Source organism: Vanacampus margaritifer, chromosome 7 (genome assembly GCF_051991255.1).
Source record: "Vanacampus margaritifer isolate UIUO_Vmar chromosome 7, RoL_Vmar_1.0, whole genome shotgun sequence".
In the NCBI taxonomy this organism is placed as follows: Eukaryota; Metazoa; Chordata; class Actinopteri; order Syngnathiformes; family Syngnathidae; genus Vanacampus; species Vanacampus margaritifer.
In genome coordinates, this window is record NC_135438.1 from 18,558,728 (window position 1) to 18,619,675 (window position 60,948).

General features: G+C 40.5%; 1 protein-coding gene across 1 annotated transcript; it reads right to left on the reverse strand.

Moving 5' to 3' along the window:
- Positions 1 to 16,963: 16,963 nt before the first annotated feature.
- Positions 16,964 to 60,504, reverse strand: LOC144055593 (BCL11 transcription factor A-like). Its single transcript, XM_077571708.1, has 3 exons — positions 60,118 to 60,504; positions 57,393 to 57,779; positions 16,964 to 22,247 (listed from the first exon to the last, which is right to left on the reverse strand). Exons 1-3 carry the CDS (start codon positions 60,170 to 60,172, stop codon positions 20,248 to 20,250), a joined length of 2,442 nt encoding a protein of 813 aa, XP_077427834.1. The 5' UTR covers positions 60,173 to 60,504; the 3' UTR covers positions 16,964 to 20,247.
- Positions 60,505 to 60,948: the final 444 nt, after the last annotated feature.

The following is a 60,948-nucleotide window of genomic DNA, read 5'->3' on the forward strand; positions in this document are numbered from 1 at the left end:
AGATTTGGGGAAGGATGCAATATTAATGTCATGAGCAATGGCAATTAATATCAATGATACATAGCTTTTTGGTAATATGAATCAATCACCATTGGTCAAGACAAGACTCCATCACCTCAAAAAAATTGTATTTTCCAAATGCTATAACCTGCTTACAGGCAGTTAACTTTTCCATTCACTCTGTCCTTTCACCTGCACCCAATTGCCAGTCCAGCCCTGCTGATGCACATTTATTTACATTGTGCTATTAAATCTCATGCAGATGCAGGTAGCACATAATTTCTTTAAATGCATGTGGTCAATTATTTAATGCCTTATCATTGTTTATGGCTCATTTGTTTAATACAACAGAACAGCCATTTTGTCACATTAAAATAGACAATTAGCAAGGCACTGTAAGAGGGCAGACCTGTGTCAAGTCATTGTATGTCCATGATGCAATGGCACAGTTTTAGAAATGATGTCACGGGCATACTGTAATTAAAAATACAACACAATACATCACTTCGGATGTAATTAATATCAAGGCCCTCTTTTCTTATAATTTCTAGATTATAATCCATTACTTTTTTCACACATTTTGAACCCGGAGTCCTAAAATTATGACAGCCGAAATTTAAATTACAAAAAAAAAATCTAACAAATTATTATGTGGATAATACTTCCCTTTTTGAGCATGGATAACAGCAAATGACGAGATCGTATGATACATGAGTAGGTCTACAGATGATTTAGGGTAGGGTGCATGTTAATCTGATGATTTTTTTTTTTCATATTATTTCTGTTTCATCTTCCTGTGTAAACATCCTGTGTTACAACATGGACACATTATAGACAAGTGTACACTGTAACAATTTGACAGTAGAATTTACAAGAAAAAACTGGTAAAAAAGTTGCCAGCTAATTCTTGTAAAATGTCAGTACATTACTGTATAGAAATTACAGTTACTTACTGTATTTACTTTTACAGCAATTCACGGTAATCTAATTTACAAGCATTTATTGTATTCTACATAATACACAAACACAGTATGTCATTGTAAAATCCATCTATCCATTTTCTTTACCGCTTATTCCTCAAAAGGGTCGCTGCAGCCTATCCCAGCTGGCGTCAGGCAGTAGGTGGGGTACACCCTGAACTGGTTGCCAGCCAATCGTAAGGCACACTGAGACGAACAACCATCCACACCCACAATCACACTTAGGGACAATTCAGAGCGTTCAATTAACCGGCCATGCATGTCTTTGGGATGTGGGAGAAGACCGGTGCACCTGGAGAAAACCCACACAGGCACGGGGAGAACATGCAAACTCCACCCAAGAAGGCCGAAGCCTGGACTCAATCTCACGCCATCAGCACTGGGAGGCGGACGTGCTAACCAGTCATCCACCGTCCTTGTTGTAAAATCAAATCCTGGTTCTGCAGTCAAGTGCATAAACGAATGTTAGCTGTAATGTTGCCTGTTTATCAGAGAAATGCGATGTGAAGACGATACAGACAGCCCTCGCGCTCAAATATTACTCTTGTCCTTGCTCCGGTGACAATACAGGGTCCGCTATTTGCTTTTTCTCCTATAGAGATACCCGCCAAAATTGAACAACCTTTACAGTATTTACCTGTAATCCACATATATACGTTCCAAAGCATAGTTGCAAATTTACGATATTTAATAATGCATTGCCGTATACAGTTAAATACTGTAAAATGAAAAAAACAAGAAAACGCAGTAATTTTTTTACTGTAGATTTTACAGAAATTTGTTACAGTGTATATATAACCTAGTGTGTACAAATGTTTTTATTATTATTATTATTTACTCGGTGCATCTCACATTCACACACTCAGTAGTCTGGAAATTAGGGTACATATGCAAATCATTTACAGCCATAATTTAAATTTATGATAGTTTCATCCTCTGTTAGATTTATAATAATCTCATCAACGTTCTTGCAAGTCTCAGCCAACTCTTGCTCTATTGTGAGTCTGAAAAGGGCACATCATGGCGGAAGTAACGCAACATTGCCCAGAGAACCTTGATTTGTTTGGTGGTTAAAGCAACATGCCACTGAAAAGTCATTTTTGTTCATTCGATTAATTAGTGCAAATATCAATGGCATCTGGTTTCCTGGGGGGAAAAGGGTTAAACCGGTGAAGTATCAGACTAATGACGAAATCTGTGCAGTGTCAACTTGGCCATTTTTGACCATTTTACTGTATATAATCACTGTGCTACTGATATATATCTTTTTTTGTACTTTTTTTCCCGGTGTACTTTGCTATAAAAAATCCCTATGGCGCAAGCATTGCCATAATTAAGATAGCGCTTCTAACCATCTCAAGATTCATATTCTTCCTTTGAAAAAAAAAATATATATATACTGTATATATTTACAGTGGCAGTAGCGGGTGAATGCACCCAGTCTGCGAGCCTCCAAAAGGCAATGAAAAACATAATCCGTGAAAGTGTGATCGATCCTCACCAAAATGTATGTGCACATGGATAGTATATGCATGGGCATGCCAAATCATACTCTTTTTTTTTTTTTTGTTAGTTTTTTCCCTGGAGAGCTCAGTATTGTTCATTCGGTAATTTTACCGATTTGACATGTCATCATCATTGGTCTCTCCTTTATTATTATTATTTTTTTTTATTTTGTATGTGGGTGAGAATGTGTATGTGCGTGTGTGCGTGCGTGTGAGTATGTATTCATTAGTTCACCTAAAACCCTAAAACCTATTTAAAAATCTCATACCGTTCACCTAAACCGAACACTCAATACTCTAAAATATTAGAATGAAAGTCAGTAATTTTATGAACGGGATCCGCTCCCAACATGTCCTCTTCATGTTACTGATGTTTTATACAACTGTCGCGTGTATGTGATCCTCGGTGGTAGTAAACTTTGTAAAAGTAAGGATGTATTTACGTGCAGCCTTTCTTCAAAAATGCATTGTAGAATGTTTTTGTATGATTATTTCTTAATCTTCTTCCATGAGACCTGTGTTGAAAGCAACTGCCTGGAGGGAGAGATGTATACACTTGGAGCAGAGACACAACACTTATATGTGAGCCCATGTCAAGGACATATACACAGATAAAAGAGATAGAAGGGGAAAAAATACTGCCTCTCTGTGTATGTGTGTGTGTCCATGTGTGTTTGTGTTCCTGTGTAAGTATGTTTACATTTACATAGCTTCACGTTCGTGCTGTCAGCAGGGGTGCGAGAGTCACCGCTCACTGGGCCCTTTGGCCCGCATGACGGTTTAGACACAAGCGCCCACCATTGCGGCTTCTGCCAGTCTTGCCCTAGATCTGGCTCAGAGAGACCCCAGCCCATTCAGGTCCATTCCATATTCACCAGAACCCCCTGCTGCTTCAGTGCTCCCCCCTGATCCCACAGCCTCTCACTGCACCATGCCGAGGATTGTTTCCAAAGATTAGACTTAATATGAATATCCATAAACAGAATAGGACTCCCAGACTGTGAAAGCTATCAAAGACATATTTGCATCTAATCCTCAAAGAGCGCACCCTCCCCGCCACACATCCCCTCCTACGGAGAGCCTGCTACCCCCTTTCAGTCGCCGAAAAGATCCTGCTAAACTTCCCCTGGAAAAAACCCTCAAACCTGCCATCCCCCAACCCCAGAAACCCTCCCCATTTGCCCCCCGGACCATCCCATCCATTCCCCAACCGTTAGGCCAGACAAGACCAGACCAATTCTGTGGGGGATTATTTGGCTTAGCGATGAATAATGGATGACCATCTCCCCTCTGGCTCTCCACCACAGCAGCACCTCTCAATTGGCCTTGGCATAGAGCCATCCACTCGCCTGTCTGGATGGCTGCTTGGCCGACTAGCTGCCACCCGAGAGATTTATAAAGTTGTCGTAATATTCAGAAAATATGGTCAAAAAAAAGATGATGATGTAACTTATTGTCCAGCTGCATATTGCGGATTAAATCGCAGAACCAATAAATAAAATTCTAATATAATTGATTGCATAAACCTATATGGCTATTTGTTGACTTGAATGCTGTGCATAATATGACATTTCTGAATGGCTTTCAATGAAGTGAAACAGATTGATGGTTGTGGTCACTAAGAAGGCCACGGGTGCAAAGAGAGTAGTGCAGAGCGTGGGAGTAAGGCCCAAACATTGTCCTTGTCCTGAAAAGCAAGGAAGCCACTCTTCTTTTATTCTTCCCTCCATCCTTGTTTTGCACTTTATCTCTTTTCATTTGCGCCGCTCTCCGTCTTATTTTCAATAGCGCACTTGGGTCCAAAGAGATGTCAGTGTTGTGGAAACACACACATATACACACAAGGACACACCTGGGCATAAGAGCGCCAGCTGAATGGAGACAAGTTCATCCAAAGGGTCTGTCTAACAGTAACACAGGAGGGGCCGAGTCCCTTTGTGCCCGTGGTCCGCTCAGAACCTTCTTAGCCACGCTCTTCCCAAAGGCGGGCTTCCCAAGGTGCAATTGGACAGGATGCTTTTTGTACACTCATTATTTGTGACCCTTTTTTTTGTCTTTCATTTTCTTGTTTTACAGCTTTGTTTGTTTGTTTCTTTCAGGCGAGCGTAGTAGCCTTGGGTCTTTTGACGACAGCTGGGCTGCTCGAGCGCCGCATAGAAACAACACAAGTTCACTACAATGACTGACAAGTGCTTTGTCGGACAGAGGCCCACGATGAATATGTCCCCACCAAGACCACTGGTTGGCCCCATTAAGACCACAATGTTAGAGGGTCCCTGCCTGGCCTGAGAGAAATAAGTGCAAAACTCCATCATGCAAAGACAAAAGCTGCGAAAGCGTGTTAAATATTAACTGCAGACTAGAAAGCAAGTGGATGAGATATCTGTACGTCTTTTAGAGAATAAAACAAAAGTTTGAGATCTGTGGCACAGTCTGGTTTTTACCTGTCTGGCACATTCATCTGCTTAAAACGAGGAAAACATTTGCAGCAAACGGCAACAACACCAGTGAGAAGCAAGTATGTGCAGAGAGTAACAAGGTCAGTCTAGCAGGTCAAGCATGTGACCATGGCCCTGCAGCCACTCTTCCACCCCCTTCCCCCACCCCCTCCTTCCCATCCTGCTCTCTTTGACCCCTGGGCCTCCGGAATGAACCACAAGTGAACTGAGAGTGGCGCGGCAATTCTCAGAAACTTCCAGAGCCCCCTCACCTCTCAACCCCGGCTGGTCTTAGCCTCTGTCACCCCTGCAACAGCTGGAGTGGCTCAAAGAGCTCTGCTGGCCCCAGGGAGGCCAACAAGAGGCGCATACACCTTTAATGTGCACAAACGTAGCAGGAAACACACTCGTGCATCGCATAAATAAAGAATGGTTAGACCTTCTCGACGATGGCTAAATGAAAACATGTTGGGAAGTATAATTGTAAAATAAATGACAATAATCATCTACAAGCACATCTACTGCTCAAAAATCAAAACCGTCGTTGCATCGGCCCGTCATTGACAGATGACCACCTTTTGGCGAGAGCTTCCGCATTTTTTAACGAGTGCTTTCTTACGAAAAGCCTCTAAAAAAAATACACGGACTGAGAACCGACTGAAGCAGGTTTACGTCCGTCTCTTCTCAGGCCATGTACACATGTAGCAGGTTTTTTTTTTTTAAACCGATATTCCCCCCCTTCCCGTGTAGAAAAAAATTCCGTCCAAACCACCACGTACTTGTAGAAAAGACAAATCCTATCCAATCAGAGTAACGCCAAGTTTACACTGACTGCATAACGGATGTGGAACGGATCCGTACGCTACAAGGGAAAAAAAGCATTTGAGTCTGTGTGTCAATTTTCACCAGCTGCGGTGCAGTGTGTATGCGGAGCTGCGGAAGGTTTTCGCAAGGTTTCAATTTTTCCGGATTCCACATGCGGATTCTCATGAAGATGAAGAAATTACACAAGCTGGACAGGAACTCAGCTAGATCCGGTATATTTCAAAATATAACCGTTTGCAAAAACTCTCTTTTTTGGAAGGGAAGCTTGCTAACAACATAGCTTGACACGAGTCAGACATTTAAAAGACAAAAAAAACTAGCCCAAAATAAATTCAACATGACAAAATAACACTATTTAAACACAAAGTTTACCCATTGTAGGAGAGCCATGGTAGAAGTCCCAGAAGTAATGCCCAAAAAGTATACAGATATGAAGGACAAGCGTGGCTATTGATCACAAGTAGCGCTCTCTATATACGGTTGTTATCTTGTTATGAATTCAACTCTTCAGCGTGAATCCCCGTGATCTTGTGGTCTTGCGGGTGCAGATTTCCAGACACGTACAGCTCACGCAATGCATTCGGTGTGAATTGCAGTCTGTACAGATGCCGTACGGAAACCACTACCCATGCATCACGCAGTCAATGTAAATTCGGCGTAAGCTTCCGTCTGGCGACTTCACTTCCACAAATTGGTCCGACAATGAGATGCATGCCAAGCCTCTAGGAGCTAGCTAGGAGTGTGTAGAGCAACGACGTAAAACTCCATTTACAATGGTCACTTCCAAACGCGGATCCGGAGAAATCCGCAAGTCTCTACTTTGCCGGAATTTTTGGAATCCTAATAACAGGGCAAACGCAGAGAAATATCACCCGTTTACGATGTTTACGATTTAAACCCCCGGCTACGTGTAAGCAGGGCCTCAGTCCGAGTATTTTTCCCGAGGTTTCACGTCATAAAACACTCACAAAAAAATGCAGAAGCACTCACCGAAATGTGGGCATCTACCAATGACGGGCTCATTTTTGCACAGCTGTGGTTATCGCCGTTTATATATTTTTGGGCATATGTACAGTTGATGATAGTCATGTTAACGTTTATGTACCAGTCTGACAATTGTACTTAATATTGGCAGCTTTGAGTAATGTAAATGTACAGTTGTTCTGGACAGTTGTATCTATACTTATTTCCAACAAAATCAATTTTCATTTTTCTTGTAATAAACTGTTCTGTTGAATGATTCTGCACCATAAAAATAAGACATTTTTGTCCATGCTGCTGAGAACAACTGTTTATAATTTACATCAGTCATTCTGTGAATCGGAACTCAGCAATATTTTACAGGCCATATACAGTAAAATATATCTTCTAAATTGCTGTCCAGCCGAAACTAACAAAATGTCACCAATGGTCTAAAGAGGGCAGAGAATGAACTTTGCCCCTTTATCCACACAATGGTAAACAGGTGCCCTATAGTGTCTCACTAAACACAGAGTAAAAAGAATCTTCCTTCATGTGAGCTGTAAAGAACATAGGGGTCAGAGAGTACAAACGATATGACCCTGTTTTACAAGTCATATAATGTCTGTTCAAAGTAGTGTACCTGAAGGACTGCTATGCCAACATGTCAATATCACCGTCAGCACAGAAAATACATCCATCCTTATAGAAAGTCCACATGTTACAGATTATGACACACACACACACACAACACACGGATATGCTGTTTTTAGCCGTGACGGCTTTGGCAGTTGGAGCACTCTGAGCTACAGACCCCACGGGTCAAGGTCAAATCAGATGATCTGTGGAATCCACTGCCTGGGATTTGTTTCACCTTACTCACCCCTGAACCTCACCTGTCTGTCAAGAGTCTCTGGAATGAGCCAAATTTGGTGAGCTATGGATGAAGCACATATATAGCGATGTGTTCTCAGAAGTCTGTCTTTGGAAATCGTACTGAAACCTAAGCACCGCTCTTAATGTAGACGTACTGTCCCTGCTCGTTTTTGAGTATGTAAACCCTTCAGCTATGCGCTCCATGGCACATCCTGCTTCACTACAGTCCACGTATATGTCAGGCATGCTCTATTTTCTATTTATGTTGGTATCTTTTCTATATTAATGACATTGCTGCATGAATTGAACAAACTGCACTGAGACTTAATATACAGTAATCCACAAGGCCAAACAATCTGCAACCTGTCCTTTCATACACATCCATACCAGGGTACCGGTAATAAATTAACGAGGGCCCTTGACATAAGAGGACAAGGTTTTACTTATTTCCTTTTGAGCCTTTTATGTTTAGAGATAAGATCTCCTGAATTGTTATTTTCAAATTAGTCTGTATAAACCCTTTTTCCTTGGTCACTTTTTTTTTTTGCACGCTTTTACAGACAAAAATAATTCATGTTATTCGAGGTCTTTTGTCACGGGACATTTTGTCAGATTTTAATTTCAAAATATACCTTTGCAGGGTTAAATTCAATGAATGCCATTAAAATCAATCAGAATTTTAACTTTGAAGAAAATAACAAGCAAATCCAAAAAGACAATTCTAGCATTGATTGTATTTTCACAGCCAAGGTTCCCATTCATAATGTTTATGGACAGAATTTCTAGGAGCAACCAAGACGTTGGGGAGGTCCAGTTATTTGGTGGACTCGGTATTAGTCAGTGTTAAATTTCCAGTGTTCGATGAAATCTGGTGTTAACAGTGTTATTCTGACACTGTTAGGATAAAAAATTACTCTATCAGAGTAAATTTCCTCAAGTGTTGAAGCTATGTGTAACCTGAATAGCACTACCTTGAGTGTTAAATTGACCACAGCCTCATTTCCGGCGAAGGACAAACTTTCCAATTTCCAGTGTGCTGTCTGCATTTCAATAGCGATACATCCAGTTGTTGTTGTTGTTGGGGCAGCCGTGGCTCAGTGGTAAAATGGTCGTCTCCCGACTCTAAGAGCGTGGATTCAATCCCAGGCCGGAGTAACTTTGTCAAAGTATCCTTGAATAACATACAGAACCACCAAGTTGCTCCTAATGCCGTGTCATCAGTAGTCAAAAGCACTTTGAGGGCCTTGTAAGGAGCAAATTAAAAAAAATCCTTTTACCAGAGTGAAGTGTTAGTTTGAGTTAAATTTCTAACACTGACACTAGTATAGATTTTTTAACACTATACAGTTCAGTGATGGAGTAACACTTGTTAAGTGTAAAAAATAAAAATAACACTTGGAAAAGTCTCAATTTACAGTCATTGCTGTGGACACATATAAAGACTTTTCTAGTGTTAGATTTAACACTACTCAGTGTTAATCTAACACTGGCGATTTTGCTGTATACACATTCCTAGTTTTTGCAGATGATGTGTTTCTATTAGCTTAATCAAGCTTCAACCTTTAACATAGTGAGGGCAGGAAAGAAGTCCGGAGCCCACCAGCTCGACTATGATCTCCACTGAGGATACATTGAGAGCCTGAAAAGCTCACAGAAGTGCCACGACTGAAGTCAGAAAGGACCCAACACTGGATGGAGGTGGACGGCGACTGTGATGACACGTGATTCTTGAGCAGGATCCACAGCATTGCAGATGACAAGGGCAAGCTGAGAGAGAGAACTGGCTGTTAATTGACCTGCACAGTTTGTTTGAAATCTCCTTGCCTTTTGTAGTTTACAATGTTTGGCAAACTCTGCAGAGCAGTATAAATGAAAGAGTACTAGTGTTCACCGTGCAATGTTGAACAATCAATAAAACAACAGGGTGCCCAAATTTACACACCTGCCTACTTTTGTTTAAATAATTGTTGCACACTTTCGGTAAATCCAATAAACTTCATTTCACTTCTCAAATAGCACTGTGTTCATCTGTTATATGAAATGATTTATAAAGGAAAATCTTGACAATTGTCAGGGGTACCCAAACTTATTCATACGATTGTACATGTTTAATACATTCACAATCATAATATTTAAATGCTTCCCAAAACATCCTTGTATTATCTTTTTTTTTTTTTTTATCTTCTCAATTATAAATAACCAACAACAAACATAGCTTATGTTTGACCAGCTATAAGCTAGCTAATCTTTCAATTTAGCATTGCTTTGTAACTTCAGACAGGTGAAGTTCGGCATCGTCCGTGTCTTTTATGTGTTGTATGTTGTCGTTCTCTTTTTGCCAATTGTCTTATATCATAACAATCCACTAATCCAAATTTAATCATCTTTGGTGCTCCTTCCGTCACTAGTGTACATGTTGCATTACCTAGCGGCTAGGTCCTAGCCCCTCTAAAGTGCAAGTGTGCATTATAGCAGACTGGATTGCCAGGTTTGTGGGACTGAAACAAATAACCCTATTCTTTCTTTAAAAAACATGTTTTATTAGATTATTATTATTATATTGTTATTTATTATTATTTATTTATTTATGTTTAAATGGCAAGCTGTTGAAAAGGCAGATTTTCATATGAAAACATGATGACTTAAAAATAGCAACTATAGGCTTACTCAAGTCATGTGACACGTATCCCTCTTGATAAACTGGGATACACTGTATACACACGTCCCCTTTAAGTACATAAAAAATAAGTACTTAGAGGTTTTCTTCTTATAGTTGGCTGTTTTATTTTGTTTTCATAATTTCTTTATTGTACTGTATTTCTTTGAAATGTAAGTCTCCTTAAGTTACTGTGTCGACTAACACACTCATGCTAATACTCTTGCACCGGAAAAGCTTGCCAAAATATCAAAATTAAGAATAATACCCTACGGCTGACTTTTGATTGGGCATGAAACAAAAATTGTTCTGTCAATTATGGTCAGCGCATATTCAAGACATTCCTTCACCCTGAAACTTCCACCCCTTGTCCTTCTCTTTCAGTGCGAGGTCAAAGTTTTCACCTTATCTGGAAGCCATCAGCAGTACCAGTCCCAATTCTGTGACTCATTTAGTTGAAACTGTTGCAGGTCGTTAAAATTGTACCCTTCTCTCGTTTTCTAAGGTGTTGAAATAATCTACACACACATTTGAGTGATTCTTACAAGCAAGGAAATCCAGATCAAAGTTAGAGCACTTATTGTCACGACCACGACAATGTTGCGAGGGAGGCGGAAGGGGGGGATTTTGTTTCTTTCTTTCTGTGATCCAGTTTACTGTTTCTGCTGAGGCTTTCTTCTCGCTGTGTGGTCATGTGGGAGATCAATGTTGCTAGTAGGGTCCGAGGACATGGGCTGACTGCAGTCTGACACACGTAGCCAGAGAACGAAAGTAAGGCAGAGTAAAGTGGAATTGAGGTGGACAGAGCCAAGTTGGGCTTTAGTGTGAGGAATGCAGGTGAGGCTTTTCCGGTTCTTCTTCAAAAAAAAAAAAAATCCATTATCCACCTTTCATGCCTCTTCTTTTTCAACATCTCCTTCGTTGCACTTCAACTTCAGCCTTGCCAAACTTCAAGTTCAGCCGTCCCTCCATCCAGCCCCCTGTCTCGTCTTTCGCCCTCCCCCTTCCTCGTCTCCTCAGACAGACACAGCTACCCTCCTGGACGTTTCCTTTCTGCTGGCCTGCCCCAACAAAGGTGCTCAGTCATGTGAAACCTAATCTCAAGCCCCCCAAAACCTGACCCTTGACCTCCTCAGTCTTCACACAGCCAGAGGGGGAGGGGAGCCAGGGCAGGAAAGGGAGGCTTTTGGGGAAAGGTCACATTCCCGAAGACACTTTTGTGTATGCACGTGTGTGTGCGTGTGTGTGTGTGTGTGTGGGTGGGTGTGTGTCTGCTTGATTATGTTTCCGCTCCAGATCTGCATTATATGACATTTAACTTATTGCTGTTGTCTTTTAATGTTGATCAAGTTTGCCATGAAGTATATACATAAGTTTAGTCTCATGTGAATGTGTTTGTGACTAGATGTACTGTTTGTGCGTAGGTGTGTGTTTGTGTGAAAGCATTTCAGCCCCGAAGCGTTGCTGCCTATAGACAAAACACAGACTTTGTTTTCTTGCTGGGCCAGACCTGAAAGTCTTGTCTGGGCAGAGCTCCTCTCCTTCCACCCTACTGCAATCCTCAGACGTGTGTTTGTGTGTACGTGTGTATTGTGCTTTGAATGTGTGTGTGTGTGTGTGTGTGTGTGTGTGTGTGGCACTGAGTGTCAGCTGTCCTGGGTGATTAGTGCTTTTATATTGTTCCAAGGAGTCCGGACGAGGCCCCCTCTTCACTGCTCGACCGCACAGCTGCAGTCTGGCTCTCCATCGCTGCTCTTCAGCCTTCCTTTTCTCACTGACACTTAAAAAGCACGACCAATGCAGAGTCTAAAAGTAGAGGAAGAAGAATGGAGGTAATCAGAAGAGCAGCAAATACGGACTAGGGTCATATTATGAGGATTACAGAGGGTATTCAACACACAGAGTTTTTCCTGAACAGGATTTCCTCAGCTATGCTTGGGAGGCCTGCCTTGCTCTAAGCGCACACAGGCAAGTCAGGACACAGTCATGATGTAGGAGAGGGCAAAAGAGGGAGGATGTCGGTATACCTTCTATATTTTTAGTGAACTAATAGTACGCTCAATTAACTAATAGAACAAACATAAACCTATGTGCACCTACAGTACTTTAAGACCACCTTAAAATAGGGTGAAAATGTTTAACGGGGGACAGTCTTGAATTTGAGCTTTGTATCCTGAGCCTCTTTGTATTGTCCCGTTTTTACAAAGGTTGCGTCCTGGCGACCCAGTTCTAGGCCATGTGTATGTCAATTACACAGTTGTCATACAACAAACTAGAGATGGGACGTTTGACACAGACTCCGGAGCATGTGTCGAGTGCCGAGTGAGACAGACTGCTCGAAACAATGTATCAAAAGCCCCGATGAAACCTCCGTGATCACGTGCTGATGACGTATGCGGCTTTATGCGCGCTAATGAGATACCGGAAATTACGTAACTGATTCAAACCTTTTGGCGCGGTGTCAGGCGCACAATTCCCTCATGTAGATATTTGCTTCACTTTATGTTCACCTGGAAAAGTTAGTTATTCGGTATGTTTCCAACAAAAGTACTCCCACAATGATGCATTTAAAGTTTCCAATTATGCATTATTTTTAAATCGTGTGTAGAAGATACAGGCTTGACCGAAGTATTTTCCACCGAGTTGCTATAAGCGCTTCTCCAAGACCCTCAGTCACATCTCCCAAAGACTGATGTTGAAATATTTGTCATCTGGCTTCACAGCGCACTTGTGTCATATCCAAATTATGTTTATAAAAATCGAATGAGTAACAGGACATCACATTGAACCATAGTACTGGTACAGTGTCAAAATATTGCAACACTTCCATCTACCTGATGATCATTAGACAGACACAAATGTAAGACTGAATGTACTGGTGTTATGTTGGAATATAAATCAATCAGGCGAATCACTTTGAAGATTATAGCTGCTATGACTCCAGCTGACCACCAGATGTCACCGGTACGATCTATCTTATGGGGCTTTGAAACTTCGACTCTTTTTCCAAATCAACCAGCCAAAAGCCTCAAAAGCTTCACAAGGCTTCATTGTCCCATCTCTTCAACAAACCAATTAAAAATGATTTTAATTGTTAAATTCCTTCCAATTGGCTTTCTCTTTCACATTTGCGTTCTCATTTTAATCGCTAATAGTCGCTACTTCTTGCTTCTCTAAGAATCATGGAAATCGTTGTCCTACTAGCCAATTGCTGCGGTCGCCAGTCAGACCAAACGTATTTCCAATGTTGCAATGCGGGACTTGTAACGCGTGATGGTTTGGGCCAAGTACAGTCATGGACGGGCGGTACTGGAGCGCAAAATGGGCCGAATGTCCACATACACTCACTTTATTAAGACAAAAAACAAAAAAAAAGTGGTTCTCTGTCACGCGTCACAACCGCTCAGGTGCATGGCAAAAATATACTAAAGGCAAAACGAAAAAGTGTCCCATCTTCATAACAAAACAAAGTGGTGCCACCATGTGGTGCGGAGCCATATTACGGATTGTTACAGACTTCCATGAGGTAAACGACAGTCAGCTTCCAATAGCTACCGCGATCGAGCGAAAAAGGTTGGATAATGGTTTGCCATTACTTGTTTAGCGCTGTTTAACTATCAACCAAGATAGCATTTAGCATTAGCTAAAGCAATAACACAACCACCGGTCAGATTGACTAGCAACAAAAAAAATTGTATATAGATCCTGGTGAGAATTTATTGTATACCGTATTTGATTTTCAGCGAAATTGTGGTGTCCCCGGTTTTTAATTGTGAAAATCTGGTCACGCTACCTTTGAAGTAATTGTAAATGTCACACATGTTTATTGACCTTCCTCAGTCAAAGATTAGTTTGTGACCACACATGGATTTGAATCAAGGGCTAAACGTCTACTATGAGAAAGGTATGTCTGCAATGTATAGGTTGTTGCTACTTTAGGATTCGTGCGCTGGGCATTGTTGATCTCTTGACATTGAACTTGGAAGATGGGAGGGTGGAGAAGAACACACACAAGCTAACAATTCCTCTCCCAACACCCACCCAACCGGCCCCACTTCCTTACAACTCTGCTTTATCTTAACTGTCAACACCTGGCCTAAGCAGGAACCTCTTTCTATCTGTGAACTTTAATCTGGCCCTGCTAGGCAAACAGCACCATGGCTAGGACAAGAAGAGTGATTACTCTGTCACATTGCCCTGCGGTGCCTCAGCAGGCAGGGGAAGAAAGATTGGAAGAAAAGGGATTTGGACATGGGAAGATATTTATAAAGTTGAATACTGAATATCTAAAAAAATAAATAAAAAAAAGAAATGGACTGGCACATGATGTACTTGGAGACACAATAACAAGCTGAAAATGTGGCATGGAAGGACAACAGGGAGGACATAGATGGGAGCTGATAGGGGAAGAAACTGGATGAAATATGAAAAGCTCAGTATAAAACAGATACTATAGGTAACTTGACAGAACCACATGAGAGCAGCCACTCTCCTTGAGGATTTAAAAGGATTTCATAAGAAAACAATTGCCGTTCACTGGACCCTCAAAGACTGAATACAACTTCGCTGTCTGTTCCATTTACTCACATTTTCAATAACATGCTTATGGAAGAAATAACACAAAAAAAGAAGTCACTTAATCCATCAGCAGGATTTTTGGGGGGGATAAGAGATGGAGGGCAAGCAATTTCTGCGCATGAGCTATATATTGGCACATCCAGCTCCAAGTAAATTGACTGTTATAACAGCATTGTTCGACCCAAAACATTTCTAAGTAAAGTAGCAAAAACGAAGAAAAAACGGGTAGTCGAGTTAGACCCCATGTTCGTAATTTGACAGAAAACTGCATCCTGGTGGATCTACGAGGGGAATTTCTGTACTGCTGTGGGAGTGAGCACAGCCACCTATAAAAATATAGCCCACAAGTCACACACTAGAATCTCAACATGGCAGAAGCACATCTGTGCCATAAAGTAGGCACTTGGAGAAGCCCCAAACCCCTGATTGTTCATGTACCCTTTACAGCTGTGCCTCCTAGATTTTAAAAATATAATAATTCGGAGGGTCAAATGCCCACTGTCCACATATTTGTGAATGTAACATGTCACATTAGACTAGCTGTCTTTATTTATTTAGACATGGTCTGAGCAGGCATACAGCTTAGATCAATCACTCTTCATCAAAGGTTAAGACATGTTTTATTTAGTGGTGCGACATAAAAATGTAAAAAAAAAATAAAAACTATTAATAATAATAATAATTAGAGGCTTTGTAATTTATTATTCTCACGTAATAACATTTTAATTAATCTAAATATTTGACGCATGATGCAATGTTTTTCATCTCAAATAAATAGATTTTGGTCAGAATGTTGACTACCAAGAGAGTGTTTATTCCCTATCAGACTGCAACATACACAAACAGATTATTTTAAAGTGCAATCAAAGGAAAACATATACAGCCTGCATTTCATTAAGTCGACAAAAATGACAAGGTCCTATAGCATAAATTCCAGATGAAGCTATTCAAGCTTTTTAAGGACCTCTTGTTAACTCAACTGTCAACAGTTTAATACCATTACTATCATCTAAAATGGTGGGGGGGACTGAAAGTGTCCCTAATTGATTTACCTAAATTTCTTTAATCATCCAAGTATCCTGAGCAAAATAGACCATAACAGTTAATTAACACAGTATCCAATTTTAGTCTGACTCAATCCAAATATTGGCCTCACAACCCTTCTAAGTTTGTGTTGCGCTCTTTTAACATCATCTTTCTTGTACTAAAGCTGTTAGCATTAGCTCTGGTGTGTGTGCTTGCTGTAAAATGTGATGAATAAAGATGATGCTGTTGGATTGAAAGGTTTTGTGTTGCCTTTTTTAGAGCTGATAAATACTATGTTTAAGTTCTGACACTAATAATATTGCTTTTATATTTTACTGTTAAAAGTTATGACATTTTCTTATTAAAATGTTATTTAGAACCAAAAAGGCAATTTTTTTTCTTGTTTGCATAAACACTATTAGACACACTGACCTACATTCCAATATTTGCTCCATGAAGTTATTTTATTCCTAATAATAATAATAATTTTTATTATTATTATTATTCATTTTATATGGGTGTTAGATTTAGCTTTTATTTTTTTTGTCAGATTTCAGGTCTCTCAGGTCTTTCAGTACCAGTATTGCTGGCTCACGTAAAGTAAACTGTACTGACTAATCAGATTTCAAATTTGCCTGGCCTACAAGAGCGTCACTATTTTCCCATCCTCTTATTGGTTGGTTGTTACAACCAGGTTTGACTCTCAGGTTTGACGTCTGTAGTGATTTGCACACATGAATACATTTAATAATAAAGCATATCTGGTGAGTATGATGTATTTTAGTCAAATGTTGATTGATTGTGATTTTGTCAAGTTATTAGATCAACATTGATTCTGAACTGTTCCAGTTGATCGTATGGCGCAGTTGTATGCTGTTATATTAAACTTTGTATAATACTGATGGTTTCTTTAATTACAATGTGATAGTGGTATTTAGAGGTGAATTGAAAGTCAGGTAAATCACCACTAAAGGCCCCGGTACCAAATGCATGGCCTGTCATTGCTGAGAACCTGGAATAAACAACAGCTAAATAAAAGGGAATTCAAGCAATGCCTCTGATGTGGACTCTGGAGGTTCCAGTGTCTGCTGTACTAAGAACAAAAACAGCAAAATCAAATACAGTATGTATGTCATACGTTTTATTTTTTTTTCCCAAGACAAAATGGCTGAGTGAAGAGAAAAATGCAGGCAACAGCTGAAAACAGTGGCATTTCCATAACTGAAAAATAATAACAACATTTGTATGCTGACCAAGACCTCTTAAATGTTGATATGTGACCTTTGGTCATCAAACAGAGAAACCAAGCCAACAGAATTCACCACAAAGGTAGGGGCAGGGGTGTTGGGTGGTCAATATGCAGACACATTTTGCTGTGACGCTGTTCTGAACAGAGCATATACTGAATGTGGGTGTACAGTCATAATAAATAATGTCAACCAATGTCAACTTCAAGTTCACTTGATAGCAGATAAGAGTACAGAACACAGACTGGGATCAGGCTGAAACGTGGATGTACATTAGTACCATCTGCTACAATAACAGGTAGCAAACCTCTTTCTATCATTTTCTCATATTGACAATATAACTTGCATATGGTATGACTTGTACCCTATGTAAATCAAGCACTGTGGTTGTTTTGGCAAAGTAAAGTACAACAGGAAATAAATTCAAAATAACGACTTAAAATTCAGCAAAAGAAAAACATTGCTTTTCAGATTTAGAATGGATTGCTTGCATATGAAAAAAAGTTCATTTTCATTAACAGCTGGAATGTTTTCAGGTGGTACATGTTTAAGGACAGTAAAAAGTTGGCTAAGAATAAAACCCAACAATAGCTTGTATTACTGCATATAAAATGGCAGGAGAAAAACATATAAAAACAAAAAAGATATGTACAACCACCTGTTTTTACCTCATTGTGGTAAGTCCAGCAGGACTGCCTGAAAAAGTCATCATATGACCTCTCACCCTTGGAGAACACCACAACATTTTAGTTTTGAAAAACATACTTATTTTCAAGCATACAAATTATTCACACTATATTATCCTGCCAAATTAAGAAAATATACGGTGGCAGCTTGTTGGGATTTTTTTCACTACAGAAAAAAAGGGTACATTGAAACCTTTAAAGAGTACAGGCAAAACCATTAAAAATACAGGCTCCAACATAAATACTATAAGTGCCTACACTAAGTGAACATTAATTTCAAATGCAATTCTAAATACAAAAAAAGTCAACCATAAATGTATTTTGAACTTAGGAACTTACATGAGTGTGCATCTTCCTATGTGTTTAAGTTCTCTCTATATATTTATTTATCATATATCTCCCCCGATGCAAAATATTTTGTTCAACCTGATGACTTGTGTACAGTAAAGGCAAAAACGATACACGACATGTTCATTACAATTCAATACATAGTGATCAAGTCCTGAATGTCAACAAGACAGGAAAGAGAATCAACAACACAAATCAAAAATACAATTTAAATAAAACTCTCCCCAAAAGACAATGATGTGTACTGACGTGTACTGTAATTTGAAAATCAGCAACACAATTTAGTTAGCTTAAGAAAAAAAAAATCTTTAATTATTTTTTCTGTACTGACGAGTATATTTTTAAGTACAGTATGTATGATGCAGGACATTTCAATGGGATTTGCTGCATTGATACCCAATTTAACCAAACTGAGGTTTCGCTCTCGAGACATATTTATCAGAGGTTCTAAGTGAATTTTCTTCTTCTACTACTTTTTTTCTAAATGACACAACAGTTACTGCATCAGTCAGCGCAAGAGCCAAGTTTTTCCCTTGAGCATCCACCTGTAAACTGGGGAAACGGAACAGTGCACGTAAGTAGTCCCAGATATGTAATCCGGTCCTCGTTTTATACTCAACCGACTGTACCTCCGATTAGAGAGACAGATACAGACTGTAGGCAGAGTGACAAGTGCTATAATCATTAAAAAAAATTAAATAAAATAAAAGCAGGGTGATTAGCGGAAATACTACAATTAAAATGGGTTACAACAAGTAATTTAAAAAAATGGCTGAATGTGTGTGTGTGTGGAGGAGGTTATATATTTTAAATTTGGACATTAGTTGCATTACCAATGTGAGTTTATAAAAATGTTGAAATCTAATGCAGTCAAAAGAATAAAGAGGGCAAATAATTTTTGAATTGTAGAGACACCCGGTTATAGCTACTCCCTACCCATAACCCGGACCCACACCAAGTATCCCTATCACCAAAATTAAAATATGCTTGATGTAAAAAAAAAAAAAAAGAATGCTACCGATTCTGTGGTCTTCATGTTAATGCTGGCTACACAGACTGCTCGGATGAAACTAAAAAACTGTGTTACTTAAACACACGCACAAAAAAAAAATTTCATTCTCAAAGAAAACAAAGACTCTGGAAAATTAAGAGCTTCACGTTGGTTAAAACAACTAATCAGAGTACCCTTTCAATATGATACACATGTACCAGAAACCCAAAACCTCCACAAACCTTTTGAGCATGTAACATGCCAGTAAACAGAATTACAATCTGATGAATGAAAATATACACGAGTCAGGCAAATAAATGATTGACCAGAAATAAACTTTTTTTTTTCTTTTCAATTTAGTTTCAGCTGGTTTCTTAATGCTCTGCTCAGTCACAACATGGCAGGGTTGTACAGATGCTTGATGCAAGGACCTGTTTATTCCATATGTGCGCAAAATGTCCTGTAATCGTCTACATGTGAAACGCCGAGTTTATAGCAAAAGGAGGATTAACTAATTGCAGGTAAAATAGCCAAGGCACTCTTTGTTCTCATTTTACACCATAGTATTAATTTCATTGTTTGTAAAAGAAATAAGTCATGGTGCTAGTGCCTAGCATTTCATAGGCAGCCCAATCCTTGTATATATATTTATGTACATATAGGTATTTTACGTCTATCTTGCATGGAAAATCATTCACAAAGATCAGTTTTGAATGTAACCCTGCTTTTCTTGATGTTTGAATCATATGACACCGTTCCACTATGCTTGGAAACAAAACTGTACATGATATGTAAAAGAGGATGGACCGTCTGCAGCGAGGGTTCAAATAGGTTGGCTAAATCAAAAGGATCAACAGCAACACGAGTACAACCAAACCCACCAGTCACTGATAGTTTAGAGTAGCCATAAACACACCGAGCATGCTGTCCAGTTACAAAAAAAAGATATAAAATGTGTAAATTATTGCACAATAGAAAGGCTCAAAAAGTTTTGTTTCATACAAGAGTATTGGGAACGATAACAGGGCTGTACTGTGTACTGTTGTCTGACCCTGTCGTCCTTTCCGTTCATCTGTTGCAGGGTTGCATTTTAGCCAAAGGAGCTGAAAGAGAAAGCGTGCTGTTCTTTGCCTACTCGGTCTTTATGTTGTTCGCTAAAGGACGGTCACTGTGCCATTTCTTCATGTGTTTCTCTAGAGTACTGTACACACTGAAAGGCATGTGGCATATTTCACATTTGTAAACGTCTTTTCCCATTTGTCCGTGGGTTTTCATGTGGCGCGTGAGCTTGGAGCTCTGAGCGCAGGCATAGCTGCACAGCTCACACTTGTAAGGGCGCTCTCCAGTGTGACTGCGTCGATGCACTGTCAAGTTGCTGCAGTTCTTGAAAATCTTCCCACAAAACTCACAGGTGTCGCTGCGGCGGCCGTCCTTGGAGCTCGGCCTGCCGTTGCCGCTACCGCCGTGGGGCGTGCTGGCCCCGCTGCCTGTGCCGCTGCGTCCCGAAGCGGCCCGTTCGCCATCTAGCTCGCCGGGAGGAGTGGAGAAGCGCAAGCTGCCATTCTCCGACGAGTGCTCGGATGAGGAGGCAAAGGGCGATTGTCTGGAATCTCCACCGGTAAAGTTGATGAAGGGGTCCTTGAGTTGTCGTGAGGCAGCGTAGCCCGCTAGCCACTGGGAATAGACGTTTTCTGAGTTTGCGATAGTGGGCGTCGAGGGGTCCAGATCCTTTTCCACCTTGATACGTTTAGACAGAGGACTAAGGGAACCTGGGCTAATGGCGCCACCCAACAACTTCCTGGATAGACCGTCAGTGGATAAAGGTCGCAGACCATTCATTGTTGTTGTTGTCACATCCTCTGCTCGGTCTGACTCCATTGCCGAATCGTCATCAGCCGGCTCCTGCGAGGAGCTCCGACGCCGAGGGTGCAGGGCCACACTGTTCTGGTGGTGGCGGGCCCCTTCTAACCTCAGGCTAAAGCGATAGTCATTCCTGTCCTTTTCAAGCTCTCGAACCACAGGCTTACCTTCCATCTCCTCCTCCTCACCCTCTTCTTCCTCCTCCTCCTCCTCTTCTTCCTCTTCCTCCTGTTCCTCCTCCTCGTCCTCCTCCTCTTCCTCCTCCTCTTCCTCCTCTTCTCCATTTTCAGTCATCAGACCATTGTTCTCACTCTTGAACTTGGCCACCACTGACTTGAGAGCATCAGTGGCACTGCCAATCAGATCACTGGTACCAGGCTCAGGAGAGCTGGCCGTCGAAAGGCCATCTTCTGACTTGGTATTGAGCACCAAAGACTTGTTCTGACAGTGTGTCTTCATGTGTCGTTTTAGCTTGCTTGCTTGCGTGCATGCGTGGTTGCACAGATGACACTTGAATGGCTTTTCCCCTGTGTGGCTACGTCTGTGCACAATAAGGTTACTCTGGAACTTGAATGTCTTCCCACAGAACTCGCAAGACTTTGCCTTTAATGGCGTGCCCGGTTGAGCTGAGTTGGATGTGGCATTGGGGGTAGACCTGGAACCGGAAGGTGACTGAGAGGTGGAGAGAGGCGGTGTTGCGGAGAATGGAGGCTTTGAACCTGGCTGGAATGGTTGAAGAATCCGTTGCATAGGGTTGGGCCGATTAGGGGAGAGAGGAGGTGAGGCTCCTGTGGCGTTTCCAGCCAGTTCACGCAGTCTTCTGGAAAAGTCCATGTTTGGGGGAGGTTCAAGTGGTATCGAATTAAGCCTCATCACCCTGTCAAAGGCGCTAGGATGGTGAGTAGCTAGCGCCAGGTCATCAGGACTAAGGTGATGACGCGGGGGCGGGCTGAACAGTGGTGGAGTCCGGGGATAACGGCCCTCTCGAGGAGTCGATACCGAATCTCGTCCGGAACCAGACCCTGGCATTCGCAGCAGGCTGTAAGGACTACCTTCGGCCAGGTGCACAGCATGAAGGGGAGGCTGGGACGAGGCACAGTCACCCCCCATCCCTGGAGCAGCGGCTACACGTGGGGTGAGGGGACTGCCTGGCTCACTCTCCAGGTAGATGCGGAAACCGTGGGTATTCTGAGCGTGCTGGAGAAGGAACCAGGCGCTGGTGAAGGGCTGCTTGCATGTGGTGCAGGTGTAGCTGCTGGGCTCATCTTTATCTGTCAAAAAAAGAAAAAACAACGAAATGTTATTGAAATTTTTTTGCAGAATGACTTAAAGCTTAAGGAACTGTTGTCCTTAAATGTTTTTAAATCTAATTTGAAAGACATGGAAACAGCTTCCATACAGTGTTAATGTTTTTAGCTTGGCTGTTTGAACAATTTTATTGATAATTTAATCCAACATAATGTACTTTGTACATTTTTAATTTGTCTCACTCTGTACTGTATGTCTGTAACTTTGTGTTCTTTTGCTGCTGTGTGTCTTGGCCAGGTCTCCATTGAAAAATAGGTTTTTTTTAAACAGGACCAACCTGGTTAAATAAAGGTTAAATGAAAATTGCAAAAATTAAAATAAGGATGGTTTGTATGGTTTTTACATTAGATTTAAAATGAATAAAAAATATATACAAAAGGCTATTTTATGCTGTTATCCATTTTTTTATACCACTCAAGAGAGCTGGAGTGCATCCCAGCTGACATTGGGTTGAAGGCAGGCACATGTAGAAAAGAGACAACAATTTCCTCTCACATTCACCCCAAAACTGAGTGGAAACTGAACCCACACTGCCTCACCAAAGTCATGTGAAAGGACCACTAAACCAGCAATTTTAAAATTAGCTCATTTTTAAAATTATACATCCAGAAATTCTTCCATCCTTCTTTTTAAACAACTTATTGAGTTCCTCAAAACAAGTCATCGAAATGTGAGTGTAGTCGAGTCAGATATAGGGAGCAGGCCTGGAAACACATCATACATTAACAAGAACAAGAGAACATCACATGAGCGATTACTATACCGGTCAGCAAGGCAACAAAAACACAGTGTTTTGTTGAGTGAGCAATGTCACTGCTCCTAAAACGTCATTAATTAAGTAACTGTAACATCTTATAAATGTCAGGAATTGACCGGATAAATAAAACCAGTACGGCAATATCATGACAAGATAAATTAGGCTAAGGAGCTGGAATTAGGAGGACATTATTTAGTTGCTCATTGGTTACAATTGAAACGACACATTCCACAGTTTGTAATGGAAATGCAGTTTGTAGCACATTTTAAAATAGTTATATTGTAGCTTAACATATAATTATGGAAATGATCTCTTAAAATGAAAGTATGCTTTCATAATATTGTTATAAGTGTGTTTATTATTACTTGTTTTATTAAGCTCAAACATTTTATCTATTAGAGCTAAGAGACTTTCGGGCCTACTTTGTCACGGGTTGATTGAAGAAAATCATAGATATTCTATTAATATTTCAAATAGCATACAATTTATAAAATTACTGAAAGGTAAACAATGATTAGAGAATTCTAAAGCTGCAAATACACGTAAGATATTTTCTGTAACTAGTCCTAGTACACAAACGCGAGGTTATCCTGACAATGCATTCCCAAAACACACCACCTATTTCTGTTTTTACAGAGTAAATGGTGCATAAAATGCTGCATATTAACTATGAATTTAAATACAATTGCACGCTATTAAAATAAAGCAGCATTTATTTATTTTTTAAGCACAGATTCTCACTATAAGCAAAATGGAAAAGCACTTTTCAAAATGCATTTCATGCATTGCTTTTATATCTTATGCTGTCTGGATTTATTTAAATCCTCTCAGGTGAATAGAATAGGAGAAGGTGGGGAAAGCAGAAGTGAGAGATATGCTAAATAAAACGCATCCGCCACTTGCAAATGTGCATCGTCTTTCATCTCTTGGCTTCCTTATCCTTTTTTTTTTTAACCAGGGGACTAGTTTCTGAAGTCATTTTCAAAAGAACAAACAAAATGACTGTTATATGGTGGTCAAGGAGAAGTAGGAGGAAGACGTAAGAGTGCCCGAGTGTGTGACTGTGTGTATGAGCGATCCCTAAGATGGTGGACAGGCTTGCATGTTTTAAACCCGCTGTGGCAGCGAGACAAAGAGGTGATGATGGGACAGTAAGAGGGGACTGCTGCCGAGAGAAAAGATGTTGTGGATAGAGCAATAATAGGAACCAAATGGTGTTTAGTGTGCTTCTTTTCTATCTCATGTGTTCATAACCGTCGTGGCCCCCCTCCGAACAATCTCTTTTAAAGACCAGAACATGGCTTAAAATGTGCACTCAATCAAACCTCCATGCAAACCTTTTTCTTCTGAGTGAAAGGAGTTGGAAGGGGGTATACGGGTAAATTATGGATCATTACAATCTGAAAAAATTACAGTTAATTGTTGCCACCTGCAAGGGGCTTTGACCCACTATGGAATTTTTCCATCATAAACAGCCAATTGTCCATACATGTTTTTTTCTCCCTCTCTCACAAGCAAAAATGCAATTTGTTCATAATATTGACTTTGGCTATCCACGCATTTCCCGAGACAATGTGTGTTTTTATGGTTTATAGCTGCAATAACCTGACGTCTACTGTTCACTTTGATTTGATTAGCAGCCTGTATACCGTATATATCCTCGCTCTGCGTGTGAACAGATGGTGTATATGCATGAGGAGGAAAACAGATATTTTTTGGTGTTATTGCAAACGACAAAAGACGTATCGCAGGGAGCGCGGAGGGGCGGGGGAATTGGGGATGGCTCCTCTGAGACGCTCTGCAATCGACGGCGAAGGGAAAGCACTGCAGGATCTTGGAAGTAAAGAAAGAAAGCAAGGAAGGCGGATCAGAGGAAGGAGAGAAGTGTGGCGTGAAGGGGACATTCCTAATGACACGTTTGTGAAGGACACAACAACACTTCCATGTCGCTATAGTGAATTCATTTTCCTACGTGACAGAAAGAGCATGTCTCGTGCAATCACAAATCCATCCCTGGAATTAGTCGGTGTTCGTGCCACAAGCAACAAAATAATTGTTATTCTAGCAAGGCAGTGGACACACTGATGGGCATAAAATTTTTTTAAAAAATAAATAAAAATCCAAAGCAGGTCCAGCTGCATGACAGCGGATATCTTAATAAGCCCACTTTTTCCCCCTTAATAGCTGTCCTCAAAAAGACAGAAGGACAGTTTTTAAAAAGGAGAAACATTATTCTGACATGCCGTTTGATGGCCTCGAAGGACTTTTTATACCATAGGAAAGCAGCAAGATGTGTGAGGCAAGAATGATCTTATAAACACATCTGTCCTCTAATGGAATAAAGAAGTACTCATTCTCCCTGTCTGGCTCTCCCCTTCCAGTATGTGGTGCGTTAGAACCGGAGAGTAGAAGAGCTTGGCCTAATGCTGAATCTCTTAGTCCCTTTGAAATAGGATCAGCCGAAAGGAGAAACCGCACTGACAACCCTGTAGCTACCATTTCATGGCAAGGGCTGAGAAAGGGGTCTTTTGGGGAGTAATGGCAAAGAAGCCGAAATTAAAATTGAAAAAGAGAAAGATGGGGGTTATGGAAGACCGAAGAACTAACTGTATGAAAAAGGGTCGAGGCAGAGGGCAGATATAGAACAGTCAAAGAAAGAAAAGGGAGGTTAATGAGTCCTTCAAAGTCATTTCATCACATTGCAACACAAAGAAGTATGAAATGTGGTCATCCTGAAAACTGGTAAAGAATACAATCTGGAAAATACATTTTAAGACCATTTCTACGTTCTATTGCTGGTGACCCAACACCCAAATTCAATCTAATGCACACATGACAAGTGATGCCACTGATTTACTGCTGCGCTCCATTTTTTTCATTAAGAGTGCAGTACAGTGCAGACTATCAAGAATGGACACCTGTGTCCTTACGTTGGCATTAAAAGCCACCATCTTCCGAGGAAGGGAGTTTGCACAGATTCATTAAAACATTACTGCCATGTGTTTTTCCCACTGGCCAACGGCAGTGACTTTAACGGGTTGTTTATGTATATTTTTCAAAAACAGCATGTGTGAGCATTTCACATTAAGGTGCGTCTGTGCTTTTGCTGGAGCAGCACAAACAGGGAGGAGGAAAAACACTTGGTAGTAGAATGGCATGCAAAAAATAAATGTTTTTGCAGCTCTGTGCGAATTGATATCATTTTGATAATGTAGTGTATACAAAATACAAAGCATAAAACTCAAATTTTCACCACATTGGTGTCCTGTAAACGTGCCCTAAAACACACATCTATACCAGCGATAGACAAAACACAAAATATTGGTGTAAGCAGTCGAAAAAACACACAAATATATCATTTTATTCCACTCCATCTAGCCTAGGTGACTCGACGTCCCCGGACTGAGCAAAAAAGGTTGGATAATGGTTAGTGCATTGTTTTGTTTAACCCTGTTGAACTGTCAACCAAGATAGCATTTAGCATTAGCTAAAATAATAACACAACCACCAGTCATCAGATTGACAAGCAATTAAATTAGTTATAAATAGTTCCTAACTTCTTGATGATAAGTTTATGGTGTAGGCCCTATTTAAATTTCAGCTAAATTGTGGTGTCTCGAATTTTAATTTGGAAAATCTGGTCATCCTAATCCAGCCGTCTAATTTTCTAGCCGAGTAGCGAAAAGTTTAGTGACTTACTTTGACCTCCATTTTTTGTTACGTCCTTCACCGCACCTTACAGCGGGGTCTGCTTGTCCTGGTAAGGCCACATAGCTCTCAATGATATTAGTCATTTAGCTAATGGAAGAAAGAGCTAACAGGATTACCACGCAGGTCTTCCAAATGGAGAAGGAAGAGGAGGATAGCACCAACAGAGGAGATGATGGGGACATCACATGTCATCGCCATTTCCAAAAGTTATCAGTCGCCTGAGCTGGGGAGCACTCACACACCTCTAAAGTGATTATGATAATAGCAGGTCTTTGCCAATATTCAAAAGTGTTTATAGGTGTTGGCGTTTGTGCCTTGGGAAGACTGAGGACTGTCAATACAGTGCCTCTTAAGAGCACCTCAGCCATAACGCTTGTTAATGTGATTACTTCTCTGTTTATGTCATTAGTGTATTCACAGGCAGGAATTGGACAGAGGTGAAGGGTGAACCAGGACGGGGTATGTTGACGAAGAAGAGGAGGATGCTATTAAAACTCTTCTTCGGTCAATTTTTCATTGACATGACTTTCACGTGACTTAGCTTAAGAAGTGGACAGATGTTGACAAATCGATTGTATTTATTCATGAATGAGAGAAAAGCTTTATCTTATGAAACTTGGGTCTTTTTTTTTGAGGATTTGCATTTATTTGACTATGAAAACATCTAATAAAGCTTTGCTACTTATCTTTTCCCTCCAACAAACCGTGCCTGTATTTCTCTGTCCCTCAACTACACACTCGCACACTCACTTCTTTGTCACGGGCGAAACTTTGTGCGGCGTGCTGAGCCAATGGCTGCAGACAAAAGGTTTGTTTGACCAACACTTGTTTCTAAGACAAAGCCGGATATAGGGAAGGCTGTTTACTAAACAGAAAGCCAGCCAGCCAGCCAGCTAGCCGACCAGGCCTAAATCCAAGCCTTTTACGAGTTTAAAGTGGCCGGCAATACTGGGTGTTGTTGAAAGTCACATGCACTAGACATTTCAGAGAAGCTGACCGCGAACCACAACATACGCCACACACGTAGGCTACAGCAGAAAGAGAGCGACCCAAAATGGCAAAAAGGACATGCATGCTGATTTTAGGGCTGTTGAGGTAACAGTATACAAACTATTAATTTCACCAAACTCACTTCTGTTATTAGGTTTAAATGCATTTTTTTTCACTATTTATATTTCGGTATTTATGATGTGAGCTGATATGCCTGTTGCGTGGTGACGCCATGCTACGTGCGCGAGCCTCGGTCACCCTCGCTGTCGTTATGTTGAGGACACGAATGCGACTCACTCCTAATTGTTGCGATTATCAAAGTGACAAAATTCATTGTGTCATGTGTGGTTATTATCCACAACAATAGTACATATGAGATGTTGAAGATATCTTGCGTGATTTAGGGCTGGCTTTGTAGTCGCTAGGTGACATTTTGGTGCTGTTCTTCGTCGACGGGCTGGGTTAATATTGCTAACGGCAATTAGCACACATCTTACTTACATTATTTCTGACCTTTAGGAGAACCAGAAAGGATGCCAGTTACACGCTAGCTCACTCAGTGTTTATACACACAGGTATGATGTTTATGTCAACCTTTTTTATTGTCTCTTTTACTGTTTTGTTTTCTTTCCTATTGGGCACTCTCGCTAGAGCCTATGAGGATGTGGCAGTTACGCTGTGCTCACTCATTTATGCACACAGTTGGCTGACCAATAAAGACGCTGTGAGACCAGTTTATTGAAAAAACAAAGAACACAATGCAGAGGAAAAGTACACGGGTTATACTGTGCCCTAGTAATATATATAATCAATGTAATTTGTTTGCTGCAGCATTTTGTCCAATCAACTTCATTTCCCTTTCCCAATCACTTTTTTGTGACTTGGTAAGCACAAGAATGAAATAAAGACTTTAAACTTGGCTAAATACGTGGTTTTCAATCAATCACATATTTTAAAGGGATACTTGACTCATTAAGCCATTTTCAACAGTAAAAAGTTAATATTTTGTCTATAATTAATTTAAAAATATTTTTTTCCACTTGCTGCTCTGGAAACAATCAAGGCTCAGTTTGCTGACCAAAACAGAAAACAGGTGAGCCGTGATTGGTCGTTATGTCATGTTCAGTTGACAGCAAGTGGAAACATTTGTTTTTAAAGGTATCAATTGTACATGAAAAATAATGAAGTTATGAAATTCACTGTGGATAAAATGTGAACTTTTTACTGCTGAAAATGGCTCAATGAGTCAAGTATCCCTTTAAGGTGTAACCGAGGTGATTATTAATAAAATGCCTACTGCAGGAATGGAGACACACTTGGCATGATAGATTTAAATCGAGCACCACACTGACTGTTTCCCTGTTTAACCTTACTGTTTAATCTTTTTGGGCCGTTGAACCATGTTTGAACGGACCATCCACCCACACATTCATTCATTCATTCAGCCATCCATCTCTAAACCCTTCCGTCTATCCATCCATTCAAACTGAGCTCAGCTGGGAAGCATCGCGTTCGGGTGCCACTCGGTCCGATAGACCTTGTAATAATCTGGGCCAGCCGTGTCTCATTATTTGTTCTCTGCTTACCAACAACAGTGGGAGGCTGGACGTTGTTGTTTCTCATCGTTGCTCTAATGGTACATTGAAAAAGGCCTCTGGGCCTCAAAGCTTAACTAGTCTAATTAAATGGACCGTCACTTATGCGAGCATCTGCAGAGATTATTTATTGAGTCGGGATGCGCTTCACAGGATCAAACCGCTGTCAGATGAGCCAACCCTCAGTGGAGTCGGCATTAAATAAAAGAATGGATTCAAAGAAACTGCCAATTGTCGGTTTAAGCACACATACGCAGGTACATAGATGACTTAATCAAGCATGAGTATTTTTGGACTCGGGTAACATCCCAGATGGGCAGGAAGTGTCTGAGAACATCAGAGGGTATAAGTGAAGTGTTCTGTCAGGTAAAGATGTATTTGAAATACTGCTTATTAACCAAAACAACACACATTACACAAACCTTGAGAAAATATTACATATAAATATTTTTTAAGCAGTCCTCAGATTATAGAATGCTGCCTTTATCTTACAAGCAAGATCTCGGTTCGAAGAGCACAGTCAAGATAGCCTCCCTAAGACGTTCGGCCAACAGCACGAGATTCACTATCTCTGCATAGCTCAGCTTATGACAGGCTGGCGTCCCCGCAGAAAGGATGGAGGGGGACCATGAGGTCGGCGAGCTGCACATTTCTGCATAAATCTCCAGACAGATAGCATCAGGGGGGTGGAAACAGAAGAGGGAGGAAAGCAAGCAGCAGAGGATGATAAGGCCCCCGGGGCAGGGCATTCGACACTGTCAAAACTGTTTCGTCTCTGGCTATTGTATGAGTGGAGCACGTTATGAGCCTGCATACCATTTGCCGGTACGCGATTCAGCTTCACCGGAGCATCCAGGGCTCGGTATCTGACCTCGCGGCTTTAGCGTTCTTCTGTCTTCACTGACATGTGGGAAGATGGACAGAGTAATAAAAGTGGCCCATTCTAAGAGACAATGACAAGCTCAAGCGAGCATGTTAAGTCTCGTTGCAATATGGCTGCAATGGTCAAGTTCTTTAGTTGAGGAAATTCTGAAAACAATGGCAATGAAGCGAGCCAGGGGGTTAAAATCGTTTAAAGTATTTCTCAAGCTGCAATCACATTGACAGACAAATAAATGAATAGATTTCTGACAGTGTCAACCAACCTAAACGCTAAATATTTTATACATCTTCAATAGATTTCATTCAGTGTACACATGTAGCCAAAGTTGTAACTGCAAAGTGCAATCCAAAGTCAGTTGAAATGGGAAAAAATGATTGCGTGCACTGTTACAGATAATCAGAACATCTTTACGTGGAGGCAGAAGAGCAAATTGGAACTCAGCTTTGATGAGACTTGAAGTGAAATTCACATTTTTATATTATCTGATTTTATGTCTTTCCTTAGAAATTGCGAAATTCAGTCTGCTGCAGCCATCTTCAACAAATCAAACTCACGCTTATGGAAGCAGCATGTTTAAAGTTTCAAGTATAAATGTTTATGAAGAACTGCAGCATGTGTCAAGTCAAATTTGAATTAAGATACATATGCTTATGTATTATATGAAAGAGCTAGATCAATGCACAAAGAAGAATTTACTTTTACTGTAACTTTTTAAACCGCTAGGCCATTGTTCAAGGATGGGGTGTTAGTGTGTGAATGACCAGGGAAGAAGCAAAAAAAAAAAAGCAGAGAGAGAGAGAGAGCAAACATCGGCCAGAACCCGCTATTTAATTTGCGACATATTCAAATTTTTCCACAAATACATACTATTGGTTACTTCACGTGTATGTAGGTATGATCACAAAATTCCCCATATTTCCTGTAAATAACACATTTGCACGCAAGTGAAAATTTATTTGTTTCTTCCTGAGCACAGTCGAAGTGGATCTACATGGCATGCATGGGTATTGGCTATCATTGGGATCCAAGTCAACAAGAGCTGTTTTAACATGTGGTTATTTTTCACCCTGTCCTACCACCGCAGGGTGAGAGGACCAGGGCATGTGAGCTTGGGCCAACCATAGCAGCTCGTTATGCAGACCTGCCTCAAGGCATTGTGGTAGGACACGGAAGTTTAAAACAAGAGGACTAGTGTGCTGCCGTGTCCCGTGGCCCAGAGCTGCGGAGACTGAGGCTTTAACACGCGTCCCATCTGGTGTGTGTGACTGTGCACACGGTGGTCGAGTGGTTAAAGACAAGGCAATGGCCTGACTCTTATGATCGAATGGCAACTCAGGGTCAGACGTAGCTTCCAAATGAATTCCCATAGCGAGTGTGAAGTTCAAGTTAAATATATCTCTGGAAATGCAATGGCCAAGACTGGACTATAGGCGACACAGACTCTTTGAACAGTTCGGTCTTTCCACTGCTATAAACTGCATCAGAAATGACATTTAACAAACCCATAAGACCTAAATGCCCGACCCAAGTGCCATCCACCACTCAACCAGTCCCCTCCCTATTATTAATTAATTGGGGGAGAAAGCATTGTTGTGCCACTTCCTAACCCAGTTACATTTCAAATCCTGATTAAAATTGCAAAATTGCCTCCTGTTCAGCTCCTTAAATACATTCTGTTGAACACAAGAAGGGACTTGGCAGAACGAGGTGGTGGTCACATATCCAAAGGTTCAGAAATGTGTTGTAAGAGTAATCCACTAGGCTTGATTTAATCTCTGACTTTTCTTTATGATAAATGTCCCCATGAAATCTTAATAGAATAATCTGCATTTGCCTTATTCCGTGAAAAATGCAATGTTCTTCTTGAGGCAGCCAGTGATTACCTACAAGCAATGTTTACTATCAATAACCATCCAAAAGATGGATGAGCCATATGTTTGTCAATGGCGGGCCACGCTCCACACAATTCTTCATCTTCGAAGCTCACCGCACCAGGTTCCTTCCCTCTAATTGAAGACATGTGGCATGATTAGCCGAGAAGCACGTAAAATGGTGGACAACAGCGCCTATACTTCGTGAGAGTAATCACCTCACCGGCAGTCCTTAAAAGCGCATTCAAAAAAGGGCCACGGTTCCGTCTGCAGAGGCTGAATGACAAGACTACCTGCGCCTATTTAGTTACACTCTGCAGTCTGTACATCCCCAACATTGGCACCCTGTTAAAAATACAGCGTGTGGACGCTTCAGCTTATCCTCCCTTAGAGATATGTCAGGAACATGCATAGGTCTAAGCAGTAGCGAGCATGATATTAATTAGGTATCCAACCTGTAAGTTCCTTTGTACCCAGCTGTAGAGCATAAATCAGGCTTTTAACAAGGCTATGGGCTTTAAGATCTCAAACCAGGTTGGATTACTACCTTTACATTCATGCCAAGAACCTGTCTTGGTCTTGGCCTCCTATAGATCTCTATGTTTATAAGGAGGTATAGCAATCTACCCCAGGGGGGGGAAGGAGGGACACAGGAGCAGAGAAGGGAGTGGCAAAGTGTGTGTGTGTTGGGGGGGATATCGAGGGGGGCAAGTGCTATTTCCATTGGGTCATCAGGTTTAAACAAACATATGTGGTGTTGGCGTGGGAGTATGTATGCTGCATGCATGCATATGTGCTGCAAGGCGGAACCACAAGGGAGGGAAAATAATGAAGAATACAAAGTGATTATTAGTGCAGTTTGCAACAGGTAGAAACGTCCCCTTTGGATTGGTAACAATCATGGATTTATCAGCGATACATTCCATTTCCCTACCTTAAGACATAGTTCGTACATGAGAGAATTAGTTCGCCCTTGGAAACAGTTAATGAGTAGGATATGTGCAGAAAGTGTGTGCGCTTCTAGTGACAGAAGGATTTATTCACAGCCAGCTGCAAGTGAGGACACCCGCATGTGCAGATGGATTGGCTTGCTAGCTGCCTGTCTGGCTGCCTGTCCAACTAGAATCCATCCTTTCTGTACAGAGAAGGTCAATGAACTCAAACATTCCTCAACAGGCAGTGACACGTCACAGACATACTATATACAGTAAGTGCAGCCAATGGGTAAGTATGACATATATGTATTTGCACTAGGAACCGCTTCCAGTGCATACACACTTAGGGACCCGGATAATGCGACACAATTTGAGTTTTAGTACTGTGAAATGGATGCACTCCTTGGTAAGCTAAGAGCTAACGAGCCGTATTGTTGAATGAATACGTCCATGTAGAAATGTGGCTAATCAGGAGATGGGTATGAAGCTAGTCTCTCAAGCCACACTCTGCTTCAACAGCACCTGAGATTTATGGGCCAGATGTTTATGCCGTTGCTTCTCTGATGTGCTATAAAACTTAATTTACAGTCGGAAATGTCTGGTTCTCAATGTAAAGTCCTGTGTGCTTGAAACTGCAACCAATTATAATATTGTTGCTGGCCAATGAAAAATATGAACTCAACAGTGCTGCTTTCAAGTAGGAATGTCTTAAAGTACAATCTGGAGTAGCATTTGTTAAAAATAAGGCCCAAAGTTATTGTTTTAAGTTTGAACTGTAATCGTATCACACGAGGCGCATTGCACCTCGCGAGACCTGCGTTGAGTTGTCTGTGACATGTCTGCCGCACCTTTTCTTATCTTCAATAAAGAAGCTGACAAAAAGCACAGTCTACCTGATTTCAGACAGCACAAAAGGATTAGCTCTGCATGCATGTGTGTCTGTTTCCCCTTGACTTTTTCATTTTAATTTTTATTTTTTACTTTTGCTCTGACAGGACAATAGTGAGAGAAAAAAAACTTACACTGTAAGTTCCTGTGAAGTAAACAAACTCACATTCTAAGCAGAAAAGTACTTTTGGTTACAGTTAGCAAATGTGATAGTTAGAGATGATCGCAAGCAATCATGTGGTGGACTAAACAGATTCTACTTGACAAGAAGGAGTACTGAGTGAAAATAAAGGCGAACGAATAGTCATGTTAAGACCGGCCGTCTGTCACTTATGGAAAAATTTAGATGTTTTTATGTCATTCCAGTATAAAATGCGGTTGATTTGTGCGAGGTGTACCATTGATGCTACGTTTATCACGCTTCCTCATTTGTGTAAGCTGTTTTCAACAGTCATGTAACACTGGTTAACATTTGTTTACATTTATCTAATAATTAATGATGAAAAACACTTCCTGCACATTAAACAACCGTTTTATGATGGCGCTGGGAAAAATATTCAAAATATAATTAATCTCAATGGGAAATGTTTTGGAGGACAACCAGATCAACGGTTGGCATCACTAAATTATTTCTTTGCATTTGATTTTCAGATTAAAAAAGCAAATAAAAAAAATTGGGATCAATACTGGTCATTTTTATATACTGTATCTCTCTTTCCTTTTTTTCTTGACCGTTCTGCAAAGACAGATTTGACAGCTAGGAGCATGCAACGTGAACTCAGGATCTGGAGATCCACCGTGTCATTTTGAAAGAAACTGACAACCCCTGACTGGCACAAGGGTCACCGATACGTCCACCCCGGTGGACAGCTTAAGTTGCATTCTGAGAAATGTACTGAGAAGGTCACACTGGAAAGATCCTATATACTCCTGCTCATGGCCAGCCGAGACTGTGGAGGCACACAGAAATGTAGGAAAGTACCTGGACACATTTTAGAGCTGACCCAGCAGTTATCCTTTGGATAATGCTACAGCGATATATGTTGCAAAACATAAAAATACACGTTTGCCCTTAGAACATATGGCCGGTATTATTGTCGTCCGTTTTCATCACCTTTTTAACACACAGCGTTGGAAAGAAATTCAAATTTGAAGATGAATGAGTGTTAGAGGGTGTCAAGAATGGCATAAAAAAAGCAAAACAAAAGAGTACTGGACAGCTTTACATTGCAGCAGCCTATTGTAGATTACATTAGTGGCAGCTGCTCCCTTTGTGTGCTTTTATGGCCTGGCCCCAAGAAAAAGCTGCTAAAATGTCCTTTAATCTGCTGCAGAAACTCAAGTGTCTGCCAGGCACTCAAACAAGGGTGCCTAAAAGCACAATGCTCTCAGATAACTAAGGCAAAAATAACGCTAATATCCCTCAGTGTGGCCATAGAGGCCGACATTTTGTGTAACCAGAGAGGGCTTGTCTGCGCTGCTCGCGCATGGGAAACTGGCCCTTTCACCCTGTCCACAGGCGAGGCCTTAATAGACAACGTCTCACTTCTTCCCTCCTTTTCTCCCCCTTTATCTCCACCTCCTGTTCATCTTTCCAAGTCATTAGATTATGTTAATCACCAAAACAACCAAGACTCACCCCCAGTTTCATTTAGTATGCTGTTCTACATAGTACCAGATGATGACGCATCTGCTACTGTTGATTTATTAAAGTTTAAAAAATGTATGCTGAAGGCTAATTTCAAATGTTTCTCTTTATGAAGCAATATATATACTGTAGTACATGTGCAAGAACATACAAACCAATTTCATTTGTCATCTCTTCAGTTCTTTAAAAACTGAAGTACATTAAATTCTACACTCACAGAAATATTTAAGCTTAACTTTTAAGATTTATGTAATCTCTTACTTAACAAATTCCCATTTACTTTATTATTATAATTTTTTTAGATAATTTTACCTACCAAATAAACCTTTTATAATACATATTCTTTGGTCTAATAAAGCCTAATTATTTGAAATGCATAATCTTCAGGTTTATGTATTTAGTTAATATTAATAAAGTATAATTACTTTTTTTTTGTCTGCATACAGTTTCATGCCAAAAACATAAACATTTAAAAAATAAAAAAAAATAAAAATGGACATAAGTGTTTTTCACATAGCAACGACGGTATGCTATTTATGGTATTTACAGTATGCTATTTATGGTTTGTATAGTTTATGTATTTGAAATAAATACTCTCATTATTATTAATTTTGAGTAATTATACTTCATTAATACTAAATACACAAACCTGAGGAATATGCATTTTTGGTAGGTTTATTTGGTAGGTTTGTGTTAAAATTATCTAAAATAAAAATAAATAAAACATTTATGGGAATTTCGCATGTAAAAAAAATTATATAAATTCTAAGTTAAGCTTGATATATTTCTGTGTGTAACGCATCCAATTGTGCTTATGATTTGATTTCCTTGATCAATACTATGAATTGTTATTTATTGAATACGATCCTCAATCAATTCCAATATTGACACTTAGATAAGTTGTGCCATTGCAATGTAGCGTAAGTTCACGTGTTGGACCACAAACAAGTGTAGCACTCCCGTTTTAGCTCCATTATATCAAGATGCATTTCATCAATAATCAATTTCACCCAACCGTCAACATTTGTCACTTAATCATATAATCAATGATTATGCCCATTCATCCCTAAACTGAGCTGTGACTGAATATGTAGTGTAAGACGCATAATCAGAATGGCACTAAGAAGAGAGCAGCCATTTGCCAAGGCCAAACAATCCTTATTTGGATGAGAACCAAATTGTACAACATTAGAATTAGTTAAGATTTATTTTTTTAACCATTTAAAATTAATAACAATGAACAAATGTCAAATATCATCATTCTCCTTCACAAATAGCTACCCTCTCAATATCATCCTAATAAAGGCTGTGAGGTACCTTCAAGTAAATATGAATACAATTTTGCTGGCTCTGCTCGCCTGACACAAGAGTGGGAGTCATGTCAGCACTGGTAACAGACGGAAGGCAGCATCACAGGCAACGATTAGGAGAAGCTTCCTTCCTGGGCTTTAGGTTCACAAAGAGCCCACATACATTTTATTCAGATAAAATGTGTGTGTGAGTCGGGGAGGGTGGAGGGTTAGTGGATGGGGAGATGGGGATATTTTGCCTTGTGATGCCACTGCAGCAGCTCAGTGAAAGGGGAAGATGAGCAAGAAATTCACGGGGCCCCTTTCCATCAACCTTTCAGATATTAGGATGGTCTAAGTGTGGACATGAACAGTAGACTAGAAAAGTCGTAGGCATTCGGCAATGAAAATAAGACAACGTTTTGACTGAACCACACCAGAGCTCCCTAAATTGTGAACGTATTCAAATTCAACTGGGCCAAATCTCTTTTACTCACCGCTCATTCTCTCCAGTTATAATTAGACATACGGTATGTTAGTCATTAGAATTGTTGGGCATTTCACTTTCTTTTCTTTGTTCCTTCCTCGGGTCTCCTGACAACGTCACAACTCTAGCGGGATTCTGAAGTCTTGAAGGGTATGGGATTTTTAATAGATTTCAGGTGAAATCATGAGCACAAACTCACACGCACATATGCACACACACACACGCACACACACACACGCACATGTTCACGCAAAAAAATTAATAAAAAAATAATTTAAAAAATAAAATTGTGATGACATGTTGAATCGGTAAGATTACCGAATGAACAATACTGAGCTCTCTCTCTCTCAAAATAATAATAATAATAATAATAATTTGCCAAAAATAAAAAAGTAAAAGTTAAAATGAAAATGGATCTAAAAATATAATTCAAAAATAAATACAAAAAATGAATAGAAATAGAAACAAAAACAACAAAAACATGTATATACATAAATAAATAAATAAAAATACAAATAAAATAAAAAAAATACAAATATATATAAAAATAAGTTGGATGAATATAAAAAATAAATATATAAATAGATTTAAATATTATTCAAAAGAAAAAGAAAAAGGCTCTGCTCTCACATTTATTTATTTCATGCTTCAGATGCTGTCAGCATGAAATACGTCATGAAATTTTATTCAAATGAGGGGGCAGTCCTAAGCCAGTCAAAAATGTAGTCATTCCAGAGTATAAGTCAAATTTTTTGCATAAATTATTTTACAAAAATACGAGACCAAAAATAGTAGAGCTCGGACTTCAACCCAAATTGCCCTTCGAGTCATGTTGATGGTAGCGAACAAGTTCCGTAGTAGTAGTAGTAGTCATGGCAACTAATGTGTGACTTATGCTATTAGTTTGTTGCCACAACAAGGATTTACTATTTACAGCGCTAAATGGCACAATAACCGACCAGGATTCTACCTTTGGCCAAAATTTGACGTGGAATTTCCGTAAGCCATTTTTTTCAAAATAAATACTTTTATGTAGTTAGAGGTGCAAGTTTTGAATCCAAGTGGAACACGTTCACCGCCATCAACACGAACAGGGAAAAGGGATTTTGGGTGCCAGTCCGAGCTCTAATTTTAATATGTATATATATATATATATATACAAGTAACACCTGAATTTATGCTGCGGGAAAAGCCAAACTATGAAAATAAAGTGTGACTTATAGTCTGAAAAACACAGTAAATATGATAGCAAGGGCATGTGTTTAGACCAGGTACTAAATTAAAAAAAAAAAAACATTCAAAGAAGCAGAAAGCTGGGGTTCAAAGTGCTAAATGAAGACACTGAAAACCATTGGTGGGGGGAGAGAGAGGCGGGGGCAAATTAACCTTTTTAATTGGAGAACGGTTGCCTTCTTTGGACCATGCAGTTGAATCCAAAGTGCTGACAGATGATGAGAGGGAAATGGCAGGCTTATTACAGGCAATCTGGCCCTGCAACTTGGCAGACCAGAGCAGTACCAGAGCCTGGGGAGAACAGGGCATGTCCAGCATGAAGAACACTCGCTGCCAGACTGCTTATTGGCAGAGAAGGGCTTGCCTTAATAAAGGTATAACTAGAGATTTTGTTATCATGGCACTTTGAACTATGAGGTGAAGTGATGTCATAAGAGAGTCTGGTTTCATTCATGATAACAAAATCGTACCTAGTGAAGAAAAAGAAGGCCAGCTTTGGTTTTATGAAAGACAGAGAGAACCAGTACAACAGGTATTTAAGAGAGGAAGTGCAAGCAAGCCAGCTGCAGAGAAAAAAAAAACTCTCAAATATATATCATAACACTTGTAGGACTTTTGTAGGGAATTTTTATTTACGCACACCCATATCTAAATCCTAAACATCTCTGCAGTATTTATCAAAGAGCGAGAAATTAGACATGAGAGAGGATAACTTCCTTGCTCGCTGTGTCTGGATGCGTGAGCCGTGTTTATGTCTGTGGATACAAGGAAAACAAACATCAAGGTCAGAGAAGCTGGAGTCGGTCCAACAGATAGCCCCTTCTTAACGGAGCTGCAGGCTTGTTTCAACATACAGCCGCAGGGGAATAATCGGATTTAGATGGGACTTTAAGACACACTTTGTATTAAACCTTGATGGAGACTTTTTTTTTACCACCTATCTAAAAGGAACTTCCAGGTGAAAATGACTGATTACATTACTGTATACATTATTTTAAAAAACGCCACTGCCTAGAATATCCGCATATTTGCAGAATAAGCTATTCTTATATTCACACATTCTCCGCGATGTAACCCCGTTTTTGTCTGAATGTGCGGCATAATCCTGACGCCCACTCTTTAACGCTGACCCCATTAGCCAGACATCCACGGCCATCTTTAGGTCATCAGCACTAAGACAAAGAATTGCCCATGCGTACTATCTAGCTAACTAACTAACCAAATGTATTCCCCTTTCCCATCCCGCCCCTCCCCTCCCTTTCTCATCTGCCAATCAGTTAGTCCAGTTCTCTATCCGCAGCCTCTCTGTTATTTTTCCCTCCCTTTGTCCCTATGTCTTGCATTATGTATTCTAATGCATCTGGAACACGGCACGGACAACATAGTGAACCACACTGGGTCGCTTTTACTCACGATATGCAAACCATTCTGTAAGTACAGACAACTCTTAAACTCCACGCACACACACACTCAAACACACGCAAACACTCTCCCTGCATCAGTATTTCACTTTTCCGAACAGTCTCACTTGCAAATTTCTCCCTCACTCTCTCCGTCTTTGTAGCTGTCCATAAGCACACCCACACATACACACCAGACACATGGCCGAAGAGAGCAGACTACCATCTGGGAGTGGTGGCCGGCTTTGTCTGGGAGGGGCTGGGGGTAGTCGGGTGGGGGTCTGAAAGTGCCAACACAACCCCCCACCAATGCACGCACACACATAAACTATATACACACTGGCCTTACGACATCCCCCTTCACCCACCCGAACTGCTTTAAGTGTGAGAGCACTTCTCATACAATCTGCACATATACATATGCAAATTTGCAGGGGTCATTATTTTAAAAACAACAACATCAAGAAAAAAGCAGCCCTGCAACACAGAAGCAAGAACTGTAGTTGGATTCAGCACCAAGAGTTTTGGAGAGCACAGGTTTTTGAGAATGAGAGCAAGAACTGGAAGGCTGCAAGAAAAAGAGCAAAGAGGTGGAAGATAAAAGGAAGAATCTTTTTTTATAAATAACAAATTAATGTGAGTGTGTGCGTGAATACATGCAAATGAGATTGAGTGCACTTCCGTGGGAACCCATAAACACATGCACATAGACACGCAAACATACATTATCAATGTTTGCCCTACAGCATGCATGCGATGAATTCATAAAACTCCATCCATCCGTCAATGGTGGCTTTTGACACCCCCGAGCAGCCTTCCGAGTCTCGCATTGGTGCTTGCGGGCTAGCAACGCGACAATGCTCCTGTGAGCAGCTGATTCGATTTAGATACACACGGCAGGTAAACATCTTGACACACAATGAGATTGTTGTGAGATAAGAGTAAACATTTCCGGGCCAACCACTTTAATATGAAATTTCAAATGCTCGATCTTTGATTCAGTCTATGATTCAATTCAACAAATACAAAAATGACAAGAAATTGCAATTCTGTCAGGAATGCTGAATGTTGAGGGCGTTGTTGCTGTTGTGAAAAGCCCAAGAAAAAATACTTAATAAGACGATTCTCACCTACACACACCTATATGCTCTAATTGCACCTTACGTGCCTGGAAATGAAAGATTTTTTGTAAGATCCTTGCTTCATTGTACAAAATCTAGTGTTTGTGCTTGGCGAAAAAAATATAACATAGTTAGGGATGGTCAATACCAATATGATAAGAGTACTCAACTCTTGAGTAAAGTCACCAATACCGACACAAGTACATAAAATGTCCCCCAAAAAACAATGTCAGATATGTTTTTAGGAAAGACCTTTATATCCCAATTTAGCCTTTTTCCTTGAAATTCTTAGAATTTCTTTAGAATAGTATTCTAAAGATTCTTCTCATTTCTACTTCCTGATCGTATCAGCCACCATCGTGAGTTCCAATACCTTAAAATAAGGCTGGTGTCCATCCCCATTCGTAATATTCAGAAAAAAATGTAAATTATTGGTTATTTGAATCTGCTGGCCAATTGTGCTGGTATTGTGCTTTGATGAATAATAATAAATAGGGATGGGGCGAGTACCAAAACCAGATATTCGGTATGGGGCCAATACCCAACTTTATTTCAAGGTATTGGCACTCGTGACAAGGGCTGATACCAGTATTGGCCATCTTGTGGGCTTTTTACGATCAGGAACAAGAAATTAGCAAAATTGAAAATTGCCATTAAATTCGTGCAATTTTAAGGATTATCTGACATTGTTTTGCTTTTTATGTATCAAATGTACTTGTGGTATCGGTACTATGTATTGCTATCAGTCACTACTCAAGTTTTGAGTACTTGAATCAGTCTGAAAAAAAGTGTATCAAACATCCCCAATAATAAATATAACTGAGTGGGCGGGGCATCTTAATGTGCAATAGCTTTTTTATTCAGCATACACAATAGTCTATTAATGGCAAACATTGAGAGACTGGGCTTGAATACTGACATAAAGTAAACGTTAAGTACCAAAACATATGTTTACGATGCCTTGAATTCAATGTGATCTGACATCTTAAGGTCAGGTTTGCGTTGTGTGTAAGCTGAAAGCATTTCAAGTGGAATGGTAAAGAGCTAACACTCCAAACTCAAGGGACACATCCCAGTTGTAATTAGGAGAGGAGCTACATCCATATTATATGGCGGGCATAAAAATAGACATAAATAAGGAATTAAGGAACAGGGAAAGATAATGTAAATACAATGTTAACCCTACAATCAATTCTTGTCAATAAGGATTGTCTATTATGATTCATAATCCTGCAAACTCGCCCTCACACAGAGTTGTAACTCCCATTGTGATTGCTGCAATGTTTTCAGTACACAATAGCAGAGGTGGTGTTGTTGGAGCACACCAACAACAAGGAAACCCTTTCCCCTCCTATTACTGCCCTGTTTTCTACCGTCTGTTGCGCTCATTTTTCCCACGCTCCCTCACATCTTTTTCTATCACTTCTGCATTGCCCTGAGCCCTCAGGTTAGAGGTTCTCGCCTTATTTCCTCCTCTGAGCCTGAAAAACACAACAGGACAAGAAAAGATGAGCAGAGAAACTGAGAAGGAAGGGCCGGGTGACCACCAGACCTGTCTGTCTGCCTTCTTTCGGGCTGGCGGTCCAACCGGTCTGAACTGGTTCTGACATAGGTAACGTGTCCTTTTTCGCCTCTGGACAAAAAAAGAACTCTGGTGGCATTCCAACCACAGTCAGCAGGTACCAGGGAAGTGTGCATCTATGTGTGTGTGAGCAAGTGAATGTGTGTCTCCCAAGACCTTTGAGGCCTGGACCATTGCCAAGTTCATCTGTTAATGGACAGCTACGAGGAGAGATGCCCCATCCCCCACCTTTCCATCCTCCAACAGCCATGCCTGCTCATGACCCCCCCCCCCCCTCCACCTTAACCTCCCCAACCCCCAGCAAGGCCTGCCCAGATACAGACCCTAACTCACCCTCCTCCTCCCCTCCTTTTCTCTCCCTTCCCCTGAAAGCTATATCATTCCCTTTCTCCTCCTGCTCACCCCCCCCCCCCTTCCCCCACCTTCCCGCACTCTGTACGTCTCCTATTCAAGATAAACACAGTGCTTCAAGTTCAGGGGACACCCTGGGACCCTTTAACAAAGCCATCTATCATGCTGTCTTCATGAGATGCCTTAAAGCAGACTTTGCTACCTTCCTCTCCGAGCGTGTGTGAACACAGGCACTCGCAGACTGGACATACTGTAGACGAGACGTCCTGGCTTGCTCCTTACTCCTGGAATTCCTTATACTGTGCCGGAACTTAGAACTTAACCTTGTGCATCCTCTGAGCTGTTACAACACGGGAAAAAATGACCTCTTTGGGCTGAGGCACACCACGGAGCAAAGAACAGTACATACACCTGGATTTTTCGCTCCACACCTCAGAGAAAGCGTCTGCTGACCTCTTTGTAATTCCCCTTGAAGTCCAACTGCGGGGCGATTAACCAAACTGTCAACGGTTTAATAGTCTGGGAATAAGAGACTGACTGAAGACCTCAGAGCTGCAAAGATTATGAATCCTACATGTGAGCGGGACACAAAAGAAACAGAATCCTTATGAATGCGGCTTTATTTGTCATTTATATGTTCGATTGAATTGAATTGGTTTTGAAGTTTTTTCTGCATCACAATGGGGATCATAAAAAGCGAATTTCAAAAGGTTTGCTCGGTAATCAGGTACAAAGACGCCAAAATTATTTGTTGTGAAGGGAGGGCTGACAAATGTCAGAGGAAAATATCGTGAAAAACATTACGTTATCTATTAACTGGTAAGAGCCCCCCTGCCACCTTTGTCAACAGGGGTGCTGCTGACAAATATTTTACAGATTGAAAATTTGTAGGGCTATGTGCCTAATGAAATTCTAAATGAGCTGATTAGGCGTCTTAACGATTAGATAGGGAACTTGAGCTAGGCCGCTGTGGCGTCTTCCTATCTATCTGCACTCTGACGCACTTATCTTGTTGAAACCAGTTAAGACTAGTGGTGGGAATCTTTGAATGTCTCACGATTTGATTCGATTCCGATTTTTGAGTCTGCGATTCGATTCAGAATCGATTTTCGATTACGAATGTTTTTTTATTCAAAATGATTTGACTGACAATGATTTTTGCTTCAATCTATAGATGTGCAAGGAATTGTAATGATCTACTCCAGTCTGACTCGCCAATGCTAATTCAGCGCGCTACTCGCGGCACTTTTATCACTCAAAAGAACATCTCCACACTGCAAAAAAATTGTTTTTATTGGAATAACTTGATCGTGACTTTTTCCTTCTACTCTCTAATGTGGCTACAACTTAACAGTGTATTAGACTGCGTGGAACCACACTGCCCCTCAGTGGCCAAACCGGGTACAACATGAACAGCGCTCCAAATAAAGGTACACACAGACAAAGGCAAGACAGTATAAAATAATTTAAATAAAATGGATTTTGGGACATATAAAATCGATTCTGAATTGTACTAAATGAGAATTGCGATTCTTATGAGAATCAATTTTTTTGGCACACCCCTAGTTAAGACCATCAGGTCACACGTTGTTGCATGGGCTAGGTTGCGCCGTGGCCAAGACAGTAAAAGAGTAGAAGCCATTTTGAAGAAGATTAGACTTAAAGGGCTCCACCGCTGTGTACTGAATCTTTCTAGTATCCAGTAAACAGTTCAACTGAGAATATTCAGTCTTCTGGTCATACTGGCCAAAGGTTCTCCTGAACCTTACAACTGGTGCCGTGACCTGGATTTTATAGGGGGGAATTCATAAGGGGTACCCAAAGTCTTCTGATTTCCCCCGAAAGATCAATGGCCCTGTCTAGATATAATACAGCAGGCTAATCCATTCATCTGTACACATATCTTGTGCAGAGATGTGGTGGTCTGCAGTCTTTCCCGCGGCTAAAGGGAAAACCGTCCAGCAGTAACTGTGACTCTACATTTAATGAAACCTTGGAGGAAACTGGCCAAGAGATGTCATGACCCAACATGGAGGGTACATTTGTTCACCCTTACACTACAAATATGGACTAAAGTATGCTACCATAAAATATCTTCAAACTGATGAGAATAATAAGTAAATAAGTAACAACAATAATTGAAAATAATAATAATAATACTGAAAACCAGGTTGCAGAATCTTTACGGCTTGTCAATTATTTTGTTTTCTTTTTCGTTTCTTTTTTTTTGCAGGGGGTTAATACAAGTCCCACCAGTTTACCTAAGTCACCATTGTGGGCTTTTCTTTCCTATACGGAAGGGTACCAATAACATTGTTTATGTGTTAGCCCCATAAAGAACTATTACACATATAAAAGCAAAACAGGGAAAAAATACATAGTTGGTGGGATTTGCTTCTATAACATTTTCCTGACATTCGGCAACAAGACAGCCCGATGCGGATGTGCATATATAGAGGGCCCTGCCTACCCCGTACACACAGGTGCAAACCATTCATTCATGATTAACCATACTTTCTGTAATAATAATAATAATAATAATAATAATAATATTAATAGTACATCATAGGCAATTGGTAATTGGCTTGACTAAAAGATATGTACACAAATAAGATAAATACAACACAAAAATGCGCACTACAAGAATTCATGCGTTACTGTAATTAAAATAAATTGGCACATCATTTGGAAAGGAAACAAATTGTAGTTCACATTGCAGACATGGCTTACAATCTCTATTCTAGTTCATTGCAATGTGTTTGATGGGGCTGTTCAGGTCTTATAAACAAACTCATCCAAATATGTTTTGATGCATCAGCAATCTTGAAACAGAAAAATGTCTTCCCTAAACTGTTCCAACCAATTTGGAAGCAAATTCCAAAATTTTGTGATAAACAGGTTAAATCAGATTGAAAAGCAACTATTCTGACATCTGACGGTTATTAAAAGAGCAGCGTCCTGATACTTTTGTTAATACAGAAACCTGAAACATGGCACAAATGTTATCCTTGTTCCTACTGCTGTTCACATGTGCAGAGAACGGATGACTGCAGGGAGTAGGAGTGCATTTAAGTTGGAGGGTTTTTTTCTTTTATCATATCTCAACAACTGTGACAAGAGCTGCCTAATCAACTCTTGACACTATAAAGTTCACTCTGGGCACTAAAGTTGGGCTTCCAGTCACGCCATGGACACACACTTTGCTTTCTTCCTCCTTTGCTCCCTCTCTTTACTCCCCTTTCTGCTTGTCCTCAAGTCTCCCTCTGACACTCCGTCAAAGCAGCATCCCCCCAAAAGCCCAGCAGCTGCTGTCCGCTCCATCCAGCTCGAGAGGGGGACCAGCCTGCCGGTTTTAGAGCGTTAAATTATCCATTAGATGTTATCAAGTTGTAGCAGGGCCGTGCCATTCTGCTAGGAGGCATCAATCTTTCATAAGTCCCAGGCACGCCGAGCATTGGGATACACCACCAGAAGTTCCCGACCACTCCCGGCGCGCCGGCAAGCCCGCTTAACTCACCCGCTTGCACGCAAACTTGGACATGTACACACAGTCGAACAGGCAGCCACGCACACAATCAACAATTACATATGCTGACATAAATGAAGTCGGGTACACGTTCTTGCACTCAAGCGTTGCGGAAACAACCAGGATGAACCTTATTTAGGGTGCATCCAGGCCAACACTTCTTGTCTTGTGTCTCTCATAAGTCACTATTCCCTCCCCAAAACAAAACTTTAAAAAATAATAATAATAATGTTTTAAGCCTTTTTTTAACCGTGTGTTTCACTACCACTAACAATAAGTAGCGAGCAAACTAGCTTGCCCCTTATGTGCTCCCCTTTTTGTTCTTTTCAACTCATCTTAGCCTCTTGTCATGGCCTGGCAGGCTGGCAGGGCAGACATGTTCAGAATGCGCTCCAGTAATGGGCTAATCAAAAATGCAAAACAATTGGCAATTACCGCACAGGGCCCTAATGGTCATTAGAATTTACAACAAGGTAATGAACTGAGAGTCAGCTCAGACCATGCATATTCATAAAGCAATCAGGCCTTTGAAGATTAAAGAAGCGCTTCAAATTTAAATGAGGGCACCAGCATGTTATCAGTGAGATTCAGCCTGCAAGTAAAGGGTGGCTGGGACAGAAATGTGCATATTATTTTTGCATGTATGTTGGTGAGCAACAATGGGTGAGGATCGGTGTGGTGTGGGAAATAGGGTTGGGTATGCCAACAATCTCACAATACGCATATGGATCTCGAAACATACATACATTTTTATTAAAACATACATGTATACCCAAAAGTGGTCATTGATTGACATTGTAGTTGCAACCAACATCAACACAACACTATCCCGAACTCATATTCAATCACTAGTTTAGGATGCTAAGAAACCGCTAATTAATTAAGCCGACATTGTACGAAGTTTCCATGTAAGTGGCTAGCAGCTAACTGTTAGCATTACCAACAAGTGCCTGGCTGGTAGTTGTAAATGAGTTTGACAGCTGGTACCTGGCTTAATTTAGTTCTTTTTTAATATTCAGAATTTAGGAACACAACTTTAAGCCATTAAAACCTTGTTATTTTACAAATAGACCATGTATAAAATAAGAATGTTTCTGACACATATTGCACTTACAGTTGTATTACTAAATCCTAAACGGCTATATTAGACATTTTGAATTGATTTTTATTTATGTTTTTTTTATGGGAAAAAACATTTAAAAAAAAAAATAAATGAAGACACTAAATCCTAAACGGCTATATTTTTATTTTGAATTCATTTTTTTATGAGAAAAAGCATTTTACAAAATAAATAAAGACAAAGTACTATTTATCTTATCTAAAAATGATCCGATCAGTGACTCAAATCCGTGATCCGATCTGAAGCGTGACTTTTGTGATCCGTTGCACCACTAATACCCAAATTATATTTTTATTCAGCTGGATGGCAAAAATGGTTTCTTCTTTAAATGTTAGTAGAGCCATGCCATTTCGAAATGTGTGCTGAGTAGCTTTCAGAGATGTGCCAGGAAACTTTATGAATGATTGTGCAATATCGATTCTGACACCTACGTATCGATACATGTATTGTTTATAGGCCTGCAATAATATATTCCTGTATCGATTTTTCAGCACACCCTGGGAAAAGTGGATGTTAGAGTTTGTTAACGTGTTTTTGTGCACTGCGCCTACAAGCTTCTGTGTGAGGATGTAAACTGTTATGCATTAAACGGAATATACCCGGCGGTGAAGTGGAAAGACTCAGTCTTGTGATCATCATTTATAAGATGTCAGATTTGAAGTTAAGATCAAATGTACTGCTAACTTGAGCCATCATGAGGCAATGGGCTTTTGAAAGCAACCTCCCCAGAGGGAAAGAAAAGAGCATCTATTAGTATACAGTACTTCTAGCAGCAGACGTAGTTTATGCCTGCACGCTGAAATGGCGGACTGTGAGTTTCCACAAGTGAAAAGTCAGACACAGGGGCCCTCTATGTCTCATATCTACAGTATGTGTGATAAGAGTGGCAATACACAGCTGTATAGACAAACACCCATTCAAATACAGTCACATAGTTACTGTATATATTATCACATACAGACCTACACACAAGCGGTCAGAAAGGCCAAACCCAGCACTGGGACTTGTAGTGAAGAAGATAATGGAGGACTAAAGACAGATAGTGACCAGGATCAGTGGGTTCACATTAACACAACGCCCTCATCACTGTGACTCTCTGAAGGCCTCAACATTATAAAACCAGCTGGAAGGAAGACAAAGTAAAGAGTGCCTTTTAGAGTCACGTCAGAATAGCAACTGTGGAGAATGACAGAACAGACTAAGCTCAAATAGAAAAGACATAAACGCTACACTTTTCCATCTTTAGTCTGAATGATCACAATTACATTTGTATTTAGTATGAATTCAACAAAGTTTTTTTTCTGTCTCGCCACTTCCTTTTTTGCTCACATCTGCTACTTCCGGAGGTACAGCTGTATGAAAGTCACTTTTTCATCTTCTCTTTCTGTTCCGTCTAAAAATAAAGTCATTAACCTGCAGGTGCTGAAGTCGGCGGCTGGTGTGACAGGCCTCGACGCTGTCAGATGACCCCTGGCCCTGAGATGTGACTTGTCTGCCACGCTATTGACAGGACAGAGCCAGGACAGTCTTTTTTCTAACATGACGTTTTCATCCTAGACAAACAAGGCCGTTCCTGTTGTACACTTTTGTTTGACGGCTGGTTGACAAGATGGATGGATAGTGATCGCGCATGCGTGTGACTTTCTGGCTGGCTCAATCGCCAGATCTGCCACAGTGCTAATGAGCACTAGACCTATGAGTTGCGTGCTAACATTGACCACTTTGCAGTCCTTTAAGACGAGTAAGAAACACTTTGAAAGGGAAAGAAATTGAGGAGTCAGACGGAGGGGAAAAGGAGGAACGGGGTTTGAATAAGGATCACAGGTTTCTGACAGATCTCATCAACTTACAACACATCAAAGGGCCTCTGCCACAACACATTTATTTTCGTTCACAGACGGTGGCTTACAATGACTACGTTTACATGCCGTTAATATTCGGGTTAAGGTCAAAATTTTTGTTTCTGAAATATTCAGGATAAACCGTTTACATACAGTATGTGAGCAGACTCATTCCCAAAATGCGGTTTTGTCCTGTGCCGCCATGTTTGGCCATTTTTGTTTATCTTTGCTGGTGTATTTCAGGTGGGTTGACTTGTATAGATGCATATACTGTATGTATGCATATGCAGTATACACACTGGGGCATTTTTGCTGTAGATACAGAAAATAACGTGAAAACGCCACAGAGAAATCAATGTATTCAAGTAGGCTTGTTTAGCGAGTGGCAACGCAAGATGGCCGCCGCACATACAAGTAGTTCAGAGTATGCGCAGAACATCAACCAAAGTTCCGTTCAAAGGAGCAGTGGCGGCTGCTTGTCATTGTCAAATGAGGGGAAGCTCATTCTTTACGCCTCAGACAGATCATCCAATCATCACGCAGTAGCCGAATGCCCACTGTTCCATAAACCCCCAGAGACGCTGCATGTCCAATGAGCAGGAAAAAGCCCAGCATTATCCAATGATCATTTGCGTTTGGCGCAGTGGAACTAGGAAGCAACGTCCAACTGTGTGAATAAATAAATAAAAGTGCCGTGGATGAATGAGAAGAAAGTTGTATCAGTTATTTGTGATAAGTAGCTGATTCTGAACAAAAGGTGAAAGTATTCTAGCGCATAATGAATTGTACACAAAGCGGTGCATATTTCATCACTTTCTTTTTTCAAGGGGAAGAGAAGTTAGGGGAAGCTAAGCTTCCCTTGCAGTCTTAGAGCAATCGCCACTGCAAAGGAGGTACCTTGAAACACGTTTATCAAATATTCGGGTTAGAAAAGGGGTAACGCAGGAGCCTTATTCAGGTTTTTCATATTCAGCTTTTTATGTAATATGTTTACATGGCCTTTCCAAACACAAATAATTGGTTTTGAAATGGTTATTGACTGCATGTAAACGTACTCATTGTCGTGTTCACAAAACAGGTGTGTGTCTGTGCACATTTGTGAGTAAGTGAATGCATTCGTGAGTTGCTGCTTTTGTGTGTAGTGTATGTGTGCGGGTGCATACTTCAACTAGCCTCCACCTGAATGGCCTGAGGCTGTGCTACCAAGGTTGTTAGAAGACAAACAGAGACACAGGAAGCCCAATTCAGGAGCCCCGAGGACAGCACACACACACACACACACACATGCTTTGTGGCATACCTACCCATAAGTACACATATTCTCCCATTGTCAACCACAAAGACACACACATACACACCTGCCATCTCACCATAGGTGCTGCTTCTTAAGCCCACAAAACATCACTTTAACATACACACCTTCCCTCCCTCGCAACATACAAGCATTTAGGCTCATCCTGTCCCTGAGGAGCAGAGCTCTGTGCCAAGTCTGGGCTGGCACAGTCCATAGAGGGGTGTCCTCAGGCAAGGCTTGCCAAGTCAAAGACCCTTTCATGTTCAGCCTGCACGCCTAGGGTAGTAAAGCTTTAACAAACATCCCTCACGCACATGCACACAAAGCTATAAACAGTTGAAGTGTTCAAAACCGCACTTGTACACAAACTTGCACATATAGGCGCAAGTTTTAGTTAGACAGCAGATTCACACCCGAGATGTTGACATATACACTTCATCTGTAGCCACAGAACTTGGCCTTGCTGAGGGAAATTCATTTGGAATTATAATAGTAGTAGAGTGGGAGGCCAACGCATTTTTCTAATTACAGATTAAGCCCAAAAAGTCACATGCACACTTTCTTTATTGGTAAAGGGTTCTTCACAATTCACAGTGAGAAATTGGTGTGTTCCAACAGCTGTGCACACGTGTGAAAATGAAACTTTTTGAGGGAATGGAGTAGCTTTTTGCTGCCTCTTTTGTTTGAGATCATTGTAGAGCACTATAATTTCTTGAAAATGGTTAAATGCGTTGGCAAAACTATTCCATAACATTGTATATTATTAAGGATGTCCGATGCCACTTTTTTCAGTCTGATACTAGTACGAGTACTCATCTTTTGAGTAGTCACCGATACCAAGTACCGATACCGCTACTACTTTTGACACATAATAATTACAATAATAATTATAATAATAATATATAATAATAATAATAATAATAGCAGATACTTTAAAGAAAGACCTACAGACCTACAGTGTATGTAATTTTCATTAAATTTACATGAAATTAATTGCAATGGTCCACTATATTTTTTCATAAAATTCACATTTTGTATAGAACACACAATAAAATTTATTTGAATGAATAAATAAAATGAACATAATAATCCAGTGGGCAGAAAAAGTCCCAGTCAAAATATATGTGGCTGTACATATTCATGGGTATTTAAAATGGATATTTAAAATACAGCTACAGTAGTTGTGATTTTATTTTACGGGTTGGATGGATATAAAGTCATGTGTTTATTTAAAATACGATTCCCCTTTATCTTTGCATTAGGTAGGCAAAATGCAAGAGAATGATATTTTTTTTCAGTCAGCATAAAATTATCACAAACTAAAATGTCATCTTTAAAGAAAGCATACAGCCAAGAATGTGTTTACTGTAAACAAATTGCTGGGATACAAAGCTTGCTGAAAATGAAAATATGAAATAATTTACCCTGGATGTTTGAACCCATACTGTGTGCAAAATTTCAGATAATTGTCTCATCGTTTTTTTTTTCCTTTTTATTCTAAGAATGGAGCACTCTACATTCTATACCCAACCCCCACCACTGCACCCCACACAATTAGGCCCCCTCTCATACTTGCCAAGAATTTTGGCTTTCTCCATGCCCCTGCTGTTTACTTTTATTAAAAATTGTTGGAGCCCACAGCTAAAAATAGAAACAATTTTATCAGAGCATGGTACAACTGTAGGATCCAATTACCATCAGTTTATGCAGACAATGGAGTGTGTATGCTGGAAATGTTAGCTGGTGTTCAGTAATTACAATAGCATGCATCTGGGCCTATTCAGTATCAATTAAAGTGATCACCGAAACAAAGCGCCATATGTGAACTTGCAAAGCGACCCATACGCGTGCACGCACACACACGCTGGCCACAGGAAAAAGATGTCACAATCAAGAAGCCTTTCCATACCCCACCACACACACAAACACACACACATACATATACACACACACAGCAAATATTACTCATCTCCAGTTCTCCCAGTGAGTATATGTATAAGGTGGCGTAGGACACCGGGGGGGTGGGGGGGGCTTGGTGTTTTTTGGAGATAAGTGACAAGGTGCCAATTCAGTGCCTGCTAAATACCTTTGTCTCCACGACATACTGTAGATACACAAGAAGACCCACAGAAGCTTCCGAGTGATATCGCAACAAAAAAGGTTTTGCTACACAGAAGAAAAAGAGGGAGGGCAGGTGGCTGCCATAATTAACTCAGTATTGATTGAAGTCAAGGTTTCAATTGAGCAAGAGCAGTAGAAGGAGGCGGAAGTGCAAGGTGTTGTTCGATTTTGCTAAAATGGCCTCATTAAGAAACTGAGGATACAAAAGATGCAAATGTTGGGATGCATAAATAAATGGGCCACAATTATGTCGCAATATCATCATCAGTACCTCCTCAAATATAGTGACGAAGTCAGTGTTAAGTAAATTTGCTATTGTGTGCTAGCTCAAATCGCTATCTTAAATCAATTCATTGGAGCGAAGCAATAATGTAACAGAAATCCGATTTGCATTCATATAATAGACTAGTAAAGATGAATGTAAACAAATCTTCACTAATATCCCACTTTCATATAAATTGCATCATGAGAGATATAATCCCGTTTCGCACTTTTGTGTGAGAAACGGTCATCTGCTCTTTTTCTGGGCCATCCATAATCTGGAGACAAGCTACGTTGTCGCTATGCATATCTTAAATTGTTTATCATGCAAATGATGGCACGCAGGCTGCTCTGCCCTCCTCTAACGGCCCAGGGCTCCAGACTGCAGAACGTGGCCCCAGCTGCAGCCAGGAGACTTCCCAGACAGCCTCAGCTGTCCCATTGACGTACAGCTTCAGTTCCAGTTCAGTTCTGTTTCTTTTTAGACACCATCGTGTACCCCCTCAACCTCCAGCTTCACTCGTCAACCTTACCTAGTAGTGTTAATTTTGTTAACGAAAAACTAAATGAAAATATTTTTATATTATATATTTATAATGCACATTGTTCACCGGATGAAAATTAGACTTGACAAGACTACCCCCCTCCCCCCCAATTAATAAACAATAACTATATCAATCTGTAATTTCATGGACTAATGAAGACATAAACGAAAATGTAGTTCGCTAAATAAAGACTGGGCTAAAATCTATGGACATTTTAATTCACGAACAAAAACGAGATGAAAATTACATGATTTTGTCAAATCTTGTCTCCGCTAATCCGCCAATAACACACAGCGACACTTCAAATCTGCAGCGACATGGGACAGACGGGAGGTGGATTCATAGTAAAAGGTTAAAAGTAAATGAATGGCCATGTTTTACACGGGGTTAGATGTAATATGGACACATTTTTGCTACATTGAAACGGAGAGGGGAAAAAAGTATGCTTGATTTTAGTTCAACGGAAAGAACGTGAGCACAAGGTAGCTAGAAAAACCACAACAAACCTGAAGAGACAAGTCACACTTTACTACAAAGACTTTGTGGTAAGTTAAACAAAAATTTGGTGGTAGTTGTTTCTAATGTAACATTAAACTAACGGCTATAATATTCCAACATTATACTTACACCAAACTAATAATGGCTAACTTACTGGCTTGTAGCATATAGCGATATGAGCCACTTGTTCATATTATGAGTAAGGTTAAATATGTGATAGTTGAGATACGTTACTGGGCAACTATGGTTTCAGTTAGATTGCTTAAAGCAGACAGAATTATGAGCTAATGTAGGAGCTAGCCACACAATGTTCAATATTATCTACTGACAAAAAAATTTAAAAGGGTAAAATGATTGTCCTGACTGAAACTAGACTAAAATGTTGACAGTTTTTGTTTATTTAAACTAGACAAATACAATTATGTTATCTTGGTCTAAAATAAAGACTAAAATGCTCAACTCAGTGTTGACAACTTGGCAACTTTCTCACTAAATCTGGTGACTTTACAAAGCCTCTTGATGACTTTTATTCCTCTGTCCTTCAGCATCCATTACTATTACATGCAAATATCCAATTATGGAAATTAGGCAATGATGTCATTTAGCGACTTTTAGTGACTTTTAAGTAGTGCTGTCAAACGTAAAGCGTTAACTAATTAATTAATCACAAAAAATAATCGCATTAATCATGTATTAACGCAGATTAATCACACTTTTCATTTTGACCGCAGATCATCCTTTAGCTTGACAGCGGATGGCTACGTTAAAGGTAGCACAGGTTGTGTTTGAGCAATAAACATAACTACATGCAACTACACACATTTAATAAATGTTTGCGTATGACATTCAGAATATTTGTTCATGTCAAAATACGGGTTTTTTTTTTTTCATTTTAAATTATGCAAGTAATTAACTTATTAGAAAAAGAGGAGGATGAGCTTGTGCAGTGGATCAATAAATGTTGACGATGATGAAAGAATTTACACTTAACTCTTTGACTGCCAAAAACGTTAAATAACGTTTAGTAAAATTCTATGGAGGAGTGCCAAAGACGTTAAAAGACGTTTGTTTCAAAACAGAGGTGAAACTAACCATTTTCTATTGTTGATTACTGAAAAACGGAATAAGGTAGAAACAAACGTTTTTTTTCTGATGAAAGATGAGAGTCCAATCTTTCATTTGGTAGTATGTGTGTTTCCATAGTCCAAACACATCATTTTCTGTGGACCTTGAAAGATCAGTCAAAATGCTTAAATCGGCTGGCACCCACGGCATCCCTTTTCTGAAAACGTCTGGCAGTCAAAGAGATAACAGGTGCTCTTCAAATTTGGCGGGGGGGGGGGGGGGGATGTTGATACAAAAGTTTTTTTAATTAAGGGATTTATTTTCTAAGATGTGATTAATCTGATTTCAAAGTTTAATCGTTTCACAGCTCTACTTTTAAGACAACCAATAGCTACTTTCCTTACTGGGGAGTTGGCAACACTGGCTTGGCTTATTGTCAACTAAAATGGAACAAAATAAAAACGGGATGAAATGGACTAAATCTGATGAAAGCACTATTGAAATTAGACTAAAACTATGACTACATTTTTAAAATACTAATAAAATTAACACTACTCACTAGGTTCAGCAGCTCTTACACAAGTAAATCATCTGCATCAAATTATGTTTCAAAAGGTACTGTTTTCTGCAAGATGCTCGTTAGGAATATGCATCGAGGATAACACAATCATGTAGGGAGCAAATGCATGGAAATGCCTCGTCTGTGTGTGTCAGCCTCTAGCTGAGCAGGGTGAGAGAACATGGCAGCGACCATATGTGGCAAGGGGTGGTGCACTGGCACTGCCAGTCCGCATCCATCAATCTCAGATACAGCGCAACAGAAGTGGGAGGAGAGTGGTTTTACTGCATGTGAATGATATGAAGCCTTTCGGACACTTTAGACCTCACTCAAAATGTTCTCACTTTGAAATGACTTTTTATTCAGCAGAATGCAACCTAGACCCTAATTAAACTAATCAACCCAGGCAGTGTGTCTCTTACATAGCATCCAGATACATGATGGCTATAAATAAATCTCTGCCCCGAATGCGAGCTCCTGACCCTACGACATCATGTGAATTGTGTTGCATGAGGAGCTAAATAAGCAAAGAAAAGCATATTCGAGCAGCTGACAAGGCCAAGAGGCAAGTGAGCTTTTTGTGTGTGCGTGTGTGTGTGTGTGCGTGTGTGTGTGTGTGTGTGTGTGTGTGTGTGTGCGCGCACTCACACAGGGGGCAGATGTTTTGCAAACTCCACACTAATGAACAGTGGTCACTCTGTATAGGAAAAAGGCTAACTAGCTAACGACTGCTAAAAGACTTGCCATCTGCAGAGCAGCAGCTCCAACTAATAGAGGACAGTAGCTCGCATTGTTGAGTGCTTTTAGCTTGAATTGGCTCCAAATGAAACTCGCCTATCCCGGTCAATCCGGCCAAACTGGCACAAGGTAATAGGGGAATTAATAAACATCAGAATAAGCTTTGCTGCTCAAAATCAAGCAGCACCATGCAAAGCCGGTCATAAGAGAGTCACGCTTGTTATCACAACGGGCCCACGTAGTCCCGGTGGACTGCCAATAAACCAACCAGCAGCATTAACAAGCCCTTAATTACGCAAATCACAAGACAAGCAGATAATTGGCAGTTGTGCCTTTCTTAAAAAAAAAATTTTGTTTATATATATATATATATATATATATATATATATATATATATATATATACAGTATATATGTATAAACCTATCAGTACATTGAATGTATAAGTGAGCTCTTCTTGGCAGATGTTTGAAGAAGCACGAGACGTGACAGTGGAACAAAATGCTGCGAGGGAGGGAGACCATCTCTCACCACCACATGAGGGCAACGGATCTATGCACATCTGCGATCCATTTTTTCTTTACATAATCTGCGTCTTTGTCTGCGTGTGTCGTTTTTCACTGAAAATGTTTCCGTTCCTTGCGATAATTGTCAGGGTGGTTGCTCTTTATGTGAGTTCAGGGTTCTAAGTGAAGGACATTCAAAGGCCTTAAATGCAGCAGCAGATTCTCCAAATACCACCCAGACTATACTCCCATACCTCTTGTTTAACCCTTGCATGGCAGTCATTTTGTGTTTACCTGTAATATGCTCCTGCTTGGGGATTATTCCTTGCAAGGGTGTAGATAAACAATCCTCGTCCTGCGGCGACACCTGAACGGCCACCTCCACGGGGTGGCATGCCCGACGCGGGTGGTGGCTTCTTGAGTGCGAGGATGATGTGGAGAGGGGCGAAGAGAGCGGCGAGGACGGCGGCCTGTCGAGGGGTTTGTCCGTACAGAGACTCCCGTGGCACTGCCTTCGTTTATGTTCAATAAACAGCAGGATGTCAGCCAAGGGGAAGCGGGACTGGCACTGGCCGCAGGTCAGCAGGTCCTGGTCCCCTTTTAGGGGTTCGCCCTGAGCAATACCCAGCCTGGGGGACTCCTGACAGTCTTCTTCTGGTATGGCGCCTGATAGTGGCTCAGCTGGGGAGGGGAAATATAAGTCAACAGAATGTGAGTTGCAGTTCAAGGAGATATATGTGTAAGAAGGAAAGAAAGAAAGAAAGAAAAATAACTTTACTATGAACTGCCACGCTCAGCTAGCAAGCAACAGACAGACAACGACATAGTTGCTTGACCCTCTTTATTGTGCTGCCAATCTCACTTTTTAATGAACCTAACACCTCTGAGAATCAAAAAATAGATTCTAATTTGAGTTCAAGATGATTGGACCCCATTTCGTTAAAAGTGCTGGGATCTTGTGAACCATGGTTAGACATGGAGGGGTTGGATGTGGAGTAGGTCCCTGAAGTACCAACAGAGAGAGAGAGAGAATTCATCTAGCCACATAGTAAATGACATTGGACGTTCCAACTGGGATGTTGAGATAAGATGTGATGAATTCTCGCCGCCGGTTCAACCTTTAATTCCATGTCAGGTCAGACGAGAAGGTGACGGGGGACTATGCAAGATAGGCCCTGCTATACCTGTACGTTCGACTACATTAAAGATGAGAGAATTTGCTGCTCTTTTGCTGAAGCTTATCTTAACCAGCTTACGCCATGGACATCGCCGGAGTATGTGAGGCTAGGTTAAGGAGAATGATTTTCCTTCCAAACCAAATAATCTCATTTTTGATACCAAGCGAGAGTGATGTGAATAACTTTGAAAACTGAACTTGTATCTTTTTACAGGCAACTGACTGCAACAGAATTGAAGGTGGTGTGGGTGTATGTGTCATGCAGAGGAGACTGTTTAAGAAAAGATGAATGAAGAAAAGAAAAGTGGCTTAAGAAAAGATGAAGTAACACAAACAGTAGGATGTCAAAAAATCATGGCACGAGAAACACTATTTCCAGGCATTTGAAATTATTCAACATGAATGCACTTATGTGAATATTATACGTAAAAAGTATGCTCTTGCAAGATTAGATTTGTTTTGAAAAAATACAAACTACAAATGCACCTGTAAAATTGTGGAAACATACAACTAAAACATAATGGCAATATAAATCTTTTTTTTTTCCTACTTTTTTTTTTAACCTAGCTAAGGTGCCTGGTTAGTTGTTAAAACCAGGAAGTGTGCATTGAGTTACTAGAAATGCAGCATGTGCTCAGTACTCACTCATTGGGTCAAGTCAATATGATACATATTTGGCAACTATTAAAATATAGTTAATCACATATAAAACTAGAATGTGTTTAATGAGATGACTGAGATGAGATTATGTACAATACATTTATGCCGGTATGAGAGAAATTGATACTGTCAGATAAAACATGTCTTGTCCTCTGCACTTGTTTTCCCCTCCATGTTATGTTTGTATAACATCGCTACGCACAAAATAAAACTTGATTTGAACAAACCGATTAGCTACGTAGGCTTGGTTAAGCAATAAAGCAATAAAGTGGATCAAGTTCAAGTTCATAGGTGCCCTCCAGGAGTACAATCATAGTACGCCCCCAACTGGCAAATCCGGTTGTATCACACTCACAGGATGAAGGTTCTACGAGAGCATAATTGGTTTCAGCCCACACGGAAGAAACCGGGGGACACTTATACCGAACACATTTAGAAAAAAAGCAATATATAAGAACATATGAACCAAATGTCAAATGCATACTATATAGCTTACTGTACTGAAAATCAATTTGATGCGGCACTTCAACTGTTCCTCCTCTTGATATAGCGAAATATCGTTGACTTATTTACACATTTAACATTTCTAGGTGTATCCTGACAATGTTAAACACCGTCCATGTCTTTGAAAACACGTGATCGTAAACTGAGTTAAATGTCTCCTCAGTTAGAAATTCAAGATTATTTCATAATCTGTAAATGACTCTCTTTTAACTTGTTTCACGTTGAATACACCACTTTTAAACGCTCTGTACATTATCATGACGTGTGAGAGTGGCACACTTATGTGCCTTCCGCACACGAGGTCTTTGCGCCGTGGACAAGTGTGTATGTAAACACCACTTCCTGACCAAACAGCCTCGAACCTCTGCAAATAAAACTCTTGACAGGGGGAAGAGTGATTGTGGCGGTTTTATTTTTGCAAGCTAAATTGGTAACTTATCCACTTAAGTCACAAAGCCTATGCATGCCCTTTAATGGCAAAAGAAATCTGGAAGACTTCGTGACACAATGCGTTAAGTTGAAACTCTCCGCATTTGCAATAAAGCCCACTATTTTTAAAAGAGCTCCCATGTAATGTGAGTTCCCCCCACACAACAGTCTTAGGCATACTATTAAAATTCATCAAGGAAGTCCCCATCTACTAAAATGAGACAGAAACAAAACCACACATTTACTTACGCGAAAAGTCCCGTTTGCTCAAGTGCTGGGGTTTGCCTTGCTTGCGGCGAGACATGTTGGCAGAAGTGGCGGCTTCTCACATTGGGAAATCCAGGTAGACTCCAAGTGAAAATCTCCTCATGGATACATCTGACGTCCGTGAGAATCGCGAGCCGCGCGAGTGAGGTGCTCGAAACACGCAAAAAGTGAGGTGCACGGATCACACGCGCACGGGCGCGGGGGAGTGACGCGCTGCGGGCTGCTTGGAGGAGATCCTCATGACTTTTAGCGCAACGGAAGAGTGGCGACGACGACGATAATGATGGTGGTGGTGATGATGATGAAGATGATGATGATGATGGAGGGAGCATGCAGCGAGAGAAGACCCCCCCTCTTCCTCCTTCTCCCCTGTCATGCCCTCCCAAACCCTGAGCTGCAAGTTCAAGTGCGGACGTGACGTTCCTACGAACTTGAACGTCAGGAGATAAACCAAAGTGAGACCTCGGAAACGTGGGCAGGGCCAAGGCGGCCGGTGGGAGGGGGCAACCACTATAAACACCAATGGACACTCATTATTATGGACTACCTATAGAAACGGAGGGGGGGAACCCTGATGACACACCAGAGGACTTGGGAAGAAGGAGGCTGGAGAGAGAGAGAGAGAAAGAGAGAGAGAGAGAGAGAGAGAGAGAGAGAGAGAGAGAGAGAGAGAGGTGGAGTATGGAGCGGAGGCTATTTTGTAGCATAAAAAAATATTATGCACATGCAAACATTTTATTAGGTGATATTTGTTGAAAACAATATGTTTCATTCATAGTCATGAGGTATCATATTTATGTAAGCATGCTTTCA

Bases quoted from the DNA above. Each gene is read 5' to 3' on its own strand.
- LOC144055593 (XM_077571708.1), bottom strand. From the start codon at position 60,172: ATGTCTCGCCGCAAGCAAGGCAAACCCCAGCACTTGAGCAAACGGGAC. The intron at 57,780-60,117 runs GTAAGTAAATGT...TCCCCTCCCCAG, and splicing joins GAGCAAACGGGACTTTTCGC to CTGAGCCACTATCAGGCGCC. The intron at 22,248-57,392 runs GTAAACACAAAA...TTTTTTTGACAG, and splicing joins CAAGCAGGAGCATATTACAG to ATAAAGATGAGCCCAGCAGC.